General features: G+C 41.3%; 5 protein-coding genes, 1 long non-coding RNA gene and 1 other non-coding gene across 8 annotated transcripts; 3 read left to right on the plus strand and 4 right to left on the minus strand.

Annotated features, from left to right (window-relative positions):
- Positions 1-2,031: 2,031 nt before the first annotated feature.
- Positions 2,032-3,245, plus strand: LOC126788030 (uncharacterized). Its single transcript, XR_007671324.1, has 3 exons — positions 2,032-2,854; positions 2,971-3,086; positions 3,203-3,245. It is a non-coding gene; the product is annotated as an uncharacterized LOC126788030 (long non-coding RNA).
- Positions 3,246-9,954: 6,709 nt separating this feature from the next.
- LOC126788024 (50S ribosomal protein L4, chloroplastic) lies at positions 9,955-11,855 on the minus strand. The gene is made up of 2 exons (XM_050513976.1): positions 10,956-11,855; positions 9,955-10,174 (listed from the first exon to the last, which is right to left on the minus strand). Exons 1-2 carry the CDS (start codon positions 11,791-11,793, stop codon positions 10,140-10,142), a joined length of 873 nt encoding a protein of 290 aa, XP_050369933.1. The 5' UTR covers positions 11,794-11,855; the 3' UTR covers positions 9,955-10,139.
- Positions 11,856-14,834: 2,979 nt separating this feature from the next.
- On the plus strand, positions 14,835-17,519 carry LOC126788026 (josephin-like protein). Of its 2 annotated transcripts, XM_050513978.1 has the most exons (3): positions 14,835-15,041; positions 15,215-15,675; positions 17,324-17,519. In XM_050513978.1, exons 1-3 carry the CDS (start codon positions 14,955-14,957, stop codon positions 17,403-17,405), a joined length of 630 nt encoding a protein of 209 aa, XP_050369935.1. In that variant the 5' UTR covers positions 14,835-14,954; the 3' UTR covers positions 17,406-17,519. The 2 variants fall into 2 exon arrangements, with proteins under 2 accessions (XP_050369935.1, XP_050369936.1); XM_050513979.1 differs by lacking the exon at positions 17,324-17,519 and having other exon boundaries at positions 14,837-15,041; positions 15,215-15,732.
- A 14,382-nt stretch (positions 17,520-31,901) lies between these two features.
- On the minus strand, positions 31,902-32,195 carry LOC126787461 (uncharacterized). Its single transcript, XM_050513344.1, has one exon. The coding sequence runs from the start codon at positions 32,193-32,195 to the stop codon at positions 31,902-31,904; it is 294 nt and encodes a 97-aa protein (XP_050369301.1).
- A 13,279-nt stretch (positions 32,196-45,474) lies between these two features.
- Positions 45,475-47,563, plus strand: LOC126788019 (cytochrome P450 86A1-like). The gene is made up of 2 exons (XM_050513969.1): positions 45,475-46,060; positions 46,344-47,563. Exons 1-2 carry the CDS (start codon positions 45,475-45,477, stop codon positions 47,318-47,320), a joined length of 1,563 nt encoding a protein of 520 aa, XP_050369926.1. The 3' UTR covers positions 47,321-47,563.
- TRNAF-GAA (transfer RNA phenylalanine (anticodon GAA)) lies at positions 46,119-46,191 on the minus strand. Its single transcript has one exon. It is a non-coding gene; the product is annotated as a tRNA-Phe (tRNA).
- Positions 47,564-51,006: 3,443 nt separating the features above from the next.
- On the minus strand, positions 51,007-54,574 carry LOC126788020 (sodium-dependent phosphate transport protein 1, chloroplastic). Its single transcript, XM_050513970.1, has 10 exons — positions 54,204-54,574; positions 53,749-53,856; positions 53,435-53,590; positions 53,057-53,272; positions 52,737-52,946; positions 52,454-52,591; positions 52,116-52,217; positions 51,949-52,014; positions 51,727-51,811; positions 51,007-51,472 (listed from the first exon to the last, which is right to left on the minus strand). The coding sequence occupies exons 1-10, from the start codon at positions 54,540-54,542 to the stop codon at positions 51,375-51,377; spliced, it is 1,518 nt and encodes a 505-aa protein (XP_050369927.1). The 5' UTR covers positions 54,543-54,574; the 3' UTR covers positions 51,007-51,374.
- Between the last annotated feature and the right edge of the window lie 3,216 nt (positions 54,575-57,790).

Below are 57,790 nucleotides of genomic sequence, written 5' to 3' on the forward strand. Positions count from 1 at the left end.
AAGCCAAAAAGGAGAAAGCCTTGTACTACTTAAGTCGGACCCTCACCGGACCTGAGTTAAATTATTCGCCGATAGAGAAGATGTGTCTTGCACTCGTCTTCGCCATTCAAAAGTTGAGGCATTACATGCAAGCTTACACAATGCATTTGGTGGCATGAGCCGATCCAGTTAAGTTTATATTATCGAAACCAGTTCTAACCGGACGCATGGCTAAGTGGGCGTTACTATTGAACCAATACGACATCGTATATGTGCCCGCTAAAGCAGTGAAAGGGCAGGCGTTAGCCGACTTCTTGGCAGACCACCCTATTCCAGCGGATTGGGAAATCTCAGATGAATTCCCGGATGAGGAAGTCTTCCTTGCAGAGGTCCTCCCTACTTGGAAGATGTTTTTCGATGGCTCATCTAGGGCAGACGGAGCAGGGGCTGGTGTTATCTTCGTCTCTCCACAAAAGCAGATATTGCCTTATTCTTTCACCCTTGGGGAATTGTGCTCCAACAATGTCGCAGAGTACCAAGCCTTGATCATGGGATTGCAAACAGCGTTAGAGATTGAAATCCAAAGTCTCGAAGTATATGGAGACTCGAAGTTGGTGATTGATCAACTGCTCACTAATTACGAGGTCAAAAAGGAAGATTTGGTACCTTATTTCCAACTTGCCACACAACTCTTGGAGGGCTTTGATAATGTTACACTCATACATGTGCCACGGAAAGAAAATCAAATGGCAGACGCATTGGCAAACTTGGCGGCGACCTTGGCATTGTCTGGAGACGAAATTTTGGACATCCCAATTTGCCAAAGGTGGGTCGTGACAACAAAACCTTCACTCCAGTGTGCCAGTTCTCATGTAGTGTCAGTTCACACCATTGATGTTGAAGACTGGAGATATCCTTTTATCGACTATCTTGAGCACAACAAGCTTCCCGAAGATTCGAAGCAAAAGTGGAGCATCAAGCGACGAGCACCGCGCTTCCTCTACTACAAAGAAACTTTATATCGAAGATCGTTTGACGGAGTACTCCTTCGATGCTTAGGAAAGGATGAAGCGGTGAAAGCCATGGAAGAGGTTCATTCTGGAGTGTGTGGAGCACATCAGTCAGGGCCAAAGTTACATTTCCAAGTAAGACGACTAGGGTATTATTGGCCTGCTATGGTCAAGGGTTGTATGGAGTATGCACAAAAATGCCAAGCTTGTCAGTTTCATGCCAACTTCATTCATCAGCCACCTGAGCCGTTGCATCCGACAATTGCTTCGCACCCGTTCGATGTCTGGGGAATGGATGCAATTGGACCCATCACTCCGAAATCATCGGCTGGTCATATGTACATTCTGGCAGCCACAGATTCCTTCTCAAAGTGGGCAGAAGCTATACCGCTGAAAGAAATAAAGAAAGAAAATGTTGTGGACTTCATTACTGGAAGCATTATACAACGCTACGGCATACCACGATGCATCATCACGGACAACGCCAAGTACTTCTCGAATACCGCAACCGAAAAGTTGAGCAAGAAATTTAACTTCAGGCTCCACTTCTCTTCGATGTATAACGCTCCGGCAAATGGATTGGCAGAAGCATTCAATAAAACGCTATGTAACATTTTGAAGAAAACTGTCAGCAAGAAGCAGAGGGATTGGCATGAGAAATTGGGCGAAGCTCTCTGGGCTTACAGAACGACGTATCGGACAGCCACAAATGCTACACCTTATTCTCTCGTCTTTGGTGTCGAAGCCGTGTTACCATTAGAGAAAGAAATCCCATCATTGAGAATCGCTTTGCAAGAAGGTCTCACAAATGAAGAAAATGTCAAGTTGCGCCTGCAAGAGTTAGAAGCTTTGGACGAGAAGAGGCTTGACGCACAACAACACCTGGAATGCTACCAAGCTCGGATGTCACACGCCTTCAACAAAGGTGTTCGACCACGGTCATTTCAAATTGATGATTTAGTCCTTGCTGTTCGAAGACCCATCATTATGACGCATAAGTCTGGCTCCAAATTCAAGTCAAAGTGGGATGGCCCTTACGTCGTCAGAGAAGTTTACACTAATGGAGCTTACAAAATTGTGGCGGAAGACGGTTTGAGGATCGGTCCCATCAACGGAAAGTTCTTGAAAAAGTATTATGCTTGAAAAAAAAAGTATGCTCCAAGTCTGCATGAGCTGAAACTGCGCAAGACACATAAAACAAAAAAAAAACAAAAAAATGCTCCACGCCTGCATGAGCTTAAACTGCACAAGGCACCAAAAAAAAAACCCCTTGAACTACGTGATGACTTGATTCTTTCTTTAGAAGGATACGTAGGCAGCTTAAGAATAACAATCTTAAGTTCAGTCACATCAAAATAAAAATAAGGGTTTGTCTGCCAATCATGCAAATTCTTATTTCACTGATAGTAAGTTGAATTTCAAAATCGATTGATTACAAGATGATTGAAAAAAAAAAAAAAAGGAGGAGCAAGTCTTGACCAATAAAGTCAGTTATCACATCCAGATCAAACCCTTGAAGCTGCTCCGACGTTCTTCAAAGCTGGCTCTCAGTTCTGGAATATCTCGGATTGGACACTTCTTCTTTTACTTGAAGCTGCTCCGACGTTCTTCAAAACTGGCTCTCAGTTCTGGAATCTCTCGGATTCGGCACTTCCTCTTTGACTTGAAGTCGTTCCGACGTTCTTCAAAGCTGGCTCTCAGTTCTGGAATCTCTCGGATTTGGCACTTCTTCTGTTTCGGATCAACAAGTCTTGCATCGTTCTTCAAACTCTTGAAAGCCTCCATGTTGAATGTGATGCGTAAAGCCTAATTCACTTTTGTTGACTGCCGTCAAGTCTATGAATTGAGAGCAGTCAAGCGATTAGGTCGTTTACGTCCTTGAAATTCTTGAATGCCACCATGGTGAATGTGATGCGTAAAGCCTAATAAGCTTTTGTTGACTGCCGTCAAGTCTATGAAATGAGAGCAGTCAAGCGATTAGGTCGTTTACGTTCTTCAAACTCTTGAAATCCTCCATGTTGAATGTGATGCGTAAAGCCTAATCCGCTTTTGTTGACTGCCGTCAAGTCTATGAATTGAGAGCAGTCAAGCGATTAGGTCATTTACGTCCTTGAAATTCTTGAATGCCACCATGGTGAATGTGATGCGTAAAGCCTAATCAGCTTTTGTTGACTGCCGTCAAGTCTATGAATTGAGAGCAGTCAAGCGATTAGGTCGTTTACGTTCTTCAAATCCGCCAGAAATCAATGCGTTTCGAAAAAAGTCGAATGGTTTGATTGACCGCAACACTTGAATCGATTGTCAAAATCCTACGAAAAAAAGAAAATCTGGTCAATGTCAAAATCGGTCAAAAAAAAAAAGTAACCGATTGCATGAAAGCACGGCCACACACAATCAATGAATGATTAATCATTCAATTGAACGTTCAAACCCACTGTCTCAAAAGTCACATCCTTTTATTCTTGTTCCTCCTTTCTCTTCAGTGGCCGACAGTCAAGTGGCAGCAGACTCTTTCCACCAGATTCTCAACTTGATGGGTCTTCACAAAGAGGGCATTTTGGCCCGAGACTGAAGTCTCAATCTTTCGATCCCATTTTTTCTTGATACCCTCATATTTTCTCCTGCCGAGCACGAGCAGCCAGTGATCTTGAGAGCTAAGCTGCCTTTCTTGCAGGAGTTGTTATATGCAAAATATATATATCCGAAGACAAGTACCGTACCTTGAAGAGGCTACTGCTGCAGGGCAAGGAGCTGAGATTGAGGCGAGATGTAATTGTTTCTAGGCCACCACTGTAATTGACTTGAAGGATGACAAGAGCTTAACGGACAAAGAGGGATCGAATTCAAAGAGCAACAAAGGGAAGCATGGCTCGGCAATGAAGCAAATCAAAGGAGTAGCTTCGGTATTGGGGTTTTGTCTCGCCGTACAAACAGGGGGTAAAGAATAAAAGTTTCAATTTACAGGAAACTACCTTTCTTTGTTCTGTGTGTTGAATTAAGAAGATTGCAGGAGAATAAATAGAGAATTACAAAGAGCTTTATGAGACACAATGATGAAAAATGACGCTGCTGTGCTCGCACTTACAATATGTTTTTGAGTGATTTCTTCCAGAAAATGAGGATATTGTTGAATGCAAAAAGATGGTTGATGGACCCGCACAGGCCACTCAATCACTAGAAATGTCTCCATCAAGGGTCGTATTCTAGCTGGTACCTGTCATAGTGCAAAGATGTCAAGGACAATCATTGTTCGGCGCAATTACCTCCACTACATAAAGAAACAGCCAAAGATGCTCACTTTCTCCTTAGCTTTCCGGACAGTTCACGGAATTAAATCCCCAACCTGCCACTGTAATATGTGTGTTGTATTAAGGGGACCCATAATCGTACCAGAGGACAAAGCTTGAAGATGGCATTTACTATGGAGGTCCAGAGACTCCATACTTTATAATAGTACGGTTCAGAACCACTAGAGTTTATACACTATGAGATGGCCTTGATTCACAGACTCATAACAGCAGCTTGGCTATGTTGTCAAGTAAAGGACAAATCTTTCAATCAATGTGAATGAAAGACCAAATGGTTTATCAGAGAATCTTTATGTCATGTCCACTTAGCAGTACTACTAACCAAAGCCGTGGTCTTTCCGACTGGAATATTCAAAAAGAAAATGTTGGGAATGTGAACATCCTGCCTTGATGGGTGTAAAAAAAAATCTATATTTTTAATGAATTGACGGAGAGGCAAATAATTCCCTTCATGTCGAACAAAATCTCGGAGTTGATAAGGAAAGATTACTACAAAATATGCGGAGCCTTGAAAGCTAGCTCAACAAATTCTCCAAATCAAAGTACATACTTCAAGCTGCGCTTTTGACACGTGACGACGACATGTCTGCAGCACGACTTGAAGTGGGGGCATTTGTAGACACGTGAAATTTAATGAAGTAAATTATCTTCGTTAAATAAATTAAATCGACAAAGAGCCCGACAAAATTGCACATGTGGCCAAAAGTCAACAAAGTTGGTGCGGATCCAAATAAAACTCGTGTCAGCACATAAACGGATGATCGTAATCGAAGCTACGTGATTCCGAATTGCATCAGAAAATTGAATGTCATTGACGATTCGAAATGGTAATCGGACATTTGATTAAATTAATAAATTTCTTAACAGTCATAATTAAATCAATTATTTTCTGTTTAATTTAGTTATGAGAATAACTAATTTTAAATTAATCGGAAAATACATATTGATTTAATTATACAATTAAAGAATTTATTATTTTAATGTCATTAAAATATTCTACAAAATAGAAATTTTGACTCTATAAATAGACCCATTCAACATGAAGAGAGGGGGATTTTTAGACTTGGAGAAGAATGAGAGAAATCACTCGAGCAAGAATCACTCTCGACAAATCCCGAAGTCTCTCAAGTCCACGAAGATCATCAAATCCACGAAGAATCATCAAGCGGCCAAATCGCTCGTTCTTCATCAAATCCAAATCCAACCTCAAGTCCACGAAGAATCATCAAGCGGTCAAATCGCTCGTTCTTCCTCAAATCCAAATCCAATCTCAAGTCCACGAAGAATCATCAAGCGGCCAAATCGCTCGTTCTTCATCAAATCCAAATTCAACCTCAAGTCCACGAAGAATCATCAAGCGGCCAAATCGCTCGTTCTTCATCAAATCCAAATCCAATCCAAACTCAAGTCCACGAAGAATCATCAAGCGGCCAAATCGCTCGTTCTTCATCAAATCAAATCCAAATCAAACTCAAATCCTCAAGATCAAGTGCATATCACCCTTGAGCCAAATCACATACGGAGATAGAATCAGAGGAGTTCACCAAAGATTGTAACCCCGCGCTTGATATTCAATAAATTACATTTATTTGTACACGTGTCTGCATTCTTGTTTGTTTTCAGATTCTCGTTCTACAGTGGCAGTGACCCATTTTTTAGAACAATGCTCTTGAGAGATAAATCTTTCTACTAAGTAAACTAATAGTCCAACACAATTACAAGCTTATAGCAACCGGTGGATAGTAACCTTATACCAATCATGTCTTACACGTTCGAATATATCAACTGTTTTACCTCACGTGTCTCTAATGCATGTGTTTACAACAATGAAAAATAATGAAGAAGTTTCAACCTCATATTCTAGCTAACATCTAACTAATTCCTTGTGAACACTTATCAAGTTGTTGCAATACAAATCACGATCTCATGATATTCAAATTCAGAATGAGTTTGTAAGAATTTTTCATTAAGCTTAGAGATTTATTATCACACGGAAGACTCTGAGCACTAGGATTTCAAAATAAATCGGTCTAAAGTTTTATTTGATAAAATATTGTATTCATGTCCTTTTGAAAATGTTAATTGAGAATTGATAGTACATAAGTTCCTAAAAGAAAGAATTTAATTTACCCATATGAGGGCACGTTTACTTAAGGGAAATTAAATAGAAAAATGAGGGAATAATTCTGAAATATAGAGAATTCCAGCGTTTATTTACACATGATGAAATTGTATTAGGTGTTGGTCACACCTCCTCATTAAGAGTTAAATTCTTAAAACCCGGATTTAAAAATCCAAGGGGTATATGGGTTTGGGATTGAAACATCAAAATTCAATTTTTTATACTTCAAATATCCTCACATAATTTCAATAACCCAATATTATCCAACCATATATTAATTTTTATGTCCAAAAAATTAAAGATTTTGCCATCTTGATAGCAATGAGGACATTGCATATGGCGAGAGCATTCTCTTTCGCTCGGCGGCTTTAAACCCTAGCGGGAGGGCTCTGTTTGACACAACACCAAATCTCTGATCCCCTTCGAGAGGTCTCTCCTTCGGCCCTCCCTTGGTCGGCCTTTCCTTTTGCTATCTCCAAGTCTGCTTGGTGTCAGTATAAGTGTTCTGATCTAGATCGGTTGCGCATCGATATGAGTTAGCAGTGGTCGGGGTTAGCCTCGGCACTCAAATATCTTGAGTCACGATGGGTGAGGGCACGACTTGTGGATGGGCAATCGGCGGAGCACGGCTTGGACCCGTATTTGGTATCCAAGTCGTTGACGTTGCACTGTCATTGGTGTTGATTGGCGATATCTCACATATCTGGTAGGCTGGGGGTATTGAGATACCGGTCGTGCTTTTCAAATTCGGTTGGGTGGATTTCTCTGGCGTATGGTGGTGACCGGAGGGGTGTGGAGATGCACCGTGCGGTGGTGAAACATGCTCCAGGCGGTGGTGGTTGTGTTTGGGTGCCCAACTGGGTGGGTGGGATGGGGACAAGTTCCTGGGCCTTCTCCTATGGAAGGCCCAATTGCTTTTGGAATTGTATCTGGTACTTGATAGGTCATTTGTGAACCTTTGAGTTGTCGCTTTTGATGTTTCTCGATCTCCTTGGTTACGGTTACTCTCCTTTTTACATTGCTTTTGTGACATGTGCAGTGCAACGATACCTTAGTGCATCAAGTCACATGGTTACCCGGTTACTTTTCCTCCTTAATGCGTTTGTGCATCTAGTTACGAGTTATTGCTCTTTTAGTTACCTTGGATGCGATTGTGCATCTGGTTATGTTTTATTGTTTTACGATATTTTTGCATCCTGCTATGTACTTCTTAATTAATTAATATAATTTCGTCCTTGTTTAAAAAAAACTTTTTATGTCCAAAATATTACATAGTTTAATTAAAATGATAAATATCATGGTGTATATCTTTAGTTATATTTTCCGCCATATAAATAGTATACCATAAGAAAAGAAACATATTCTTAAATTAAATGACATTCCATTAATTTACTTGAAAGTATAGATTGTTATACTCAACTTAAAATGATTAAGAGTTTTTTAGTAATCGAAATACTTTTTATTCTAATTTTTTTATGTTAAATAAACAACATCAATCGAAACTAAATATGTCTCAATGGAATTAAAATCTCCACACATAATTTCATTATGTCTCTCATTTATTTTTTCTTTTATTCTGGGTAAATTTCATTTCAATTAAATAAACGTGGAAATATTTTGTGGACTTGTTTATAGAATTCTAATGAGACTGGCGTGTAAAAGCTCGGAAGTCTTTTACGAATATGCATGGTTGTTTCAGTGTACCATCCTCCGCCATCTATCGATTACGGCCTGAAGAAGACAATACAAGAATGACTTGAAGAGGAAAGAAAACAGAGTTTTTATAATATATCGGTGGAAAGCGGGGGCCACGCCCACATCCACAACCCATTGTGGTAAAGACTTGAAAAAGAAGAAGAAATTCTTACGAACGACCGAGAGAATGATGATCGTAAGATACGAGTAATAAAAAGTAATAAGTACGAGGGTTTAGTATGATCGCCAAATCTCCATAAGACCATAACTAAAACCACTCTTTGGAACACATTTTGGTTCAAATGCCTAATTTCCAGTGGGGTTAAAACGTGTTCATTAAGATTTTCAAATGCCAGTGTCTGGAATATTGTCGTAAAGTACCTGGCTAAACAAATCCATAACGAAAACACCAGGTAACACCCGAGGCCGCCTCGGCATTTCCTTTATATACAGTCAGATACGACAATATCTTAGTTCAGCAATCATTCAACATTTCCTTTATTGCATGCAGCGAGTCGACAGTGATTGCACAATGTCTCTCTCCCATCCCAGAACTCACCACTCATTCAACATTAATCTGGTCATCATCAATGCACAAGGGCCAGCCCCGGCTCCTCCTCCTCCTCCTTCAACTACCACTCATGCCATTTTTGTTTTCATCATTACTGTATTTGCCTCCTTTCTCCAAATCAGGTTCCCCGAAACTCGGACCTCTTCTCCGTTTGTAACACATCGCAAAACCGTCATGGTTTTCGTAGCCAGCTTAATTTTGTATTCCTCATCTCTTTGGGCCACACTGAGATTTCCTACTCACGTCAATGTGTTCCACATTACAATGAGGTCTGCTGGTCTACTTGCACTAGCCTCATTGCTATCACTTCTTCTTCCTGGCTCCTGGCACAGTGTGCCATACGTGATGCTAATCTTCTATTTCACTGGGGAGTGTTGCCATTTGCTCCCAAAGCCATGGCAATTGCCTTATTGGCAAGCCATTCGCGGCTCTGTCTCAGCCATTCTTCATGGTCGGACGGGTGCAGTATTGCCGGTGACATCCATGGAATTCGCGTCCGGTACATTAGGGTGCAGTAGACAGCAGTATCCATACGAGTATGCAGCATATCCTAATTTACGGGAAGATGTAGTGACAGTAGCAGAACTAGATACTGTATATAATTCTGAACAAGTGCAGAGTCACAATTAAGTCGAAAGAACATGATCTAATATTCAAAGATCTAGACAATCTAGTCGCATTCCAGAATTCCAGGGCATGCATAAGTTATCCGAGAATGGTATTGATAGGGTGTCCTTACGCCTGAAGTCCACAACAAGGGGAAATGTGTTCCTCTGGCAGTTTCTTTGGCGGCTACAAGGCCAAGATCCCTTCACAATTTCCTGATCGTTCTTTATGATTAAATGCAGTTAGACTAGATTTGTTGCTGTTTATCGTTAGGCTAGTTGGATTCCTTGTCCTCTGTGTTGTAAGTTGTAATTGTTTCTTTAGTCAATTGGAGGATTTCAGTATACACCGAAAATTGTTATTTCATTTCATGTGCGTAACAGGGAAGGCAACAAAGTCATGCCTCTTACCTCTATTGAAAAGTCACCAACTGCATATTGAGCACATTATCTGTGCTCACCCGATGGAACCATAACAACTCATGATCACCTTTTAAATCGTCCAAGTCGCGTTGTGAAGTGTGAACATCAAAAACAGGATTGTTTCAAACAAGGTTCTTATGACAGAATAATAAACACGAGCAAAAGGGCACATAAGTCTGTACTATCAAATTCAAGAAGTATACTTGTGCAAACTGGATTAAAGATACAACATCGGATGATGTCCATGTAAATACACTTGTATTGATCTAATTTCCAATTTTTACACAGCCTACAATCTAGTCAATCCAAGCAGAAGTGGTTGTTACTTAGAAGGCACAGACCCTTACTGGGATGAATGGAAATGAATCCTAGGTCAATTTTAGGAGAAACAAAAGGCTGTTGAAAATAACTCCTCATTTTGTGCCATCATTCTGCTGCATCAGAACTCTCCTCCACAGTTCCTGTAACACAGATTGAGAAAGAAAAGAAATCAAAATATGACCATCTCACACGACTGCTCTATCGAACAAATTTGGAAATAGCAGCAGCTTTAATGTAACGAATTTTCAAGTATGTGTATAGGAGCCGCAGCTGCTTGCATAAGCTTCTTATAAACTTCTATTTTTTTGGCAGCCAATGTTAAATGCAAACTACTTTCGGCCATGGTTTTCTATTACTAATACTGGAGGTCCATGCTGACATGACCAAACCAATACGAGTTCCACGAATAAGCAAGCACAATGAGAATTTCCACACAAAAAGCATAGCAAATACACACCATGTAAAGTTATGCACTTTCCTTGCAGAACTGTTTTCCATGTACGACAATCAAAACCCAATGACATAGCTTATTGTAATAAGAATGAGGATGACAATGAAAATGAGCAGTAACTGGATCAAAGCATACTATGTGCACAAATTGCATAACCTTATCAGGACAAGCACAAGCTATCATTACTTAATATGCATGCACATTCTCATTAACAAAACACAGCAGCAAACATACTGGTAACCATGTTTGAAAAATGAAAACTAAATGATGCAGAAATGGCAAATGCATTATACATATCAAGCAAAGTGTGTGCACTAACATTCAAGAGTGGCGTAATTTAATCTATAAGCACATACAGTATATGCAAACAATGCTACCGAAACCCTGAAATGAATTTCAAGTAAACCACACATGAATGCAAGTTCACAAGCATACAACAAACAAGTAACAAAGTCAATCGAAGACTCAACCTTCTTCTTCCTCTGCATCATCTTCATCCTCGCCTTCAAAATCAACCCCATACCTCCCATTCAAATAATCCACCGTCTCCGGCGTCAGAATCAACTTATCAGCATTCAAAATGTCATACAAATTCAAAGTCCTGGGTGTCAACATCCTCAAAGTCCCAATATTCCGGCTCGAAAACTTGACCTTATCAGCCACCTCCAGCATAAAGAAGGTCGTCTTCTCCTTGGGATCAAGCCCCCACCTCTTCATCGCCGCAATGAACTCCGTCGTCTTCGGCTTCTCCAGCTTCTCAAACTCATCACTGAAATCCTCCACCACAATCGTGTTCTCCGCCGCGCTCGCCACCGCCGTCGAAATCGCCAGCCGCTTCTCCTTGCGGTTAATCTTGATGCTCCAGTCCCGGGGCTTGGGCCCGAACACGACTCCTCCGCCGGGCCGGAGCGGCGTCCGGGTGGAGCCCTGCCGGGCGCGGCCGGTCTTCTTCTGCGGGTAGGGCTTTCTCCCTCCGCCGCGGACCTCGGCGCGGGTGAGGGTGGAGGCGGTGCCGCGGCGCTTGTTCTGGAGGTCGTGGATGACGGCGCGGTGGACGACGGCGCGGGCGGTGTCGGGGAGGGCGGACTTGAGGTCGAGGAAGGTCTCGCCGACCTTGTCCCCGGTGAAGGAGAGGACGGGGATCGTGGCGAGCTCGGCGGTTAGGGTTTGGGGTTTGGGGGATTTGAGGGAGTTGAGGCGGAGGGTGGCGGGAGAGGAAAGGAGGGGTTTGTGAGAGGAGGAAGAGAGGAAGAGGGAGGAGGTGAAGAAGGAGAGGGAAGAAGAAGAAGAAGAAGAGGAGGTCGCCATTGTTGAGAGTTTCGAGCGAGAGACTGTGAGTGATGATTGGGATAGAGAGCTTTTGCTTATTTTCGTTATCCACAACTACGCCATTTCCTAATCCATTTAAGGTTCGACGACGTGTAAACTAATTTCTTACAATGCACACAAAAACAAATAACTTTAACTCAATGTCTGTAAACAATGTCTGTGAGCTTCTTCTAAAAAAATAAGTAAATAATGTGAGCTCTTGCCTTAGTGTCACCTCTCGCTAAACTTAAGTCAAAATTTTACTTTGAGCATTTTAGACGGATCTGGAATATAGCAGAACACTTTGGAAGATCATAGAATATCTTAGAAGGCGATAGAAGTCTCAAGAAGCCTTGAGACATTTCCGGACATCTCTAGAACCTTGGAGAGGTTAGGAGAACTAGACCACTCAAGAATTCTCTAGAACACTCAAGGATCATCTTAGAGTCATGTAAATTTATGTAGACTTATGGAGAGTTCTCTAGAATTCTCTACATTGTACATAGTCCTAGAAATCTCTAAAACTAGTTAAGTAGGATGAGGAGGCCTATAAATAGCAAGGCACCCCTCTCATTTCATCCATCAAGCAAACAAACAAGCAATTAAGCTATCAAACATACTTGTAAGTTTTCTTGTTCAATATAAGTTCTCTTTCGAGATATTCTTTTTTGCCTTTCAATTGTTCTAACAGGGCGTTTGCGAGAGTAAAGCTGACTTAGCATAAGGAAGTTGCTAAGGCCGCACGAGTTGCAACGCGAAAGAAGTAAGCTCGTGACAGTTAGTATCAAAGCTAGGTTCGATCAAGAGGCTAGCTCGACACAATGGCAAAGAATGACAATCCTGTTGGTAGTGGTTCCGACGACACCCAAGAGAAGAGTCATGAAGAACTTGTCAACCCGACGGTTCCAAAGAGGGAACGGGTGAAGGACATGTTAGCTACAATCGACTCACGACTAACTCAAGTGGAAGAGAGCATGAGTGGCATGGGAGCCCAAGTGGAAGATTTGGAGGTGGAGGATGCCGCAATCCACACTGCGATCAAGGGTATGATGCTCAAGCTAGAGGAGTCATTGCGGGGTGAAATAGACAAAGTTCGCGAGGAGTTCATGGGGGAACTCGTCCGGATGCGTGAAGTGCAAGAAAGGGAGCACAATAGCATGCTTGCACGCATGAAGGAGATGCAGGCAGATTCTGCATGCATGGAGGCAATGTAGGTAGATCTTGCCCTATGCAAGCGCGCACTAGCCGTGGGGGCTAGCACCAACAGTGGCGTAGAGGCCAAGGGAATCGAGGTGCCAAAGCCCAAAAACTTCGGAAGCATGCGCAACGCTCTAGAAGTAGACAACTTCTTATGGGAGCTAGATCAATACTTTGGGGCCGTAGGCATCATGGAGGAGGATGCCAAGATAAATACCGCGACTCTTTATCTCACCGACACCTCCATGTTGTCGTGGAGGAGAAGGCGATGAGATGTCGAAAGAAGTACGTGCACCATCTCTACCTTTGATGACTTTGTGAAAGAGCTTAAGAAGCAATTTTATCCCGAGAATGCCGAGGATGAGACAAGAGCTCGCTTGCGAAGGCTCAAGCACACCGGGCCTATTCATGACTATGTTAGAGAATTCACTAACTTGGTGCTTGAGATCCCCAACTTATCCGACAAGGATGCTCTCTTTAACTTCATGGATGGTCTCCAATCATGGGCCAAGACGGAACTAAGGCGACGTGGAGTGCAAGACCTTGCTAGCACCATAGCCGTGGCCGAGGGCTTAGTTGATTTCTCAAGTCCAAGGGAGTCCACCAAGCCAAAAAAGAAAAAGAGCAACTATGCCAAAGGTGGGGGAGACAAAGTCCAACGCAAGGAGGAGCCACGCTGAGAGAGCTACTCGGCAAGATTCAAGGATAAAGGCAAGCAATGGGACATGCGGAGCTGGGACAAGCCTAATAACAACAAGTGCTTGTTATGCGATGGTCCGCATTGGGCTAGACATTGCCCACAAAGGAGAGCTCTAAGCGCATTCTTAGGGAGTCATCAAGGCGAGAGTGAAGCCGAGGGTGGATAGAAGTCTCAAGAAGCCTCAAGAAGCCTCAAGAAGCCTTGAGACATTTCCGGACATCTCTAGAACCTTTGAGAGGCTAGGAGAACTAGACCACTCAAGAATTCTCTAGAACACTCAAGGATCATCTTAGAGTCATGTAGACTTGTGTAGACTTATGAAGAGTTCTTTAGAATTCTCTACATTGTACTAGTCCTAGAAATCTCTAGAACTAGTCAAGTAGGATGAGGCGGCCTATAAATAGCAAGGCAGCCCTCTAATTTCATCCATCAAGCAAACAAGCAAGCAATCAAGTTATCAAACATACTTGTAAGTTTTCTTGTTCAATATAAGTTCTTTTTCGAGATATTCTTCTTTGCCTTTCAATTGTTCTAGCAGGGCGTTTGCGAGAGTAAAGCTAATTTAGCATAAATAAGTTGCTAAGCCCGCACGAGTTGCATAGCGAAAGAAGTAAGCTCGTGACATTAGTCTTTCTTGTGCGCGCAATGACATTAAAATTGTGTAATTAATTATACTCTTCCACCCTTGGTTTTAACAGAACAGAACCTTTATTAGCATCTAACTGAATTTGGTGCATTAGACATATGAATCAGACCTAAAAGAAGAGACAAGCGTATGAAAAATGGGAAGGTACCAGTATATTATACCAAAAAATGGGGAGATCAAGTGAAGATGTACGTACTCTGTTTGAATTGTACGTTGTTGCGGAACAATGAACCGATTTCACTTTTATAGTAGTATGGATCGAAACAATAACAAACTTGCAGCTGATTGAGCCGTAAATCTAATGGATTATGCTCAATGATCAGTGCACAGTTCCTCACTAAGAAGTTTCGAGCTCAACAAATCTTTGTTCCTCACAAAAGGGCTAGGCGGGAGGTAGAGAAACGACACGTCGTTGGGGGTAGAGGTAGAGTGAAATGTGAGTCAATGACTAGTTGACTACAAGCGAACCCAAAGCCAAAATCTATGTGTTCTTTTCGATCTGATTTATCATCCTTTATCATTTTCTGTTCATTGAGTAGCTGAATCATCCGAAAACTGTTTTGCCTCCTCAAAATCAGAAAGTACTCAACAACTGGAATTGTCAAGCTGAAGCTGAAGATGGCGAGCGAGGGGAATACCCAAATCTACCACGAGCGCCAGAAGCTTCAGTTTTGCCTCTTACACGCCCTCAACAATCTCTTCCAGGTAACCCTCTTCAAAACCCATCTCTCTTTTCATGTTAATGTCTCCATAACTTTGCTCAGTTGCTCAGAACAAATATTCTACAAGCAAAACCCAGTAATACGTTTTAGTGTAATTGATTAGTTTGAATCTTCAATTGGGTTTGCTGATTACTAAGACAGTGTTGTTAAAAACAGCAAAAAGATGCGTTTTCTCGACCAAGATTGAATGAGATTGCTGAAAGACTTGGCGTGGAAGAAACCAACAAGGAAACATGGACACCCTTATCTGTGCTCTTCAAACCCCATCATAATGCACTTACTGGAAACTATGACATTAATGTGCTAATTGCCGCTTTAGAAGATAAGGGGAAGAATGTAGTTTGGCATGATCGTCGCAAGGGGGCAAATACAATTGATCTAGATGGGGCTGAAGATGCTTTGATGGGTATTCTGCTTAATGTTCCGGTTAAGAGATTTGCGGGGCTGTGGAAAAGTAGGCATTGGGTTACGTTGAGGAAGATTGATGGGGTTTGGTATGATTTGGATAGTGATCTTGTTGTTCCTCAGGCCTTCGAAGACAGTGGAAGAGTTAGAGAGTTCTTGGATTACATCATTGGTCATGGTGGAGAGGTTTTGCTTATTATGAATAATGAACAGTGAGTTTGTTTCCCTTATTGTATCTTGTCTATAGAACATCCAAATGTGTGTACAGAGATTATGCCTGTTTCTATTTTCATATAGAATAAGCTCACATGAAAAGAAAATCTCACTTCTGAAGCTAAGAATAGGTTTTAGGGTTTGGCAAAGATGCTTGTTAGGGTTTTACAAAATCATAACAATGCTGCTAAATGGTAACATCTATGGTGATCTTGAATTTCTCAGCTGTTATCGACACTGACCACTTTCTTGGTTGACATCTTCCTGAAATGCTAAAGCTTGCCTTCTGTGATTTGTATGAGTTTGGATTGTGGAACTTTTTGTGAACATAATTGAAAAATATCTTCTGTGTCATACTGTGGACTTGTATGAGTTGGTTTTAGCTTATTGATTCCAAGTTGGTTGATTGAAGATTTACCTAAACCTTGGAGGCATTTATTCATTCACTTTTAATAATTAAAAATGGGGGCATTTAGTTTGCTTCTCATAGCTTATGGACTAGTTAGCTTGTGCTGGTTCATTCTATGTAGAATCAGTGATTTTGCAGGTAGGTGGTTTGTTCACAGACGTACTTCTCTTTTTGCATGATGAAAAGTTGATATGTATGATATAATGCTTGTGTTGTTATGCTTTCTCTAGGTCCCTTCAATTTCTTTATTAGTACTTGATTCAAGGTCGTGTTAGCCTATTGATTAGTCTGGGGTAGATATCTGATTTGAGCTCCAATGTGTAAGCTCAAAGGTTCTAGTAGTCCTCTTCTATTTATTTGCTCCTTCTACATTTCAATGGACAGTTTACTTTCGACGTCTAATAGTAAATCAAAGGGCACTTAAACCTATAGATCCCCTTAAAGAACAACTTGGAAAGCCAATGCCACTAACATGATGCTGCCTAGCTTGTGTGCTTTTCCTACTTTTCTTACATCTTGATGATATCCTTGTTCACCTTTTACTTTGTCTTGATAAAAAGCACTCTGTGGATTTGTTTTCTTGGTTCTTTATTTACACTGGCCTTATATTGTTTCCCATTTGTTGGCTGGATAAAGAAAATGTTTTATTGGAGAGGAATGTATAGACTTGTGATACAACTTAAAATTTATTTCTGGAGTGGACGATAACCTCATTATCATGAAGATTTAGTAGTAGTCCTGAACTGGATATGCAACTAATAGTTGAATACATATTTGAAGGTGGTATTGACAGATTCATAAGTGAAACATAGGAAACTAACACTATAAGGATTATATTATTTATATGCTACTGTCCATCATGTGATATTAGATGATTTAGATCTGAGTTCCTTGGCATGCATGACCATCTGCCTGTATATATGTTGCATACAACTGTCAGGTGAAAGTTTGTGGTTGGATGAGGTGCATATCTCTCTCTCTTTCTCTCTCTCTCTCTCTCATCCCCAAAACGACGCAACAGGTCATCCAATCATCGCCAACAATATACGACTGGTAGTTGTTGGAAGGGGAGAATTAGACATCCCTCCCACCCTTTGATATAGTGAATGTTTGTAGGCATTAGTCTCATGCACAAATCTATTTTTACTGATTATTTGTGCAAGTTGGTGCCGTTTCAATTTCATTTCTTTTCAAATTTCACCCTCTCTGATTGTGTTTTGTATTTTGTTGATTGGAAGGATCACATTATATGCTTGCTCTACGTGCAAGAAACTGCTTTCACAAGGACGGATTGGCATTAGTGAGAAAGCTGCCAATTAGCTAAAGTTCATTTTTTGGTTACTGCTTGAAATATTTCTCACCCGTCCCAATCCTCCTTTTGGCATATCCTTTTGACCTTCTTCTACCCTTGTGCTTTACATTAGCTATAAAGTTTCTATGCTGCTACCTCTTTGTTCAATTCGATTTGCACATTCTATCTCCTGTTCTTTCAAGTTGCAATAAGACTATGGCAACAAGAGCTGGAAGCCAGGTGAGCAACAGGTTTTATGTGAACAGGAAGACAATCCTCTTGTCCAAACAAACTTCCAGTAAGAGATTTACCCAAAACACAAGGCTTGTCGACTTTAGGTTCAAGCTTTCTACATGGTCAGGATTCTTGCCTATGCGGTTACTCAGACATTTTGCTGACAAGGTGGCGAGAACTGTATGCTTGGGTATGACATCTCCGGGGGCGAGACCTTCACGAAATGATTCTTCATCCAGACGATCAATGCCGTACGCAACTCCGGGAGATTCTCACATTGAAGAAGCAATGGAAGATTGCATTGAGTTCATCAACTCTTCTTCTACTTTTACTAGAGCAACTCCTATTGCAACACAGGTTTCTTCGTAAATTAATCTTTCAAACTCTTGGAAATCTTATTCCAACTGTTGTTACTTTTACATCGACTACTAGTTATAGGAATGGAAGCTTGAAAGACGCCTTGCTTGTTGCGTGTTTGTATAGATGTTTCACTTAGTAGCCAAGTAGGAAATCTATGTATGCATATACCAGAGTAATGTGTTGTCCTAAAAGGTATAAATCACGTATTACTTGATGTAAAGCATATGGCTGATTTGTTTGTCATTGTTGAATCGTTTCATCTCTCGACAGAGAATTTGATAAGCCAATGTTGTTTTCTTCAATATATCGATAAGTTTGAACAAATAGTTTTCTTCTCTAGCTTTTGGCTATATTAGTTCCTCAGGTAATGAGGTGAGAGTAATCTAAAACATGTAAAATCACATAAGGAAAGATTGGTGTGCTTCCTTCTTAAGAGTTCTCTACAATAAGGATCAGGTTTAGACAACAAACAAGGCTTGTGTCCTATAAAGACAGAGAAGCTCATCTTCCTTACAGACGTTTCTTACATTGCTAAACAGAACACACAGATTTGACTAATTGGAGTATATTTGTCTTTCTCCTTTTCTTCCTTAGTCCCATGATTATTATATAATCTCACAGTTCACAATTCATCTGGCATCAAATGACCTTGGAACATATCATATTAATTATTATGTATCAGATCATCAAAATGAATTATAATTAATTTCCTTACATGTGGAACTTTGAAGAAGGATACACAGCTTAATGATCCAAAATGCTCAATGAGTAAATAAACCAAATATAGATACAGAGACTCAGAGTACTGCCTGAAACGCCAAGCTCAGAATGAAAACCAATCATTAATCTTCTTTAGCAAAAAGACTCAGAGTACTGCCTGAAACGCCAAGCTCAGAATGAAAACCAATCATTAATCCTCTTTAGCAAGAAGGCCTCCGAGGTTAAACCCACCTTTCTTCTTGGGCGGCACCACCACCGTGTTCTTTCTTCCGCCGGTGGTTCCACCACTCTTAGTAAAATGGTATATTGATAGATGTTTAATTACACAGAATTTTTTCTATATAATCTAACAAATCATCCCCACAAATCACGCCCGTGATTTCCTCCTTAAATCACGCTAATACTCTCCCTCAAGTTGGCGCATACACATCAATTATGTCCAACTTGCTAAGTGAGTCATAAAATGTATTCTTAGATACTCATTTTGTAAGCTTATCAGCAAGTTGGTCTTCTATAGGAATAAAAAGAAAACTAATAATCTTCGCGTCTAGCTTCTCCTTTATAAAGTGACGATCAACCTCCACATGTTTTGTATGATCATGTTGCACATGATTCTGTGAGATATCAATAGCTGTCTTGTTGTCACAGTCTAGTTTCATAGCACACTTCTATGTCCACACTGGAATTATGCATGAACGTACTCACTACACTTACTGCATACGCAACATCTGGTCTGGTATGTGATAAATAAATAAGGCGTGCAACTAGCCTCTGATAACGAGGTTTTTTAGTAGGCACTTGATCTGGATACTCTGCTAATCGATGGTTCTGCTCAATAGGCTTATCAATGGGAGTGCAATCCATTACTTTCCCGGGCTACCTCAATGCCCAATAAGTACTTGAGTGTAACTAGGTCTTTCATCTCAAACTCTGTGGCTAGATGTTTCTGTAATCTATCTACCTCAACAGTATTATTCCCAGTAACTATCATATCATCAACATATATAATTAGGGTTGTTACATTCCCTTGTTGATGTTTGAGAAATAACGTGTGGTCTGAATTACTTTATATGTAGCCAATTTTCCTCATAAATTGTGAGAATCTTCCAAACCAAGCACGATGTGACTGTTTAAGACCATACAAAGACTTTTTCAATCTGCATACAAAGTTACTTGGAGAAGCGGCCACATATCCAGGCGGAAGATCCATGTACACTTCCTCTGTTAGTTCTCCATGAAGGAATGCATTCTTAACATCAAACTGTCTAAGTGGCCAGTTTAAGCTAACAGCAAAAAAGAGCAATACCCGAATAGTGTTTATCTTTGCAACATGTGCAAATGTCTCATCATAGTCTATCTCATATGTCTAGGTGAACGCCTTTGCTACTAGGCGTGTTTTATACCGGCTCACTGACCCATCTGGATTGTGCTTCACTATAAACATCCAACGACATCCCACATCATTCTTGCCATGTGGTGGAGATACAAGCTCCCAAGTATTATTCTTTTGTAATGCTTCCATCTCTTCCTCCATTTTGGATTTCCCAATGCCTCCTGCACTTTGTTAGGTAATGATACAGTAGATATTTGATTCACAAATGACTCATATGACTTAGACAATCTTTTGGTAGATATAAAATTTGCCACAAGATACTTTGCTTTAGCCTGAAGGATAGGCTCATATTTTTTTGTTGGCTGACCCCGAGTAGACCTATTTGGCAAGACATATTATCTACTATTAGCCTTACTAGTATTAGTCCCAATCTCGTATTATTAAATGATATGGGGGCCTATGTATATGCATTACAAAACCACAATCTCGTAGGATTCGAAATCCTAATCTATTACAGAGATGCTAATCTATCTCCTAATATGAAACATATTATGCTAAGACATACACAAGGGTAGAATAATAATTCTCCCAGAATACCAACCACATATTAACTTTTTATGTCCAAAAAATTAAAGATTTTGCCATCTTGATAGCAATGAGGACATTGCATATGGCGAGAGCATTCTCTTTCGCTTGGAGGCTTCAAACCCTAGTGGGAGGGATCTGTTTGACACAACACCAGATCTTCGATCCCTTTCGAGAGGTCTCTCCTTCGGCCCTCCCTTGGTCGGTCTTTCCTTCTTCTCTCTCCAAGTCTGCTTGGTGTCAGTATAAGTGTTCTGATCTATATCGGTTGCACATTGATATGAGTTAACAGTGGTCGGGGTTAGCCTCGCCGCTCAAACTCCTGGATCAAAAGTATACCAGTTAACGATGGGTGAGGGCACGGCTTGTGGCTGGACAATCGGTGGAGCATGGCAAGCGTTAGGCGGTGGCGTCAAACTCCTGGATCGAAAGTATACTAGTTAGGTGGGCTTGGACCCGTATTTGGGATCCAATTGTTGACGTTGCACTGCCATTGGTGTTAATTGGCGACATCTCACAGATCTGACAGGGCTGGGGGTCTTGAGATACCAGTCATGTTTTCAAATTCGGTTAGGTGGATTTCTCTGGCATATGATAGTGACCGAAGGGGTGTGGAGAGGCACCGTGCGGTGGTGAAACATGCTCCAGGCGGTGGCGGCGATTTTTGGGTGCCCAACTGGGTGGGTGGGATGAGGAAACGTTCCTGGGCCTTTTCCTATGGAAGGCCCAATTGCTTGAGTTTGTGGTTCAAATCTGCTTGGGCTTAGGCCTGTATTGTGCTTCACTTGTTTTCGGGTCAGATATGGATCCGTATTTGGGACTCGGGACGCATTTTTCGTCGGATCTTGCGTCCGAAACAAATGCTCATATTGTTCTGGAATTGCATCTGGTTCTTGATAGGTCATTTGCGAACCTTTGAGTTGTCGCTTTTGGTGTTTCTTAATCTCCTTGGTTACGGTTACAGTTACGGTTACTCTCCTTTTTACACTGCTTTTGTTACATGTGCAGTGCAACAATACCTTAGTGTATCAAGTCACATGGTTACTCGGTTACTTTTTCTCCTTGATGTGTTTGTACATCTAGTTACGAGTTGTTGCTCTCTCAGTTACCTTGGAAGCGATTGTGCATCTAGTTATGTTTTATTGTTTTACGATGCTTTTGCATCGTGCTATGTACTTCTTAATTAATTAATATAATTTTGTTCTTGTTAAAAAAAAATTTTATGTCCAAAATATTACATAGTTTAATTAAAATGATATATATAACGGTGTATATCTTTAATTATATTTTCCTCCATTTAACTAGTATACCATAAGAAAATAAACAAATTCTTAAATTAAAAGACATATTCCTAAATTAAAAGACAGTCAATTAATTTACTAGAAACTATATATCGTTATACGCAAGTTAAAATGATTAAGAGTTTTTTAGTAATTGAAATACTTTTTATTCTAATTTGTTTTATAAATAAACAACATCAATCGAAACTAAATATGTCTCAATGAAATTGAAATCTCCACACATAATTTCATTTTGTCTCTCATTTATTCCTTCTTTTATTCTGGGTAAATTTCATTTCAATTAAATAAACGTGCCCTAAATATTTGGTGGACTTGTTTATAGAATTCTAATGAGACTGGCGTGTAAAAGCTCGGAAGTCTTTTACGAATATGCATGGTTGTTTCAGTGTACCATCCTCCGCCATCTATCGATTACGGCCTGAAGAAGACAATACAAGATTACAACACGTCTCGACTAGTTCTTCCATCACCAATAGTTCGGTATTTTGGTTGAATTATTTTTCGTGTTCTTCGTTATTAAAGTTACATATTTAGTTTCTGATTTATAATTATTTATAATTCAACTTATTAAATTATATATGCAATATATCACTGATTATTACAACAGACAGTAGCAGAACTAGATACTGTATATAATTCTGAACAACTGCAGAGTCACAATTAACTCGAAAGAACATGATCTAATATTCAAAGATCTAGGCAATCTAGTCGCATCCAGAATTCCAGGGCATGCATAAGTTATCCGAGAATGGTATTGATAGGGTGTCCTTACGCCTGAAGTCCACAACAAGGGGAGATGTATTCCTCTGGCAGTTTCTTTGGCGGCTATAAGGCCAAGATCCTGATCGTTCTTTATGATTAAATGTAGTTGTATTCTTTGTCCTCTGTGTTGTAAGTTGTAATTGTTTCTTTAGTCAATTGGAGGATTTCAGTATACACCGAAAATTGTTATTTCATTTCAAGTGCGTAAAAGGGAAGGCAACAAAGTCATGCCTCTTACCTCTATTGAAGAGTCACAAACTGCATATTGAGCACATTATATCTGTGCAGGATAAACCTTCGAAAATTTCAAATTCCAATAGTCAATTCCAACCAATGTTTTCATATGCGAAGGCGAATGCGATATGGTCAAGCCTTATAAGGTGAGAGCATCGGCATGCAAAGGCGATTTAAGGCGATCGTATTTCCAACAAACATTAATTTAATACAATACATTTTCAAATAATATGAATATCTTTCAAAATATATGAATATGTCATTATAAGCATATCATTCATCCAAAATAAGATTATAATCAAATTATAGAATTAATATATAAACTCATACTAAATTAAATGCAAGAGTTACACTTAAATGCGTTCAACCTTCATCGTCATATCCACTCACACCCACATGAATATCATTACAATCCTCTCCTAATATTACCTCATAAGACAATTCCAACCATCCAATTTCAATAGATGGCCAGGATGTCTTTTATTTTGAGATCTCATATATTATGTCTCCTCTCCAAATTTTCGTTGAGATGCTCTTCTCATCTGTTCTTATCTATATCAAATGTGAGTTCTCTGGAAAAGTGACAGAGCTCATTCCCCATTAACTCCATCTCCACCTCCAAGATAGTCCCAGTCTCCCTTCCGGATTTACATACTCCTCCATCTCCATTTTTCACCTCCACCTTATTCCTTCACTCATATTGGTCCCAAAAGCTCCAATGAAATCAAAATACGTTGTACCAGGCTAGAAATTAAAAGAACACATATTATCTTCATTAGACTCCGATTGGAATTATTCAGATTGACAGAAACTTCTAAGTTTTTCTAATGACTCGAACAAAATTATTGAGTGATTTTACTACTAGCACTCTATCCAAAAACACCAAAGGTCTAAACCAATAAATACCCAGAAACCCACCAGTGAAATAAAGCTTTTGAGCACGAAAGAGAAGGAAACAAACGAATTTGAAGTGGTTTCAAATGTGTGGAAGACGCGGGCATTGAACTTGTTCTCATTAATTCGTGCTTTAGTTTGAGGTTTGATCTTAATTTTGCAGCTTGAGCTCTCTTCACGAATTTTGCAGGTTGGGCTTTGTCGTTGTTAAGTTAACCATTCAAAACGCACAATTTTAATTAAAACAGGTGCCAAAACGATGTCGTTTTGGCCCCCAGAAAAGAAAAGAAAAATTGTAGCGTCTTCTTCTTCGCCCGCCTCCGCTTCTCCTTCGCTCCGTCGCTCCGGTGGTCGCCTTTGGATCGCCTCGCCTGGGTTTGAACCTGCGGGGCTTTTTTTCGTCGCTCCGCCTGAAGGCGCGCTCCAGCGACGCCTCGGCGTCGCCTTTGACAACATTGATTCCAACTAGTCAGTTTATGAATCTCAAAAATGGATTTTCAACTAAGGAGGACAAGAATGATTACCATATTACCTTAAAAAACACCGAAGCCCCTTTCAACGGACCCTGAGTAACTCTCCCATCATATAGCCTGCAAAGGAACTGCCATGAGTACTATACTATCAGCATCTAGAAAGAGGGACAAGACGTCTAGACATAACTTATAGATAGTCATATGACTCATATCCCAAACTGCCTTTGACCACTCGTCTCAAACAATTCCTAAAATACGTGAATTCTTAGAAACTAATTTCATTTCCATTAGTGTTGCCATGCTCAACCGCAGTAGTCGAGTTTTTAAGTAGCTAGTTAGGCAATGAACAAAAGAACATATTGTCACGGACCTAGCCATTCGGCTGCCACACTTTGTCCATGCGGCCCTCCATCCCCATGGAGCCAACCTTATCCAACGGGGCAATACACTGGTTTCGCCCTGCCTTAGGCTCATCAGGGGATCAGCTCCAAACCCCTACATGTGTGTAGGGCGGCCAACTCGCATCTTTGACGTTAAGTCCTCGATCAGCGACAAGCTCTCTGAATTGAACCGGGTCGGCATGTCTGAACCCCTCAGAAGGAGCAGCCATATATCTCCCACACATTGAATCTTGGAGCAAATCTCACATATACTTGATGTTCTTTTAACCAACGACGCCCACGATCAACACTCCCAAAATAGGGATGTGACATCCTCCCCCACCAACCTTGGTGTACGTCCTCGTACACAGCATCTTCACTTGTGGCCCGCGATGCCTAGAGCGACAAAAAGGAATTCCCAAAGATCGCCCAACAATGACTTCGCGCCGGATCTCTCGTCCTGGCCTTTGCCACGGATCCTCTCGTCTGGTCCTCCCTTCCAGAGGTGACTCTGCCTACTCGACTCCCCCGCGGAGCCCCTTGTATTTTGGGGAAACAATGATACGTGTGAGCGCTTGGCGAACACAACGACAGCGATATTGAGGCGGCTCTGATACCACTTGTCACGGACCTAGCCATTCAGCTGCCACACTTGGACCATGCGGCGCTCCATCCCCATGGAGCCAGCCTTATCCAATGGGACAATACACTGGTTTCGCCCTGCCTTGGGCTCATTAGGTGATCGGCTCCAGACCCCTACCTGTGTGTAGGGCGGCCAACTAGCCTCTTTGACGTTAAGTTCTCGACCAGCGACAAGCTCTCCGAATTGAACCGGATCGGCATGCCTGAACCCCTCGGAAGGAGCAGCCATATATCTCCCACACATTGAATCTTGGAGCAAATCTCACATGTGCTTGATGTTCTTTTAACCAGCGACGCTCACGATCGACACTCCTAAAATAAGGACGTGACAATATGCAACCATGAAGAGAATGATGATTCTTGTTTTCCATCTCCACATATACACATGTTTATATTGAATTACATGTGTGTATGGAAAGAAAAGAATGTACCTGATCTTTACACTGCCCTCTCCTACGTCTTGAACCCTCAACCGCCCCAATTCTCCGGAAGAGTATTCAGTATCCACGCCCAATGTAGATCCCGAAAAGCTGTTTCCATACAAATAAGATGAGAAAATTCAAACATCTTTCTGTTATATCAAAACCAAATCAATTAATAATGCAAACAAGCAAAACGATACGAGTACGATTAGAGAGTGACTACAACAGCCCAATCATTTTTCACGATTCAAGCTTATCGAATATCTTAATTTATGTGGAAACCCAACAGTACGTACAGTTTAAATCATATTTTGATTATTGAATTAAGCTTGAAAATGCAACAATACCTAGTGATGTTCATGAAGCCATAGCTGCCAATGAGTCGGCCCACCTCGAAGGAGTCCGAGTTGGTGATCAGACTCACTCTACAACACAGCCGAGTCGTCGGCGGCGTCCGAGTTCAGACCGGTGGCAAGATGGGTATGTATATTCGACGAAGCGGGAGGAGGCAATCGGGTGGTGCGAGGAGCATGGTCGTTTTACAGTGGAGACTGTCTCACACTGTGTTTCAGAAATGGCGTCAATTTGGTGGCTGAGGTGGTTGTGAAATAGAAGATAAGAGTCACAATCAAAACCCAATGACATAGCTTATTGTAATAAGAATGAGGATGAGAATGAAAATGAGCAATAACTGGATCAAAGCATACTATGTGCACAAATTGCATAACCTTATCGGGACAAGCATAATGTCACGGACCTAGCTATTCGGGTGCCACACTTGATCCATGTGGCGCTCCATCCCCATGGAGCCAACCTTATCCAACGGGGCAATACACTGGTTTCGCCCTGTCTTGGGCTCATCAGGGGATCGGCTCCAGACCCATACCTGTGTGTAGGGCGGCCAACTCACCTCTTTGACTTTAAGTCCTCGACTAGCGACAAACTCTCCGAATTTAACCGGGTCAGCATAATTGAATCTCTCGGAAGGAGCAGCCATATATCCTACATAGCACGGAAGCTTGGTTGGACGACCGATTCCCGCTTCGGAAGCGGAAGCGGGAGCGGAAGCGCTCGGAAGCGCGATTCCGAAAAAGGTGGGTTTGGAAGCGCGGCGGAAGCGTTGGCTTCCAAATTGGAAGCACAACGGAAGCGTTGGCTTCCAAATTGGAAGCGCGGCGGAAGCATTGACTTCCAAATTAGAAGCGTGATTCCTTCTCTACCTCTATTTCATCAATCAATGTCTTGAGACTCTTCTTGTCATCTCATCTTCTTATTTATTTCGTTAGGCGGTTAAAGATGATCAGCATCAATCAATCTAATATGTGTCAGAAATAAGGGGGAGAGATATCAGGAAAATCTAGATGAGAGAGATATAGAGAATACAGAGAGTTGTGGAGAGATATGAAAAAAAATCCATATGAAAGAGAGAGACAGAGAGAAGACGAACCTTTTTTTTATCAATTTTATCTAGTGATGTCTCTTTGACTTGCACGTGTCCAACACATTCACACTATGTTGTACATTCTTTTGTTTGAATTTTGAAATAAAGTTTTAATAATGCTATAATTAAAGATAATCATGGGTTAGAAAATAAGTCATTAATAGTTATCCAGTTATTTTAATACTATATAAAATAATTAAAAAATAAAAAATAAAAATATAATATAATATATATATATATATATATTATTATAACGCTTCCAAAACGCACCCGCTTCCTTAATTTTTTGGAAAAAAACGCTTCCGCGTTTCCAAACGCTTCGCTTCCACGTACCCGCACCCGATTCCATGCACCCTAGCATATATCTCCCAAATATGCATGATGTTCTTTTAACCAGCGACGCCCACGATTAACACTTCCAAAATAGGGACGTGACATCCTCCCCCACCAAACTTGGTGTACGTCCTCGTACACAGCATCCTCACTTGCGGCCCGCGCATCCCTTGTGCTCCTGCGATGCCTTGAGCGACGAAAAGGAGTTCCCAAAGATCGCTCACCCAACAATGACTGCGTGCCGGATCTCTCTTGTCCTGGACTTTGCCACGGATCTTCTCGTCCGGTCCTCCCTTCCGGAGGTAACCTTGCCTACTCGGCTCCCCCGCGGAGCCCTTGGTATCTTGGGGACATGGCGACACGTGTGAGCGCTTGGCGAACACAACGACAACGATCTTGAGGTGGCTCTGATACCATTTGTCACAGACCTAGCAGATTTCAGTAACTAAATGTTTCTTGGGTTCTTGAATTTCAGAGAGACTCACTTCAATTCCTACCTCAAAATCACAGATAAGGCTTTTTTTTGTGCCGTCCTCTGCTTTGAAGCAAAACAGAAGGAAGTTGCGAGGTGGGAATTGAGTGTTAAGGCTAAGACTTAGGTTTAAAAAAAATTAAAATGCTGATGTGGCGTGTCGGTCAACGTGTCGGACCGGGTCAAAAAGTCAACATTTTCCGACACGCTATGTGACGGTGTGTCGGACAGTGTCGGACACTCCGACACTTCAAAGGTTGAAGTGTGACAAACTTGTCAATCGAGAACTCAACTTGCGGTTAATCTTGATGCTCCAGTCCCGGGGCTTGGGCCCGAACACGACTCCTCCGCCGGGCCGGAGCGGCATCCGGGTGGATCCCTGCCGGGCGCGGCCGGTCTTCTTCTACGGGTAGCGCTTTCTCCCTCCGCCGCGGACCTCAGCGCGGGTGATCGTGGAGGCGGTGCCGCGGCGCTTGTTCTGGAAACTATGACATTAATGTGCTAATTGCCGCTTTAGAAGATAAGGGGAAGAATGTAGTTTGGCATGATCGTCGCAAGGGGGCAAATACAATTGATCTAGATGGGGCTGAAGATGCTTTGATGGGTATTCTGCTTAATGTTCCGGTTAAGAGATTTGCGGGGCTGTGGAAAAGTAGGCATTGGGTTACGTTGAGGAAGATTGATGGGATTTGGTATGATTTGGATAGTGATCTTGTTGTTCCTCAGGCTTTCGAAGACAGTGGAAGAGTTAGAGAGTTCTTGGATTACATCATTGGTCATGGTGGAGAGGTTTTGCTTATTATGAATAATGAACAGTGAGTTTGTCTCCCTTATTGTATCTTGTCTATAGAACATCCAAATGTGTGTACAGAGATGATGCCTGTTTCTATTTTCATATAGAATAAGCTCACATGAAAAGAAAATCTCACTTCTGAAGCTAAGAATAGGTTTTAGGGTTTGGCAAAGATGCTTGTTAGGGTTTTACAAAATCATAACAATGCTGCTAAATGGTAACATCTATGGTGATATTGAATTTCTCAGCTGTTATCGACACTGACCACTTTCTTGGTTGACATCTTCCTGAAATGCTAAAGCTTGCCTTCTGTGATTTGTATGAGTTTGGATTGTGGAACTTTTTGTGAACATAATTGAAAAATATCTTCTGTGTCATACTGTGGACTTGTATGAGTTGGTTTTAGCTTATTGATTCCAAGTTGGTTGATTGAAGATTTACCTAAACCTTGGAGGCATTTATTCATTCACTTTTAATAATTAAAAATTGAGGCATTTAGTTTGCTTCTCATAGTTTATGGACTAGTTAGCTTGTGCTGATTCATTCTGTGTAGAATCAGTGATTTTGCAGGTAGGTGGTTTGTTCACAGACCTACTTCTTTTTTGCATGATGAAAAATTAATATGTATGATATAATGCTTGTGTTGTTATACATTCTCTAGGTCCCTTCAATTTCTTTACTAGTACTTGATTCAAGGTCGTGTTAGCCTATTGATTAGTCTGGGGTAGATATCTGATTTGAGCTCCAATGTGTAAGCTCAAAGGTTCTAGTAGTCCTCTTCTATTTATTTACTCCTTTTACATTTCAATGGACAGTTTACTTTCGACGTCTAATAGTAAATCAAAGGGAACTTAAACTTATAGATCCCCTTAAAGAACAACTTGGAAAGCCAATGCCACTAACAGGATGCTGCCTAGTTTGTGTGCTTTTCCTACTTTTCTTACATCTTGATGATATCCTTTTTCACCTTTTACTTTGTCTTGATAAAAAGCACTCTGTGGATTTGTTTTCTTGGTTCTTTATTTACACTGGCCTTATATTGTTTCCCATTTGTTGGCTGGATAAAGAAAATGTTTTATTGGAGAGGAATGTATAGACTTGTGATACAACTTCAAAATTTCTTTCTGGAGTGGACGATAACCTCATTATCATGAAGATTTAGTAGTAGTCTTGAACTCGATTTGCAACTAATAGTTGAATACATATTTGAAGGTGGTATTGACAGATTCATAAGTGAAACATAGGAAACTAACACTATAAGGATTATATTATTTATATGCTACTGTCCATCATGTGATATTAGATGATTTAGATCTGAGTTCCTTGGCATGCATGACCATCTGCCTGTATATATGTTGCATACAACTGTCAGGTGAAAGTTTGTGGTTGGATGAGGTGCATATCTCTCTCTCTTTCTCTCTCTCTCTCTCATCCCCAAAACGACGCAACAGGTCATCCAATCATCGCCAACAATATACGACTGGTAGTTGTTGGAAGGGGAGAATTAGACATCCCTCCCACCCTTTGATATAGTGAATGTTTGTAGGCGTTAGTCTCATGCACAAATCTATTTTTACTGATTATTTGTGCAAGTTGGTGCCGTTTCAATTTCATTTCTTTTCAAATTTCACCCTCTCTGATTGTATTTTGTATTTTGTTGATTGGAAGGATCACATTATATGCTTGCTCTACGTGCAAGAAACTGCTTTCACAAGGACGGATTGGCAGCCAATTAGCTAAAGTTCATTTTTGGTTACTGCTTGAAATCTTTCTCACCTGTCCCAATCCTCCTTTTGGCATATCCTTTTGACCTTCTTCTGCCGTTGTGCTTTACATTAGCTATAAAAGTTTCTATGCTGCTATCTCTTTGTTCAATTCGATTTGTACATTCTATCTCTTGTTCTTTCAAGTTGCAATAAGACTATGGCAACAAGAGCTGGAACCCAGGTGAGCAACAGGTTTTATGTGAACAGGAAGACAATCCTCTTGTCCAAACAAGCTTCCAGCAAGAGATTTACCCAAAACACAAGGCTTGTCGACTTTAGGTTCAAGCTTTCTACATGGTCAGGATTCTTACCTATGAGGTTACTCAGACATTTTGCTGACAAGGTGGCGAAAACTGTATGCTTGGGTATGACATCTGCGGGGGCGAGACCTTCACGAAATGATTCTTCATCCAGACGATCAATGCCGTACGCAACTCCGGGAGATTCTCACATTGAAGAAGCAATGGAAGATTGCATTGAGTTCATCAACTCTTCTTCTACTTTTACTAGAGCAACTCCTATTGCAACACAGGTTTCTTCGTAAATTAATCTTTCAAACTCTTGGAAATCTTTTTCCAATTGTTGTTACTTTTACATGGACTACTAGTTATAGGAATGGAAGCTTGAAAGATGCCTTGCTTGTTGCATGTTTTGTATAGACGTTTCACTTAGTAGCCAAGTAGGAAATCTATGTATGCATATACCAGAGTGATGTGTTGTCCTAAAAGGTATAAATCACGTATTACTTGATGTAAAGCATATGGCTGATTTGTTTGTCATTGTTGAATCGTTTCATCTCTCGACAGAGAATTTGATAAGCCAATGTTTTTTTCTTCAATATATCGCTAAGTTTGAACAAATAGTTTTCTTCTCTAGCTTTTGGCTATATCAGTTCCTCATGTTATGAGATGAGCGTAATCTAAAACATGTAAAATCACATAAGGTAAGATTGGTGTGCTTCCTTCTTAAGAGTTCTCTACAATAAGGATCAGGTTTAGACAACAAACAAGGCTTGTGTCCTATAAAGACAGAGAAGCTCATTTTCCTTACAGACGTTTCTTACATTGCTAAACAGAACACACAGATTGGACTAATTGGAGTATATTTGTCTTTCTCCTTTTCTTCCTTAGTCCCATGATTACTATACAATCTCACAGTTCACAATTCATCTGGCATCAAATGACCTTGGAACATATCATATTAATTATTATGTATCAGATCATCAAAATGAATTATAATTAAGTTCCTTACATGTGGAACTTTGAAGAAGGATACACAGCTTAATGATCCAAAATGCTCAATGAGTAAATAAACCAAATATAGATACAGAGACTCAGAGAGTACTGCCTGAAACGCCCAGCTGAGAATGAAAACCAATCATTAATCTTCTTTAGCAAAAAGGCCTCCGAGGTTAAACCCACCTTTCTTCTTGGGCGGCACCATCACCGTGTTCTTTCTTCCGCCGGTGGTTCCACCACTCTTGTCCTCAACCTTCTTGAGTATGGGATCAACCTCGAGCAGCTGGTCATCCTTGCATATAACTCCTCCTAGCCACCCAATAAAACCCTTCTCTTCTTTGCTTCCTCCGGCACCCTTGGCTGCGGTTGCTGCGTACACTCTGGTGTTTACTCTGGTGGTTACCATGGGGGCAAAGACCATTGTAAAGGAAGCCATTTTTTAGGGTTAGTGATAGCCGAATCAAGCTAGCAGAGGAAAATGGTATGAAGAAATTAGAATAGTTGAAGTGAAATAAGAGGAGGGAGGGCAAGTGAGTAGGGATAATATACCAGTCCTACTGGCTGGTGTTGCTAAGAGAATGTCAGCCTTTGGATGGGTCTGTAGTTGAGTGCTTGGATTTGAATGGAAGTGTTAGTAGCACAAGCTCTCCACAAGTGTCTTATCCTCATTTTTTTCCCTCTAATTTTCTTTTGGTGTTGGTAAATTCTACAGAAGGAGGAGAACTATTTTGTAAGATGATGGCCATCGGCCTCATCCTTAGTGGGCATGGATGTGAGTTTGACACGTGGTGTGACCATAACCTGTGCAATTAGTCACCAAGTGGAGCTCAACTCGACCTTTCTTGGCTTGGTGCAAGAATTAGGACAGCTGCGTGTCCTTTTTGTATCAAGGGAGTTAGAGTATTGAAAAGATTTTTCTAACACGTATGAAATATTTTAATTATGCATTGTAAATTTCACGCATGTATTCTAATTGTAATAATAATTGTCAAATTCTGTCAATGTGTACTGCAAGTCTGTTCACTTTTGACGATAAAACCTCATTCATCTACTACTTTCTTAAGGTGTTTTATTTAACCATTAGAGTGATTATTTGAATTTAAAAAGTAATGACAATATCTCATTTAAATAAAACAAGGCCAGTCTTGTCACTACAATTGAATTTTTTTCTCATAAATTTCAAATTTCAATTGAAGAATAGAATTCGAAGCAACTAATATCTAGTGACAAAGCGTCCTAAATAAATATATACATCATCACAAAAATTCATGATAAATGATAATTTGAAGAGAAATAAAAGTTTAAGTTGTTGAGAATATAATTATTAAAAGTAAAAAAAAATTAAAAAACATAAAAAGAGATAATAGAATACTCAATCACAAAACGGGTTCCATATCTATCTCAATCATGTATTTTCTTTCTACTGCATAAATTTTATCCCTAGTCCAAGATCATCCTACATTATATTGATCAAGAAGTATTCACTATTCAGCTATCTAATAAGCTAGAAGGATACAACCCTAGTTGCTTTGTCCCCTAGTTCTTTGATTACATGACTCAAATTTTACCACAAATTAAAGGCAATTAGTGTTGCGGGTACAAAATTAGAGAGTCTTGTTCATGCAGCTTGTATTCAACCTCTGGTCTATTTAACCTGCACAAAAACCGGGGTTAAGGCCAAAGGCCAGCGGTGCACTGACCTATAACTCTTTGAAGCTTATGTTAGATTTTGGGGCGAGACTTAAGTTCGTAGATTAAGGACTTAAAAATACGTTACCATTTTTAGGAGGTTTTTGGTTGTTTTTATAGGCGCACTGGGGGGTGCTACATCATTTTCCCAATGTGGGATTGTGTGCCCGCATGGTGTACTTTTAATGCATTGTCGAGCTATTTTGGGTTGTGTTGGCGGCGGCGCCTGAGCTAGGGCGGTGTGGCCTACCCTGCTGGCTTAGTGCCTCGCCTTGTGGGGTTAACTTCGGCTGGCCAGGCGGCCGGAATGAGAGAGAATCCAGCCGAGAATTGCCTTGTCTAGGAGGAGGTGTTAACAAGTCCTCGATCAAGGAGATTTCATGGGTGGAGAGTTTAAATTACCATTACCGGCGGAATCCCGTGTTGGAGCAATCTAGGGCCTTAGCGCTAGGCCCGGAAGCTGACTAGCAGTCGGAGCATCCGTGGGCCCGAAGCAAATTGGCGAGCGTCCTAGGATCTCAGTGCTAGGCCCGCAGGCTGATTAGTAGTAAGAGCATCCGTGGATTTGGAGCAAATTGGCGAGCGACCTTCGATTTTAGTTCTAGGCCCGGAGGCTGACTAGCAATTGGAGCATCCGTGGGTCCAAATCAAATTGGCGAGCAACTTAGGATCTCAGTGCTACACCAGGAGGCTGACTAGCAATCTGAGCACCCGTGGATTCAGAGCAAATTGGCGACTGACCTAGGATCTCAGTGTTAGGACCGGAGGCTGACTAGCAGTCGGAGCATCTGTGGATCCGGAGAAAATTGGCGAGCGACCTAGGATCTCAGTGCTAGACCCGGAGGCTGACTAGCAATCAGAGCATCCGTGGATCCGGAGCATATTAACGAGTCCCCAAAGTCCCTAACTAATAAAGGTTTGGAGCTAAACATCTAAAGCATGCCACGAAAAGTGGCTAGCTTGTCGCAGTTTGTCTGATATTTATTGTGTTGGGCAAGTGGTAAACCCGTGAGAAGTGAGGCATTGGTGACGTTATCAGTCATTATTGTCTAGGGAACCGAGTAGGTGTTGAAACATTAGGGTTTATGAGGGTTGTGCGTGCACCCAACGCGTGAGTTTGTGAAATTGAGAGGTCGAGAGTTAGTGGGGCACATGGCGTTCATCAAGTGGTTTGGAACTGTTTGAATTCACAGCTCAGATAAATTTGGTGCCTATATATATATAGACATAGAAGATTAGTTCTCTCATTTGTATTGGAGAAGGATTTCTGGCGGAGAGAAAGAAATATAGAAAGGAAATCATATTGGAGTTGTTCCAAAGCTTGAGGATTCTGACATTTGCAACCGCAAAAATCAACAAAGTTCTTCGATTCCAACCATTCAAGGTATGGTCTCTTTCTGGGTTTGTGTATTTGTCCGAGCCGGAGTTTGGTGGCTATGGGCTAACTGTGTATATTAGGGGGGAGTTTAGAGCGATGAAAAAGACGACTGAAGTGTCTGGAAATAAGGGAGTTGAAGTATCGACTTCGACTGTCCTGGGTTTGAGCACGCCAGATCGGGTTTTACTTTGGGAGGTTGTAGTTCGGGGAGTTTGTCTCTGCTAAGTGATGCGGGGTCGGCAAATAACTCGTTGGGCCTTTTGGTGCATGTTATAGAAGATATGGCAGAAATGAGAGATACATAAGCCAAGGTGAGTGGAGCGGAGAATTAGTCCTACTTGGGTGATCAAGTGATCGACCTACCCAGGGTGTGTGCCACCCCGGAGGAGCTGGCGAAGATCCGGACTTTGTTCAAAGTGTCGGAGGAGATTATCTTGCGCTCGTTGGTGGAGGGAAAGATGGCACATGACCCGGCGCAGGGGTCTTACTACGTATCTGAGTTTTCTATGGCATGCGGACTGACGTTCCTGCTCCCCAACTACGTGGAATACATGTTGTCTTGCTTGAACGTGGTGCCAGGGCAAGTGACGCCGAACATCTGGAGGCAGCTGCTCAGGAGTGGCATGATTTTCAAGGTTCTTAGGCAACATATGCCATGTTGGCAAGATTTCTTGTCGTGTTGGATGGTCAAGTACAACGACAAGGTGGGGAGTGGGGGCTATGTGATGTTGATCTGGCGGATGCGGAAGTACTCGCCCTCGTGAACAACTACCCCAACTACACCCCAACCTAATGGCGGAATCGGGTGTTTGTCGTGGAGGGTCCATGGCAAACGGGAAAAACATGCTTTGAAGTTCCCAACAACTTCCAACCAATCTGTAAGTGTGTATCGGGGGAATTTCCCCGGGTTATAGTTTTGTTGAAATTTATTTCGTGGTTTTGACTTACATATGTCGGCTATTTAAAGTGTCCATGGTGACTAGCCTCACGCCGCCGTTGGAGAAGCGGTTGGCAAGGTGTATCCAAGGGTTTTCCACCACTGCCCAAAGTTCATACCGGCTGTGCTGGTTTGTGGTGTATGAGCACTACCGGATGGTTGTGATATCTGGTAAATTTTGTGCTTTGTTGACTCTTATTCGTTATGTCACAGTTGGCCTCGGCTAACCAATGGATTTCTTGTACCAAGTCGAGTGTGTATGACAATACCCTGGACAAGGAGGTTCTCCGGGCGCTGGAGTAGGAGGCCAGTGTGGTGCGGGCTGAAGATATTACTTCCCTGGGAAGAGTACCATGTGCTCCCGGCCAAGGTTGCTGCTTACTGGGGGTTACCCCCACCAGGGACCCGCTAAAAGTATCGGTTGAAGTGCATAGGGAAGAAGTGTTGGAGGTGGTGGAGCAGAACGAGGAGGCGAACCCGGTGGAGGAAAGGAGATGGAGTGGAGGTTTCAGAGCCGAACGAGGAGGCAGATCAACAAGAGGAAGAAAAGCGAGAAGAGGTCATCGTGAAAGACGTGGAGGATTTGAGGGATGTTGAGGCCTGGGAAGATGATGAGACCGCCGCGTCAGGGTCGAAAACTACATAGCCCACTCTAGTAGAGGATGTAGGTGTTCGGGTTGAGGAGACAGTGAAGCCGGTGCCAAACGTGTTGGAGCCAGTTCCACTCAGAGAGTTAATTGATGTGGAGAAAAACTCAGAGCGGGTGGATGCCAGTACGGCGGGACCATAACAAAGATTGAAGAGAGGTAAGGAAGTCATCACAACCGAGAGGGCCCATAAGAAGGCAAATAGAAGCTCTTATTCCAAAAGTGAGGAAACTTAAGCCTACATAACGACGGGGTTGTCCGAGATTGGCGAGTTAGAGACCCACTTGTGCCGGATGGTGGAGGATGCACCATATGTGCCAAGGGTCAACCATGCAGGATAGCGACGACCCGGTGGAGAACTTCCGGGAAAAAGAAAAGAAACTAGTGCGGGTGAGTGTGTTTCTCCTTCCATTGTAATACTTAATGTTTGTTTTCTAACTAATCGTGGTAGCAGGCTGTGTCCAGGATATACGGTGCCCAAGACTATTTGTTAGCCCATTACTAGAGGGAGGTAGCCGAGAAGAAGAAGGCTATCGCTGAGTACATCAAGGGGAACTAGCAGCTGGGCCGGACACTGACGGCAATGGGGGACCAAAAGGCTACTGACTCCATTCGGATTACCAAGGTGGAGGGGGATTGATGAGCTACGATGCGTAGCCAAGAAGAGTAGAGACTCACTATCCGTCAGTGACTCTAATGTGGCGCACCTGGGAGAGGAGCTGGCGAAGAAGGAAAAAGAGATGAGAGCAGTAGTGTGGCAGAGAACGAAAAACTACAGAAGTCGGAGGCCTCTCCACTATAGTGGGCGGATGAATGGTTGAAGAAGAAGGAGAGATTGAGCTGGCGGAGAAAAATAAGGCGGATACAGCCTAGCTGGAGAGGGACTATAAGGATAACGTGGAGGGAATGAAGTCTCGGTTGGAGCATGTCAAGGATGATGCGTTGCAGACCCGGTTGGGGGAGGAGCGGCAAAGCATGCAGATCAAATGGGACGCCTGGGAGGATGAATTTATTGGGAGACTGAAGGCGGAGAGGGAAGACTTCATGGCTGCATACTGAGAGTCCCCAGACTTTGAGCGGGAAAAGAAGAAAGCATTTGGTGAAGTATTGACCATCGAGCGCGACGAGTTTTAACAAATCGAAGTAGAGCTGTCCTTTGTTGACGCAACGAACGGACAACTTTACCTTGATGAGGTAGTAGCCCGGGTGGAGCAGGCGAGGAAGAAGAAGGCCCAGGATCGGGCATCAAGTTCCGTCTCAGGGTCTAGCCGGAACCGCCTGTGCGGATGCTCAGGAACGTCTCCCGGGATAGTGCCATGTCAACAGGGTGAGGTCATGGCCGCCCGCAAGCTGCGACACTGTCACCATCTGCAACAGCCGGAGCAGGGGGACGAGGGAAAGTTGTGGGTTCGCCTGTGCGGCTGGTGTTGGCGGCGGGGCGAAGAATTGGGCGAGATCGGGCCAAGGGTGTTTAGCTAGCTAGGGATGTAGTTGGAATTGGAGGGCAGCACTTATCTTTTTTTTTTGTTAATGTACATCAATTCTGGTTTGACTAGGCAATGCACAATCTGTTTGCTTACTTTGTCATTGTTATTGTTTTTGTTTTAGTCTCACAAATGCATTTCGAGTGGTGATTGATTTACCAGAGATTGAAATTGTTGTTGATGCGGATCCGAGACGAAGAATTAATGAACTTAGTGATAAGTTTGAAGAAAATAAACTTGGCGGACAAGGTTGTTGATAATGTTAATAATTGATTAAGTCTGTAAGACAAATAGTACAATGGTGATCACATTGGAGAAAATAAACTTGGAAAATAACAAAATTGGCATGTTTCCATCCAGATAATTCTTATTTGGGGAAGAAGAAGATGTGCTAGGCATTCCACGGATGGGGGAGGTCTCGGCCATCAATGTCCTAGAGACAAAACATGGCCGGCTCAGCACAACTAATGATCTCGTAAGAGCCTTCCCACTTGGGCTTGAGTCCCAACGGTTTAGGGATGATTGCTTTTATGGCCCAATCACCCGTGGCGAAGTTCCGTAGTAGTAATTTTTTATTGTAGTTCCTGGCGATGCGCTGCTTAATGTTTACGTTCCGGAGGTGTGCCTTCTCCCAGTGTTCTTAGAGAAAATCCATGTTAAGTTGTAGGCCGGCTATGTTTGTGTCCGGGTCATAGGTGGCGATTCCCTCTGTGAGAACCTCTTTCTCAACCAGGATCACCTCTTATGTTCCAAAGTCTATGAGAAATGTCGATTGTCCAGTTACCTCTGTGGGAGTAGTCTGGAGTGCCCATAGGACCTCAGAAAGTTTCTTGGCCCACAAACCCATGGCAAAGTCCAGTCGCTTTTTCAAATTCTGCTTGATAAGCTTGTTAATGGCTTCTACCTGACCGTTAGTTTGGGGATGTGTTGGGGAAGTGTACAAGTTGGTGGTGCCATTATCCCGAGCAAACTGGCAAAACTTTTCGTTGTCGAACTGCAGGCTATTATCCATGATAAATGTTGGGGGACACCGAAACGGCAATAGATGGAGCGCCATAGGAAAGTTATTACCTTGTATGTGGTGATCTTGGCCATAGGCTCGGCCTCAATCCACTTAGTGTGGTAGTCTACCGTGACGATGGCATACCAGAATTGCCCCAGGGAGGTTGGCAATTCCCCAATCAGATATAGTCTCGATTGTGTGAAAGGAACCGGGGAGACAATGATGGAGATTGAGACTGAGGGTTTGTTGTTAGAGTTGGCATATTGGTGACATTGCATGCATGAACCGACTGTAGACTTTGAATCTACCTACATGGTGGGCCAGTAATACCCGATCGGGAGTGCCTTGAAAGCTAGGTTCATTGCCTCGGCATGATTACCAGACGTGGCTATGCAGAGAAATCAATACCTAGCGACCCTGCACATGTGTTACACACTAAAGTTGGTGGAACGACGGTCCCCGCCAGTAGAGGCGGCCATCTTGGACCATATAGAGGGCGGCCTTGTGCCGCAAGCGTCTAACCTCATATTTATCCTCGGGCAAGGTCCCCTTTGTCAAATACTCAATGAAAGAGTTCATCCATGACGGTGGCGGAAACTGTTCAATTGCAAATATCTCAAAATAATACTTCGAAATATTGTGCTTGTCCAAGGTTTCAATATAGACGTTCGGAGGAATGGAGTTGGGCTCGGATGTGGCCAACCGTGCCAATGCATCCCTCCTGAAATTCTTGGCCCGAGGTATCTGGTTGAATTCGAAGTAGTCAAACTTCTGGAGCAATGTTCCGGCCAAATTTTAATAGGAGACAAGATGGGGATGGTTGGAGTGATATTCCCCCTGACATGGTTGACCACCTATTATGAGTCACTAAAAACGCGGACATTCACTACTCCAAGCTCGCAATACAGTTGGATTTCAGCAATCAGGGCCTCACACTCTACGGTATTGTTGCACACCTGAAAGCCAAACTTTAGGGTATACGGATACTCGTTTCCCTCCAGATATGTGATAATAATACCGGCGTCACTGGATGTTTTGTTAGCGAAACTATCAACGTAATGATTCCAAGTGGACGCCGAACTAGTGGCCGCGGGGTTGGTCTTTACCGGGGCCCCCTCTGGTGGAATAAACTCAACTATGAAATTAGCTGTTGCCTGACCCTTTAGTGTCGTTCAAGACTTAAAATGGATGTCAAACTCCCCAAGTTCGATGACTTATTTCACCAATCGCCCTGAAGTCTCTAGTTTCTCGAGGACTTACTGGAGTGGCTGATTTGTTAACACGTGGACAGTGTAGGCCTGGAAATATTGACGGAGGCGTCACGCACGATGATCAAGGCCAGGGTGAATTTCTAGATTTCTGGATATCTGGTCTCAGCGTCGTTCAAACCCTTGCCGCTATAATATATTGGGAGCTCTTTGATGTCCTCCCAACGGACTAGGGCGGAGCTCACCGCTATTTGGGAGACTGCTAAATATAGGAAAAAAATTTCACTAGGTTCCGGAATGGAGATTGCTGGGACAAAGGCAAGATATGCCTTTAGATGGAGGAAAGCTTATTCATGTTATGGGCCCCAAGTTATTTTCTATCAGTGCTGAGTTTGGAGAATCCGAAAAAAATGGGCACACTTGTCTGTGAGGCGAGAAACAGTGAGACATTGGACCTCGTTTCAAGTCTTTGGAGGTGCCATGTTTAATATAGCTTGGACTTTTTTCGAATTGGCCTAAATATCTCGTTCACTGACCATGAACCCCATGAATTCCCCCCCCCCCCCAGCCACACCTAAAATGCACTTAGCGGGATTCAAACGCATGTCGTGGTGGAGAAGTATGGAGAAAATATTACCCAGATTGCCGATATGTCTGGCGGCAATTTTTTTTTATCACCATGTCGTCCACATAAACCTCCATGGTCCGGCCAATCTCTTGTTCGAACATCCGGGTCACTCCCCTCTGTACGTACATTGCCCCAACATCTTTCAGTCTGAAAAACATGACCTGGTAGCAATATAAAACCTTATCTTTGACAAAGGCAATATGTTCTTGGTCGTCCAGGTGAATTTTGATTTGATTATAGCCGGAGTAGGCATCCAAAAATCATAAAAGATTGTATCCAGCTGTGGCATTGACCAGTTGGTCTATCTAGGGGAGGGGGAAGTTGTCAATTAGGCACCTGATTCAAATTTTAGTTTACACACATCTGTTATGACCCATTTAACTTTTTGACCATCATGACATTAGAGACCCAGGTTGGGTAGAGAACTTCTCGGATAAACTCAATATCCTGGAGTCATTGAACTTCTGCCAGAATGGCCTGATATTTCTCTTGGGTGAAAACCCAGCGATTCTGGCGGACTAGTTTTGAACCTTAGAGAGTATTGATCTTGTGGGAGATGAAGTCGGTCGAAATTCCAGGCATATCGACATATGATCAGGCGAAAACATGTTGGTGTTCCCGGAGATACACTACGAGTCGGTCCCGGAGGTCGGGTGTTAACCTGGTTCTAATCCAGACCTTTCTATCTGGGTGTGCATCAGAGAAGCATTCCATCTCTTCCACCGAAGCCGAGCGAGCCCGTAGTGGGTACTTGTTGAGATTCTTAGTCCCTGTTTGAAAGGTTCCTCTGTTCAGGGATCATCCCTGGGATCGTGTATGAGATCGATCAGAGCCACTGTCATCATTTCCTGGTGGCCATGTTCGGCGGTAATGAGATCTAGGTAGTTTGGAGCGTGTCCAATTGTATCCCTGGCGATCGTCAAAATTCCACCCGGGGTGGGTACATTCAACAGGAGCATGTGCCTGGCAATGATGCACTGGTGTCCCCATAAGACATTTGGGCCCAAGATGTTGTTGTAGGAAAGGGGACATTCGACAATAAGGAACCGTGGTCCGATTTCCCAACTAGAGAACTAGACTGTATCCCAAGTAGCTGGGGCAGCCTTGCCCCTTGGCGGAGCTTGAAGAGCTCAAAGGTCTGCTGGCGCTTTGTCAGTCTATGAGGTGGTGGTCGGAGGTCACCGCCCCACATAATCAGAATCTCTCTGTAAACCTAGATCGCATTGGCGTTAGTCCCCAGGGTCTTGAATTGTTCCAATCTCCCAAACTGGACTAATTCATTGATAACGCTTTTAAGGGCATAACATACGTCTGTGTCATATCATGTATCTATGTGGTAGGCGCAATATTTCCAATGACGGAACGGGCCGACCACTTGGCATATTTTTGGCTCTGGGGCAGTGGTATGAGATCCTTGTGGCGCTCATATATCTCTGCATAGGACATGGTGAGATTCTCGAAGACTTCATTTCGAGCTGGGTTCGCTTTTTGCCTTGCCAAGGATTTACGGTCTCTCACCGAGTATGGGTCAGCACGGCCCCGATTATCCCACAGGTCCCGGTTATCATGACCCCTGTCGCGGTGCCTATCTCCTTCCCGGGTGGCCTGTCGGTGCGAGTCTCAGGAGTCATTTTTTGTCTCGGGTGGACTGTTGCCCATGTCTCTGGCTCGAGCAAACTGGATAGCTAGCCTGTGAGGGAGAGCCCAAGACATTGGGATTCCCACATATGTGGTACTCAACTTAAGCCCACCGAGTGCCCGTTTCCATCAACGCTCCATAGGAGGATGAAGGATTCTAATTGATCTTCAGAAGGAACATCCCCAAGTGGATTGCTCGACGGAAAGCCGCTTCTGCAATGGCGTAATCCAGGTCTTGGCACTGTGTCGTGGCAGTTTTCTATCTGGACACAATCCTGAAGGCATTTATTATTCCGCTACTGGATTTTGAAAAAGGAGTTGGAGGAATGGTTTGGTCTGGAGGATAAACTGATTAAAGAACTTCTTCGTGAGTTGCTCAAAGTTTTCCACTGAATTATGCGGGAAATTCATGAATCAACTCAAGGCCTCATCCGGGAGTCTCCTGAAAGGCATGGCAAGCCATGTCATCGGTGTACCGGATACACACCAAGGTAGATTAGAAATTTTCCAAGTGAGTCTCGAGCATCCATTATACTTGGTGATCTTGAGAAGTTTGCCCCCGGCAGGCCGGCACTCGGCCTGCACCTGCAGGGTAAAGGGCCCCGCGCGACCGCCATATCCCCCATGCAACGGTCGTGGCATGCTCCGAGTCTCAATTCTGTCCACCCTAGCGGCCAAGTTGTTCAGCGTCTCGCTTACCTGCAAGAGTAGTAAGGTTTGGATATCCGGTGAGGGTGGGACCTCGATCCGAGAGTTTGATCGGAGCTCTGATTGCTCTCATGGTTTCTGGAGCCTGATCCGCCTATGAGTTGTGGCGCAGGGGCAGCCCCGGTGAACAGCGGTTAGGAGATAAATACTCTTGGTTGGGTCTGTCCCAGTCGTAGATGTGCCTCGGGAGTGGCTAGCGTGCCCGAAATTTATATGGTTGGAGTGAGGAATCGCTAGTGGGCTGCCTCCAATGCCACATCTGCCCCCATGTGATTCTTCAATGTGGCCCGGAGAAGCTGTTGTTCTTTCTCGAGCTCCGTTATCCGTGCCAAAGCGGCCCAGGAGTTTTGTTGTTCTTCATCTCCTTCAGCCCAGAGGCTTTGGATATCCCGGAGAGCCGCTTCTAGCACTGCGGAGGGATCAGTGAAAGAGACCCGAGACGGTTTCCCGGTGTCGTTTGTTTGGTTGAACAAGTCACCAGTTTCATCATCGTTGTTCTGAGGGGACCAGTCAGCCTCATTCTCGTTTATGAGGACTCTTTTTCTAGTGCCAACTGTTGCGGGTACAAAATCCGGGGGTCTTGTTCACGCAGCTTGTATTCAACCTCTGTTTCGTTTAACTTGCACAAAAATCAGAATCAAGGTTAAGGGTTAGCGGTGCACCGGTTTATGACTCTCTAAAGCTTAAGTTAGATTCCGGGACAAGATTTAACTTCGTAAGTTAAGAACTTAGGAATACATTGCCTTTTTAGAGGATTCTGGTTGCTTTTATAGGCACATTGGGAGAAATGCTGCTTTCTTTTCCCGATGTGGGAGAGCGTGCCCGCATGGTGTACTTTTACTGCCTTGGCGAGTTATTTTGGGCTATGTTGCTGCGCCTGAGCTACGGCGACGTGGCCTGCCCAGCTGGCTCAGTGCCTCGCTTTGCTAGTCTGGTGGCCGGAATGAGAGGGAATCCAACCGAGAATTGCCCTGTCTAAAGGGAGGTGTTAACAATTAGAAAACGTGAGGTTAAACAGGATTTTGGACAACTATATATTCGACTAACACGCACCAATGGGTTGGTGTTTAACAACATATTATTACCATAAGAAATGGAAAAAGGAGTTGGTACAAATCCTCCATTTCTTCTATCACAAGTCTTCTCTTCTAAGAATCGTTCCCATTGAAAAAGAGTCAATTCAGCCTCTTCGATTGAAGCTTGTTCTTTATATAGAAATGTCTTTCCAGGTCTCTTGAACAAAGCCATTTTCCCAAATTGGGTAAACAATCTGTACCTACTCGAATAGGGTAACTTAGTATTTATAGTATCGAAGATATGTTGATAGGCTAAACCTGAAAAAAAAAATGCTAAGAAACCTAAACACTTTTGTGCACATATGTTGATAAGGATCAAAGAAAAAAATTTACAGAAAGATATATAGAATCAAAATAAAGAGGAATGTACATGAAGACATGATTGATGAGACTTAAAATGTACACGCAAAACGCAGGCATGCTTCTTTTCTGGTCATAACAACCATAGAAAAATTGGATGTATGATTCTTGCAAGTCTGTTGCTTTGAGACCTGCATATATAGTTAAATCTACTCAACAAGGCCGGATTATTAGTTTCGCTTTCCTGAAACGATGTAGTTAAGATTCATTAGCGCGTACGTAATAGGACATATTTTTCACATTGAGATAACGCTTTTAGTAAACTTTTACGTTAGAGATGTTTCTTCATCTTCTTCTTTCTTCTTCTGTTTTTGTATTGATAAATTACGTCACCCAATAGGCCAATATATCTGGAAGCAAGATTAACATATAGTAAAGCCAAGTAAAATGTTCAGTTTGAACTTTGAACTTTGAACGATACAAAACCCTAAACATTCTTAGAACCTGAAACATACACGATTTTATATAACATCATAGATTTCGTTTATACTACTGTAACTGATTTACCATACATGTGCCATGCATTTACATTACATTCATTCATTTTGAAATCGATGGATGGTGAACTTAACAAGCCCTAAAAGATACTATTCCGTGGCACTGCTTATAGGCTAGCTGCCACAGTGCGACCAAATGAAGAATGAGAGAGAGTTGAAAACTCTACCTACAAGTAACAACAATATTAATATCTTCCACTCTAGCTCTTAGATTAATCACTCCCCAAGTCACCAAAGCAAAGTTCCATCCACCTAATTTAGAAATGCAAAACCACACAGTAAAATTGAATTTCCGCCGAAGGTTTTCGTGTATGTACTTCCAGATACAGATTCTTATCAACTTATCAGCGACATGAATGAGCTAAGATTCCCAACAACTCCTCCTACAACTTTGTCAAGCTTTATATACATATATGTATCATCTTTCTATATAATCGTGATCAGTAATTGAACCACTTAGAGATGGAAACCCTGACCCTCTTCTTCACCTTAGCAGCTGCTAGCTCTGTATATTTCTTCTGGTTCTATCTCCTAGCCAGAAAGCTCACTGGCCCGAAATTATGGCCCCTCGTCGGCAGCCTTCCTGCTCTCTTCACAAACCGCAACCGAATCCATGACTGGATCACCAGCAACCTACGCGCCACCGGTGGCTCGTCCACGTACCAGACATGCACCATCGCCCTCCCTTTCTTGGCTCGCAAGCAAGGACTGTTCACTGTGACATGTCACCCGAAGAACATCGAGCACATTTTAAAGACGAGGTTCGACAATTATCCGAAAGGACCGTCGTGGCAGGCGGCGTTTCATGATCTTTTGGGGGAGGGGATATTTAACAGTGATGGTGAAACGTGGCTGATACAGAGGAAGACGGCGGCGCTGGAGTTTACGACGAGGACGCTGAGGCAGGCCATGGCGAGATGGGTTAATAGAACTATCCGGAATCGCCTTTGGTGCATTTTGGACAAAGCTTCCAAGGATCATATTGCGGTGGACTTGCAGGACCTGCTGCTCCGATTGACATTCGACAACATTTGTGGACTCACTTTCGGTAAGATGTTAAAAATAAATAAAAATGGTATTCAAAACAAACAAACAAAACAATTTTGTGCGGTGAAGGTGGATCGAACACCTGACCTTCAGATCTTCAGTCTGACGTTCTCCCAACTGAGCTACCCCCGCTTGTTGTTATGTGTTAATGTTTTATATATGACTTCTGAAGGAGTCAAACGGTTAAGCTCGTATGTTTTATATATGCCGATCCCCTATCCTGCATGCATGGATTACTAGTACTATCTTACCTTATTCTGATAGTTATATTTATTTTCCGACAGGCAAAGATCCAGAAACACTGTCGCCGGACTTACCCAACAACCCATTTTCCAAGGCCTTCGACAACGCCACAGAAGCCACACTCCAACGTCTCCTCTACCCATCATTCCTATGGAAACTCCAAAACGCCTTCGACCTCGGAGCCGAGAAACAACTAAAGAGGAGCCTCGCAATCGTCGGAAACTACATGGACGAGGCCGTCGCCGCCCGCAAAGTTCGCCCCTCCGACGACCTGATCTCCCGCTTCATGAACAAACTCGACGTCGACGGCAACCCTTTCCCCAGCTCCGTACTCCAGCACATCGCCCTCAACTTCGTCCTCGCCGGCCGCGACACGTCGTCAGTGGCGCTCAGCTGGTTCTTCTGGCTCGTTATGAACAACCCCGAAATCGAGGACAAGATAATCTGTGAGATCACCACTGTTCTGAGAGAGACACGTGGCAGCGACCAGAAGCTTTGGGTGGAGGAGCCGTTGGTGTTCGACGAGGCGGATAAGTTGATTTACCTAAAAGCGGCGCTGACCGAGACTCTAAGGCTATACCCGTCCGTACCGTTGGATTTCAAGTACGTTGTCAACAACGACGTGTTGCCGGATGGGACGTTCGTGCCGTCCGGCTCGACCGTGACTTACTCGATATATTCTGTGGGGAGGATGAAGACTATTTGGGGAGAAGACTGCATGGAGTTCAAACCGGAAAGGTGGCTGTCGTCGGACGGGAACCGGTTCGAACCGCCAAAGGATGGTTACAAGTTCGTGGCTTTTAACGGGGGGCCGAGGACTTGTTTGGGAAAGGACCTTGCTTACCTGCAAATGAAGTCGGTGGCCTCCGCGGTGCTTCTTCGGTACCGCCTCTCGCCGGTTCCCGGCCACCGGGTGGTGCAGAAGATGTCCCTCACTCTCTTCATGAAGTACGGGCTCAAGGTGTACTTGCAACCCCGCAAGCTCGACGGACCGGGTCTAATTGCTTCGTCAGCATAGGGGATTGATTTGAAAGTGACTAATTTCCTCAAAGTCTTTGTCATATAAATTTCTTTTTTACTTTTGTATACGTTTTGATTTTGTTGTTTGTTTTTGGGTGGGAAAGGTGGAATGAGGTTGAGGAAACTTTGCTCGTCTAAATTGGGGAAGATTGATGTCCTTGTCATGTTAGTGTATTCCGTACCAGTTTATGGTATGGTTTTTATGTATATTTACTTATCAATAAGACTTGAATGTGTACAGGCAAATGCACTCTCAATTGAATTTCTATATGGAAAATGATCGTTGACCTTCAATTTTAGGCCTCAAAAAATATGATAGTAGTTGAATTAAGAACTTGATATTTAAGGATATAGTGTGTTTATGTGACAATGCGCATGATACGTAAAATTAAGGCATTTGAGGCCAATGGTAAGGTCTTTTCACAGATGGACAATAAAACGGTAAGAAATCGCTGTTGAAATCCACTCCAACTCATAGATCAAATCGACGTAGAGCATACGTGATTCACAGTTCTTTACAAGGTCCAATAAAAGAAGTGATTCTATGGATGATAGGTTGAAGATGATGAAGGAATTAAATCCTATAGAGCCTTCTTCATTTATGAAATCGATTCATGGGTTTCATTTTTCTTGTTGTTTATGGTTATGTGTTAACTTTGTATATATCGAGATTACCTTGCAAAGTAATTTTATTTGCAGCCAATTCTTTGTTGCAATTGATTTGATTTCTTTGGACAGCCGGGTGTGTGAGAATCCTCATGGGTTGATCAAGAAGTATGGACTGATGTGCTGCAGGTAGTGCTTCCGCAGCAATGCTAAGGAAATTGGCTTCATCAAGGTAAATTCTCTCTCGCCATAACAAAAGTTGGATCGCAAGGACCTTCTTAGTTATTTGGCTTTTGTTTGAAACCTGTTTTCTTTGGATTTGGATGATTGGAGCTGGATTTGAGCGGAAGAATGGTATAATAGCAGATGGATTCAGATGATGAGGAGGCAAGGGGAAATGAGAGAAGAAGAATTGGAGGAAAAATGAAGAAGATAGAGATTGAGAAGAATTTAATATTTATTTTTATATGAATAATGGGTTTTCCATGTCAGCGGTTAAATTTCAAATTTGACAAAAATAAATAACCACCCCGTTGGAGTTGTTCTAAGCCTAAAAAGGCACTATAACACTGCTCTTACTTAATTCAGCTATGTTTTAAAACAGAATGAGAAGAGTAGAAATTGAATCAAATCATGTCACGGCAATAAGCAACAACAATATGGTTTGTTAACACATAACTCATTAAGGTACAAATGAAGATGAAAGTGTGACTAGAACATAAACATTACTCATTTTCAATTATGGACAACTAAAAGTGTGTAATAAATATTTTAATTCTTGAGCTGATGCTTCAAGATTCAAATTCTTATGATGTACTGAATCAGACGGTGGATAGAGAGTGTCTTGAAATGCATGTTGGGTCTGTGGGGTGTATGGACGGTAAATTAGGGGCATTGCACGAATGCAGCGTTGAACCAAAGAATTTTCCCATAAACAATGCATGGTTTGCTATTTTGCTGACCCTTATTTTCATTTCTTTTGAATTCATATATGAAAAATGTTTTAGCACCACAATATGACATCAGATTTAGAGTCATAATCTTGTTCGGCATGCATCATCAGTAGTTAAAATAATTACAAAATTTCTTTTTTAAATGAAAATTCAATCATATCTCTATTAATCTAACGGCTCTAAATTATTATAAAAATATATATTTATGAATATTTTTTTTAACATTTATTTTTTCATCAAGATAATGTTTTTAAAATGTAAGAAAAGATTTTGATATTTATGAAAATATGTGAAATATATATATATATATATATATATACCACCTCCCCCCAACTTGCATTTTATTAGGAACCTTTTAAACAAATGAATTAAATAAATTCAAATTTTATATTATATTATATGTGAATACGCGCATGCACGAAAAAAAATTTGAAATAAAATTATTTCATTTGAGAAAAGTATAGACATGTGATTTCGTCCTAAATAATTTTGTTAGAGATTTTTTATATATATGTTTACTAAAAACCCCTCGTCTCTCTCCTCTCCGCCTTACTTCTCGTCTCTTTTACTGGTGGTGGTTGGTAAGGGAATTCTAGCGGCAACAGACTTTGTGATTCCAACCTTTACTGGTCTCAGGCATCAAGATGGCTAATCATCTCTTCTCTTTCTCCTTCCGCGTTTGTGGAGGTGGGGTTACTTCCCTTGTGGATTTGGTTCTTTAGATCTGGATTCACCTTTGGGTCATATGTTTCGAATTCTTCTTTTGGAGGCTGGTATTCTCCTCTAGAAGGAGCAGAGTTGATAGAACCCAAGGTTTTGGTGTCTTTGTTGGAGATTGGCAGAGATCGGCCTTCGGGTTCAGTCGTTGGGCTCCTCTCGCACATGGCAAGTGTTGTTGTAGGTGGGCGGCACACTAGCGACGGTGGCTATGAGAGCTATCCGACGTTTGCTAAGGATGGTAGATTTCCTTATGACAACGCGTGATCAAGGTTGCTGGTAGCAACCCTAGGTCAACTTTGGGCCTTGGGCCTATTTCGTTGTTTGGATGTGGGCCACTTTGGTACGACTCAGCTTCTCAAAGTCATACGGTCTCGCTTGTTTTATTAGATCATGGGATACCCCTTTTGTGTAGGGTGATTCCGGTTTTTTCTAAATAAGTGAGTGTAGTCTTACATTCAGGAAATTTGGTAATCATACCATGGTTGTTAGCATTGAAACAGTTAGATTTAGTTCCTTAGTTAAATTTGATTTGTTTCACATGGTTCTAACTTCGTGCCAACAAAATGGGTGTTCCATGTTCATGTTGACCTCCTACATTTTAATATAATGACGACTCGATCGATTTTTTAAGAGATTTTTTATATTTTTGTAATTTAATTAATAATTTGATAGAGAATATATGGTAATTATAGTCTTTAATTATAGTCATTAATAATTCATAAATATAAATAAAATCAAAAATTGAAAAGTCATGAATTAATTTTGAAAAGTTTCTTGACATCTTTAGTAACAGAAAGATAGAAATATTCTTTTACTACCATATTGTAACATACGGTATTAATTAAGAATAGAATATATGGAAAAAATAACATTTATTACCTTAATTACTTGTCCCAAAAAATCTAATAAATTGTCATAAAATTAAAAGTTTGACATCTTTTGTGAAATGACCTTCATGGGTATTGATAATTTTGAACTAGAATTTCAGGTTTAAAGTTTAGAGGGTATGGTATATGGTTTTAGGGTTTAAGGTTTAGAGTTTATGGTTTTAGAATGTAGGGTATGTGATTTTAGAAAGAAACTCAAAATAGTCTTTGATAAAATAATTTAAATATGATTTTTTTTAATTAAATCCTAAGTTTCAAATAGTAATTAGAATGGAGTACCACTTGACATTGCCGCGTGGTTTTCTGTGAGAACTGTAAAATTCTTCCTTATGGCACCCTAGAAATGCTCTTCATCGTTGATTTTTAAGGAAAAAAATTATTTATATCTTCAAAAATGATAGAAGGGCTGGAGAATCATCAAGTTGTTTTATGTTGTAGGATTAGCACAGCTTACGTATGGTGCTCCAAGTAAATGAGGCTTAGTAGTCAAAAAATAGCACTAAGGAGAATCACTTAAACATGCAGCTCGTATCACAAAGTCGAAGTGTTAGAGAGTATTCAATATTATCATTTACATGATGTGTTGGGGTCAGTTTGCTGTGTATTGATCCTTGATTTATATGGTTGAAATGCAACCAACTTATGAAACTTTAAATGCAGCATCAATCCCTCTAGCTAGAACTTTACCTTTCCGATATCGAGCTCCATGCTTCTTGTTGTCAAAATCTTTTAACATTTTTTTGTGAAGACCAAGAATTTCATTAAACAGATAGCGCTTTCCTTCACAATTGAATTTCTTGGCATTTTCCTGCTTCTCTCCTCCAGTAACTCTTCTATATAAGGATTGAAGTGCCGGGTGTTTCTATAGGATCAAGTTATCCATGAACTAATCTATGATCTTCTCGCCAGTTGAGAAAACATTCCAGACAACAGTTCCAAACAGATAAAGGCCTACTGAAACCTTGAATACATCATCCCATGAACCTGAAATTTTGGCAATGTGGAATAGCAATGTAATAAGATCAGCTTGTTGCCAACAAATCACGACTTGATATGATGTCCCGTTGTCAAAATAGATTATGGCCAAGTTGATTTGATGAACTTATGGCAGAAAATAAAAATCTTGCTGTGATGTTCTTGTATTTTATGTGGAAATGCTTGAGAAGAGTGACACAATTTTGATACTTGGTATATGTCATAGTTCTACCTACTAAAAATTGCAGTAGATGGGTACTGACCATGTTGCAGAATGTAACCAGTTGATGCCGTTCCTAAGACGCCTGCCAAAACTCCAGCAGTATTGGATAGACCAAGCAATACTCCCTGTGGAATAGTTAAACATATCAGAACCTATCTGCTCCTCCTATTTTTCTACTCAGTTAGAAGATTAATCTTATGCTTCTTATATACAGAAGTAATCAGCATAAGCACTCGGAGTATGAACTAAAATTGATACTCACAGAATATCGTGGAGCAATATCTTGATGGTTTGAATATAGACCGGATTGTGAGAAGGCATCAGATCCCTATTAGTTCAAAATAAAGGGAAACCAATTAGCTAGATTATATACGCAATTACAGAATGAACAGGTGTAATAAGAAACTGTACCAAGAGGTGAAACCAGACCTGACTGCATGCCATACATAACACAGCCATTGCAGGAGAATTGACATGGCTTAACTGTGTGAGGAAGAAAGCAGGGCCAAGAAATCCAATTGTCTGCATAATCTACAAGGTAATACCATATAACTAGATTAGCAAACCAACTAACTGAACTGAAAAGTACGTATCTAATTGTTTTACACAAACTAGACATTAAGTTCAGCAGTTATCAGTTAAGTTCAAGGCAGAATCAGGAAGTTACTTTTTGCCCAACAGAAAATATGATTTTGTCAACGAAAATTGTTCCATGTTCTCAACTAAAAAAACGGTTGTGTGTCAGTAATATTAGATGTGACTTGTACCTTGCGAACCCTTGTTACTGATACACCCCTACTCACAAGTGTGTCTGCTATCCACCCTCCAAGATTTGCAGAGAATGCCATTGTAAGCCAGGGCAACACGCAGAAAAGCCCCGATTCTGTAAGATTGAACTTCAGCACCTATTGGTGGGATTATAAAATTAGCATAGAACAAGCAATTACAGGTTTGATACACTGCCACAAATGCAGTGATAAGCATAAACCCATTGCTGATAAGTTCATGACAAATTGATAATCCTTTGAATCTTATAAAATGCAGACTGACTTGGTTATAGTATGTTGGCATCCATGTAAGAAGAATAAATGTTCCCCAGTTGTGGCAGAAGTGAGAAACTATCAGGGCCCAAACAGGTTCTTTGGACAAGATTTGTCCCCAAGGAATCACTTTTACACGTTCCTTGGAAACATTACCAGCAAGAATTAGCTGCTTCTCTTCAGATCTCAGCTCAGGATCCTCAGAAGGTGAACTGTATGCCTACAAATCATTACTCAGACAAATTAAAGGATAATTTTATGCATATAATAAATGTTCATGAATCATAAGTAAATAAGAAAATTACTAATTGCCATTAAAATTTCGATCACCTTACTTAGCCAAACAGCAAACCAGACTGTCCCCAGAGAACCAAAGGAGTAAAAGACTGATGGCCATCCAAACTGATGTATTAAAAATGGTGAAAATGCAAAGCCAGTGACTGAACCAATGTACATCCCACTGTAAACCAGAGCCAAGGCTCTACTTCTCTCAGATACTGGAATCCATTTTGACAGAATATTATTCATTGCAGGCATAGCAACACCCTGAAAAAGAGAAGCAGACCATAGTTTACTCACATTGAGTTAGACTCCATTAAGTAAGACTATCCACAGAAGTCTTTTCACCTTGCATATATATTATATTAACAGACTGTAAGCCCCATAATCTGCTACCAACTAATACATCCGAAAAGTTAGAATTCTAACCTCACCGATCCCCATGAAAGCGCGAGTAACAAGTAAGAACGGCAATCCAAGTTTAGCAGCAACAGGAGTGAGAACAGTAGCCACAGACCACCAAATAACTCCAAATGCCAAAACCTGTTTGCCACCAACTGTATCTGCCAAAATGCCACCAGCAATCTGCAACAATTACAATCTAACTTTATTAATCAAAAATCATCAGAAGCTAATCGATCTCATAATCATTTGTCGGCTTCATATTTCAAATACAAATATAATTTGAGAGCCTTTGCAAGTGAAAACACATAATACAATTAGGAGATTCAAGTGCATGAAACCTGAGTGAGGAGGTAGCCCCAGAAAAAAGAAGACTGTATCAAACCCACAGTTGCTGAGTTCCAATGGTACTCTGCTGACATTGGAAGTATAGCAATGCTCATATTTACCTGCCAAAACTCAACCAATGTCAAACATATCCAAAATCAATTGCCAATAGTTACGCGGCCAATTCTCGTACACACTATGCTAGTATGCTCAGAACTCCCAACATACAGTTACATACTCAGCGAAGATTATAGAAAATGCAAACCTACTTCTCAGCTGGTCTGCCCCATCATCAAATAGTCAAATATGATACGTTGACATTTCTTATATATACTATTCAGTTGTAACAATACTATTTTCTAATTAAACTAAATAAAAGCATCAAGAAAATAATGTCTTAAATGATACGACGACAAATTGGCAATGTTCGACTAGTGTTCATGTAGAAGCAAAGCTCGAGTAACCTTACTCTGTCCATGTTACAAAGTAGAAAAGCGGAGAAGCACAAAATGACAATAACCCATCGTTTAGGAAACTGCTCCAACCACGACACCTCGTCGGCCAAAGTCTCCAACTCCTTCTTCGCCGTCGACTTCGACAACTCGTACGGCTCCGACTTAGCATCCGCAAACACTTTCCCGCCTCTCCTGGAAACACGCACTAAGCAGCAGCAGTACTGCCCCCGGTTGACCCGGAACAGGTGGGCCGGTGGGCTGGCGGGTCTGAAAGCGGAGGCGAGACTTCTCTTGGGGACGGAGGAGATATCGGGTTTGGGGGAGAAGGAGTAGAGAAGGGCTCTGGCGTTCATGGTGTGTCTTTTAGTGGACACAGTAGAGTGCTGCGGTGAGCAGCTTCCCGAGTTTTGATGGTGGGTAAGATTTTATGGGACGCGATATTTTTGTGGACTGGCTGTGGTTTGTGCACGTGGCCGGTGCACGGAAGGGTTATTTGTGTTGGCGGGTAATTAACGGAAATAATCAAATTTAGAACTACTGTATTATTTGGTACTTGGGCTTTCACTCTCCGAAATGAAAGGGCTAGGCCTGAAGGTGCTGTATTTGTTTTGCTTTGGACCAAGACGGCCCACTAATTTACGTGATTTTATCAAAACGAATTTAGGCTCAAGATAATTAATTACAACAAGTCAACCACTTAGACAATGAGGTAACTGATTATGGCCATACGAAAAGGCGAATCGCCCAAAATATGATAACCAATGAACATGATGACCAACACACTAGGTCACTTCGGCATCATACCCTGCACAGAATAATGCCCAAACCGCGCATGTACATAGCTATTTCAGACGCTCAAGGTTCCCGAGCGAGTAGTAGCAATAATGTCGATTAACATGGCTCTACAAGATTCAATATACAGAAGTATAGGACCAAAAGCTTAGTGGGGCAAACCCTAAACAAAAACAAATAGAACTGGCCCTCAGCCTCTGCCACCCTGACCAGTACTGATCGATCTACATGATACGTGAGAGATCTCCTTCTCTGCTAATTGGTTATGTCTGCATTTATAAGATGAAATGGGTACGGACTCGGAGAGTAGGGCAGAGGTGAAATCTTCTTGCTAAAGACTGATCAACAACTTTGGACAAGGGATCAACTCTGGGATTTCACCCCAACAACGTTCAACCAACTTAAACTACAAGAAAAGAATCTCTAAGATCCCCAAAAACATACAATACAATGTCATTAAGCGTAGCATTGAACTCCCATAAGTTTTACAATGGCAAAGTAATATTTAGAGTTACTTCGATCATGATAACAACCAAGTACGTCGTGTAGAAACTAATTAGATGATAGTTGAATTTTTTGCTTAACATGCCATCAATATCTTTTTACCGACTAAAAGAGACATGTATTTTCTATGCGAGCTTATATTCATACTTCAAAAAATAGTATTTAGACATACTTACTCAGTGGATCTCTATTTTGCTTTTACAGCTACTTAAAATGTTATTTAAACTTTCTAAAATGCCCATTAATAAATTTGATATATCAAATCAGACTATAATCAATTAATTTATTTCCTACTTTATTTCAAATTTATTTATTATATACAACTCAAAAAAATGTATAATAATCATACAAACTATTTTAATTATCGAATTAATTCACTCTTCCACTCGTTTTCTAAATTCATGATAAAATTGATAAACTATTTTTTCATTCATTGATATATATTACATATATATATATATATATATGCAACTCACCAATAATTAACATCAACGTATATTAAATATTATAACCGATAATGAACGAGTTTTGTTCTTTGGCTCAAATAAAAATTTATGAGAAATTTTAGATAGTTATATAATTTATACATTAAATCATCTACATTCAATTTAATGTTAATTATCTACATTTAATTTTTTTACTTATGATGTTTATCAAAAAAGAAGGTAATTAATTAAATCATTTTATGCAATTTGATATCCGATTTTGGGATTTTATAGCAATAAATATAAAAAATAATTATCTACATTTTCAATTTAAAATAGATAAGTTAAGAATTATTTTCTGATAATTTCATATGCATTGATTACGTCAAAACTATCTAAAAAAAATATAGAAATCTAAATGTCATTTTGGGAGGTATGAATAAAAGCTATCGTTTTCTATTCCATTAAAATTCTTTTAAGCTTTAAAAATATATGACCAATAGTTTAGATAAGCCACCATCCAGTAATGTAATTAAGCACCAAACTTGATAGAGATAAAAAAAAAAAAGGCATAAAGCCTTCAATCTGTCTCTCATTGGTGGGGGATAAATAGTTTATGGCAAAGATTGCATGATTAACAAGCACCCTTTTCCTAGTGACATTGATGCGTAGGGTTATGTTGTGTCGGCAGCTTTCTCTTGCGCTGGTGAGATAGTGGCAAACAGTCAAAAAAGCTGAAAGGATGAACAACTACATAGTCACAAAGAGAGGCTTTTACCAGAAAAAAAAAAAACAGAAAAACACACACACACGATAGATTTAATTTTTTTAGATTTGGCACTTTTACTGTCTATTTCTAAAGTCTGTTTTTGGGTCAAAGTCAAATCACATTATCCTTGCAATCCTTATTAGTCCAAATTATCAAAGCACATATTACTAGAATTTAATGATAATGATCTTAGTATACTCAGCCGGCGTCAACAATCTTATGACAGTCTATATTTGTAATGCATCACAAATTCGAAATAGTACTTTAATCCCAATATCTTCATGAGAAAGTTCCAACTAAATGACATTACTGGAGTCTTATGTTAAATGAGATTAGAAGTTTTAATTTAATATAATATATCGTTGTAACTTGTAAGCTTCACGAATCTTATGATATTATGTATCTCTATAACATCATAAATTCAAAACGGTAACTCACTCAATATCTTCACGAATAAGTTAGGAATTGGGAACTAACTCAACAAATTCTGAAAACGTGCACTAGTTTTTGTTAAATTTATTCGAGTTTACAAACATACCCTTGAGAATTCAGAAGTCAGCATTGTAAATTTGGTCATTTCCTTTCGTAATCTAATGACCAGGAGACAGTGAGATTTTTGTATAAAATCCGTTTGTTAAAGATTTTCAGATTGTAATGGCCTACGGAGAAAGAAAACTAGCACACTAGTACTCGACCTATTCGCTGAGTGGGCCATATCATTAGGGCCGGAGCCCACGTTGAAATAATGCCATCCCAAAATCTCGTGAGAAGATGTAGATCTCACCTCAATTTCTAAGGAACAATCTAAATTCTCCTTTTCTTTTATTTTCTTCAGTTTCATGGCTAGGGATTAAAGTTCTACTAAAACCTTTTCATAAAGAGACTAAAGACTAGTTTGATATGATCTGCAGACACAATCGTCGCAGTTGGGAATTAAGCGTTCCTACTATAAGGAACCTAACATAATTGAGCATATGAGTGAATGATTTTGCATATTGAGATAAAATGTCACTTAAATGAAAATTTTCCGTATGATAAAAATGTCACGCAATCCGTAGAATTCTATTAAAATGAAATTATAAGCTTAAAGATATTGCTTCCATTTGATCGG

This window comes from Argentina anserina, chromosome 3 (assembly GCF_933775445.1).
Source record: "Argentina anserina chromosome 3, drPotAnse1.1, whole genome shotgun sequence".
NCBI classification, from domain to species: Eukaryota; Viridiplantae; Streptophyta; class Magnoliopsida; order Rosales; family Rosaceae; genus Argentina; species Argentina anserina.

Coding starts and splice junctions, on each gene's coding strand:
- LOC126788024 (XM_050513976.1), bottom strand. CDS start 11,793: ATGGCGACCTCCTCTTCTTCTTCTTCTTCTTCCCTCTCCTTCTTCACC. Junction 10,175..10,955: donor TGATGCAGAGGAAGAAGAAG/GTTGAGTCTTCG, acceptor TCTGTGTTACAG/GAACTGTGGAGGAGAGTTCT.
- LOC126788026 (XM_050513978.1), top strand. CDS start 14,955: ATGGCGAGCGAGGGGAATACCCAAATCTACCACGAGCGCCAGAAGCTT. Junction 15,042..15,214: donor CCCTCAACAATCTCTTCCAG/GTAACCCTCTTC, acceptor TGTTAAAAACAG/CAAAAAGATGCGTTTTCTCG. Junction 15,676..17,323: donor CTTATTATGAATAATGAACA/GTGAGTTTGTTT, acceptor GTTGATTGGAAG/GATCACATTATATGCTTGCT.
- LOC126788020 (XM_050513970.1), bottom strand. CDS start 54,542: ATGAACGCCAGAGCCCTTCTCTACTCCTTCTCCCCCAAACCCGATATC. Junction 52,947..53,056: donor TTGCTGTTTGGCTAAGTAAG/GTGATCGAAATT, acceptor AATGATTTGTAG/GCATACAGTTCACCTTCTGA. Junction 51,812..51,948: donor ATATTGCTCCACGATATTCT/GTGAGTATCAAT, acceptor ACTATTCCACAG/GGAGTATTGCTTGGTCTATC.
- LOC126787461 (XM_050513344.1), bottom strand. CDS start 32,195: ATGGCTTCCTTTACAATGGTCTTTGCCCCCATGGTAACCACCAGAGTA.
- LOC126788019 (XM_050513969.1), top strand. CDS start 45,475: ATGGAAACCCTGACCCTCTTCTTCACCTTAGCAGCTGCTAGCTCTGTA. Junction 46,061..46,343: donor CATTTGTGGACTCACTTTCG/GTAAGATGTTAA, acceptor ATTTTCCGACAG/GCAAAGATCCAGAAACACTG.